The 69,414-nt window shown below is 32.8% G+C and overlaps 5 protein-coding genes, 3 non-coding genes and 1 pseudogene across 8 annotated transcripts; 1 reads left to right on the top strand and 8 right to left on the bottom strand.

The window, feature by feature from the left end:
* Positions 1–5,391: 5,391 nt before the first annotated feature.
* Positions 5,392–6,146, bottom strand: LOC148933359 (uncharacterized). Its single transcript, XM_089063334.1, has 2 exons — positions 5,956–6,146; positions 5,392–5,733 (listed from the first exon to the last, which is right to left on the bottom strand). Exons 1-2 carry the CDS (start codon positions 6,103–6,105, stop codon positions 5,626–5,628), a joined length of 258 nt encoding a protein of 85 aa, XP_088919460.1. The 5' UTR covers positions 6,106–6,146; the 3' UTR covers positions 5,392–5,625.
* Positions 6,147–24,543: 18,397 nt separating this feature from the next.
* On the bottom strand, positions 24,544–25,120 carry LOC148933360 (uncharacterized). The gene has a single exon (XM_089062857.1). The coding sequence runs from the start codon at positions 25,096–25,098 to the stop codon at positions 24,640–24,642; it is 459 nt and encodes a 152-aa protein (XP_088918983.1). The 5' UTR covers positions 25,099–25,120; the 3' UTR covers positions 24,544–24,639.
* Positions 25,121–27,666: 2,546 nt separating this feature from the next.
* LOC148933361 (UDP-xylose transporter 3) lies at positions 27,667–32,715 on the bottom strand. Its single transcript, XM_089062856.1, has 8 exons — positions 32,555–32,715; positions 32,195–32,387; positions 31,279–31,463; positions 30,674–30,741; positions 28,852–28,984; positions 28,462–28,623; positions 28,108–28,380; positions 27,667–28,028 (listed from the first exon to the last, which is right to left on the bottom strand). The coding sequence occupies exons 2-8, from the start codon at positions 32,313–32,315 to the stop codon at positions 27,912–27,914; spliced, it is 1,059 nt and encodes a 352-aa protein (XP_088918982.1). The 5' UTR covers positions 32,316–32,387; positions 32,555–32,715; the 3' UTR covers positions 27,667–27,911.
* A 1,900-nt stretch (positions 32,716–34,615) lies between these two features.
* Positions 34,616–43,847, bottom strand: LOC148933362 (B3 domain-containing transcription repressor VAL1-like). Its single transcript, XM_089062671.1, has 12 exons — positions 43,315–43,847; positions 42,593–42,674; positions 42,400–42,516; positions 41,338–41,945; positions 41,142–41,238; positions 40,869–41,043; positions 39,968–40,044; positions 39,776–39,859; positions 39,468–39,680; positions 39,265–39,314; positions 36,650–36,717; positions 34,616–35,351 (listed from the first exon to the last, which is right to left on the bottom strand). Exons 1-12 carry the CDS (start codon positions 43,425–43,427, stop codon positions 34,753–34,755), a joined length of 2,283 nt encoding a protein of 760 aa, XP_088918797.1. The 5' UTR covers positions 43,428–43,847; the 3' UTR covers positions 34,616–34,752.
* A 5,588-nt stretch (positions 43,848–49,435) lies between these two features.
* Positions 49,436–54,235, bottom strand: LOC125190250 (eukaryotic translation initiation factor 2 subunit beta). Its single transcript, XM_089063150.1, has 10 exons — positions 54,123–54,235; positions 53,833–53,906; positions 53,171–53,282; positions 53,017–53,072; positions 52,872–52,923; positions 52,698–52,786; positions 52,134–52,279; positions 51,879–52,021; positions 51,591–51,676; positions 49,436–49,720 (listed from the first exon to the last, which is right to left on the bottom strand). Exons 2-10 carry the CDS (start codon positions 53,890–53,892, stop codon positions 49,643–49,645), a joined length of 822 nt encoding a protein of 273 aa, XP_088919276.1. The 5' UTR covers positions 53,893–53,906; positions 54,123–54,235; the 3' UTR covers positions 49,436–49,642.
* LOC148933363 (small nucleolar RNA SNORD34) lies at positions 50,459–50,543 on the bottom strand. The gene has a single exon (XR_016134786.1). It is a non-coding gene; the product is annotated as a small nucleolar RNA SNORD34 (small nucleolar RNA).
* LOC148933364 (small nucleolar RNA SNORD34) lies at positions 50,818–50,901 on the bottom strand. Its single transcript, XR_016134785.1, has one exon. It is a non-coding gene; the product is annotated as a small nucleolar RNA SNORD34 (small nucleolar RNA).
* LOC148933365 (small nucleolar RNA SNORD34) lies at positions 51,123–51,207 on the bottom strand. The gene has a single exon (XR_016134784.1). It is a non-coding gene; the product is annotated as a small nucleolar RNA SNORD34 (small nucleolar RNA).
* A 4,473-nt stretch (positions 54,236–58,708) lies between the features above and the next one.
* Positions 58,709–59,625, top strand: LOC148933366 (metalloendoproteinase 5-MMP pseudogene; annotated as a pseudogene).
* The last annotated feature ends 9,789 nt before the right edge of the window (positions 59,626–69,414 follow it).

Here is a 69,414-nt window from a genome sequence, read left to right on the forward strand (position 1 = left end):
TTACTTTATTCCATTTATTTTACTCTCTCCTCTTTAACCTTAAACACCACAATTTCTTAATCCTCATCTCCCAAAAAATTGCATCAACTACCTTGGGACGGAGAGAGTACTACCTAATACTTACAAAATGAAAATTAAAACATACAAAACCAACCTAAAAATCTACAAACATAAAAACTACTCCATTCATCCAACAAAAATATTATTATGTTATCATTTTGAGTCGTCCTAAAAAAATAGTCATCTTCCATTTTAAACAAGATTTTCTATCTTATGAGGTAGATTTCATTCTCCACTAACAATACGCCAATTACTTTTTCTTTCTACCTCTCTTACTTTACCAATTTTGAATTAAAACTCGTGTCTTCCCCAAGTCCCTAATTTTATGGGACGAATGGTGTAATACCTAATTTATATAAAAACATGTAAAGGAAAACATTCAAAACCAACCTAAAATTTGCAAACATAAAAACTAGTACCTATATTAAATAAAATCATGTAAAAAACTACTCGCTCTATCCTACCCAAAGTGACACATTTTTCTTTTTGAGATGTTCTCACACTAAGTGACAAATTATTAAAATAGAAACATCATTCTCTCTACTTTTCTCCACTCTTACTTTATCCTCTATACACTTAACTTACAGAACAACATTACATAAAATTTCTTGCCAATAAGGAAATGTTCCACTTAGGGTAGGACGGACGGAATACTTAACAGATATATGCCATGATAGGGAACCGAACGCGGGTCAATCCTATGGGGAAGTGTTTCTGCAACCACTATAACACTTGATGTTTACAGTTATTTCAATATCAATATTATATTAAGAAGACATTATTTTGGAGGTACAGATTCTTAGTTGCATTCGCCAGTAGTGTGTATAATGTGTGCAGTGTGTGTAAAGTGTGTTGTGCATGTATAGAGTCTGCAGTTCGTGTATAGAGTGTGCAATGTGTGTACAATGTGGATAGTGTGTTTTCAGTGTGTAGTGTTGTATGTGTGTAGTGTGTGTGCAGTGTGCGTATAGTGTGTGTAGTGCGTGTATAGAGTCTTTATAGTGTGTATAAAGTGTGTAGTGCGTGCAGTGCGTTTACAGAGTGTGCAGTGTGTGTACAACGTGTGCAATGTGTGTTTCCAGTGTGTAGTGTTGTACGTGTGTAGTGTGTGTGCATGTGAAGTGTGCGTATAGTGTGTGCATTGCGTGTATAGAGTGTGTATAATATAATATAATATGTTGTACTCCCTCCGTTCACAAAAATAGTCTCATTTTGTCATTTTGGATGTCAAAAAATGGAAAGTTTCTCTCTCATACGTTATCCAATTTTTCTCCTCTCTCATACGTTATCCAATTTTTCCCCTCTCTCATACTTTACCCACTTTTTCTTTCTATCTCTCTTACTTCCCTCATTTTTTCTCATTCTATCTCTTACTTTACTAATTTCTCATTAAAACTCGTGTCATCCATATTCCCCCATGACCTAATAGTGTAATCTCTTCAATCTCTCTCTTCAATCCTCCATTTTCCATCATCCTTTCCTTTTCATTCATTTCTTTTTTTCCTAATAGCGAAGAGATCCACACAGCTCTAAATGTTTCTTCCGTTCCGTAGTAGTGGAGTGATTTTGTCATTTTGGTATGTTTATATTAGTGGAGTCATTTCCCCTTTTAGTAAAAGTCAACATATTTCTTCTCACTTACTTTACTCTCTTTTACTTTATTCTCTCTTCATCTTTCTACCTTTTTTATTTCCTACTTTATTATTTCTTTACTTAACTCACTTAACACATTTTTTCTTAAATCACGTGCCGAAAAGAAACGACTCGACTACCACAGAACAGAGGGAGTATAAAAGTGAGTACAGATTGAGTTGTTTGGAGCGTTATCTGCTTGAGCATTGTCCTCATGCATGAAGTTGGGGCAAAGACTAAGTCGGGTAGTGGTTGGGTGTCGGGATGGCCGTCCACTTTAATAGTGTGTCGGTGTACTACATGTCTACCAGGAAAGGTAGACAAGAGGCCGCGATCCGTACATGTTGGGCATCGCAGATCCTTCGGTACCCGATGTCGGGTAATCAATCACAGGCATGCTCCACTGGCTATAGCTCTAGCTCGGGTTGGATGTTGGTTGTTGGTCAAATATATTTGCATAATTGTTAATGAAAATGTGGAAAGAAAAATTAGAGATAGAATGAAAATGTTTAGAGTTCGGTGTGAATATTTTTTAGATTAATAGGATATTTATAGATGATTTAGGATGAATTGAAGGATAAAAAAATTTAAGATATGAAAAATGGAAGAAAAATAGTAATAAATGATTATATTTGGAGAAGTGAGAATTTTTTATTTAAATTTTGCCAATTTAAAAAATAATAAAAATCCAACGGTCGGAAAATGATACCAACTCGCGCGGGAGCGAGTGGGTGTCAACGCGCCTCCAAATCGCGCCACGTGACGGTGGCATGTGGTCTTGCAAAATACAGCGGTGGTCTCGGCGGTGGGCTGCTCGCAACCCATCCCGCCAAGAGTCAAGAAAGCCCAGTTGGCCACGGCATTCACCATTGTGGAGACTCTAATAAACAGCTTACAAGATACTAAATCATTGTAGAGACAAAAGGCACATCATCGCAAGATGTATCAATAACATTATAGCAAAATTTACCCATTAATCGAGACGATGCAAAAACATAAAAGAAACATACAGCCTAATAAATTATTACTCCCTCCGTCCCAAGTCACGTTTTGTCATTTCGGTTTGTCCCATAGTAAGAGTCACATTTCACTTCTACCATAAATGGTAAGTAATTCTCACATTCCACTAACTCACTTCACTCACATTCTACTGTAAAATCAATATAAAAAAGTGAACTTCATCTTCCACTAACTTTTCCAACGCACCATTCTTTACATTTCTTAAAATTCGTGCTTACACCAAATGTGACTCCTATTGTAGGACAGATGGAGCATTTCTTATATAATTCCAATTGTATACATCATTTGTCCCAAAAATAAAGATTGTTTTCATTTTGGTATGTCTCATAAAAATAGTACCCCTCCGTTCCATAGTAATAGAGCCATTTTGTCATTTTAGTACGTTCCATAGTAATAGAGTCATTTCCCTTTTTAGTAAAAGTCAACACATTTTTCCACACCTACTTTACTTTCTCTTACTTTATTCTCTCTTCATCTCTCTACCTTTTTCATTTTCCACTTTAGTCTTCCTTTACTTAACTCACCTACCACAATTTTTCTTAATCTTCGTGCCGAAAAGAAACGTCTCTATTACTCTGGAACGGAGGGAGTAGTACATTTCTATTTTCGGTGACTTCTTTCTCCTAATGGAGTGGACTCCATTATCTGACATACTCTAATAACTACTCTTTCTATGTCTTGCTTCCCTTTAAATTGTACTCCCTCCGTCCCGCTTAAGATGACACGTTTTCCTTTTTAGTTTGTCCCAACTAAGATGACACATTTCCTTTTTTGGTAACTTTCTCTCTCCAATTAATACACTCAACCATTTTTTCTCACTCCTATTAAAATATACATCTTTCTTTATCTCTCCACTTTAATACTTACACCCACCTTCTCTCTCTCCAATTAAACACTTCAACCAATAACTCCTAAAATCCCGTGCCGGCTAAGCAATGTGTCATCTTAGCCGGGACGGAGGGAGTATATTAAAACTTAGTATCGTCCCAAATGTCTTTTGTTTTTATGAGAGGAAAGGAGTACTATTATTTTGTACTATGGAGACTCTCTCCATATGAGTAGTGTTGATGCAAATCTTTTGAACACCAAGATTAATAAATATTTAGTGAGTTAAGTAGACTAGAATAAAGTGAGATATAATAAAGTACTATCAGTAATGAGTAAACAAAGTAGGAGAAAGAATAAAGCAAAAGATATTAAATGTGTCCGATGTTGCTAAAATGGAAATAAGTCATTTGTATTGGGCAACTCAAAATAAATACTACCTCCGTCCCCCAAATTTTGACACAATTTACTATTTCGGTCCGTCCCTGAAAATTTGACACACTTCACTTTTTACCATTTTTGGTAGTGGACCCCATATTCCACTAACTCATTCATACTAACATTTTATTATAAAACTAATACTTTAAAAGTAGGACCCACATCCCACCAACTTTTTCAACTCACTTTCCATTACATTTCTTAAAACTCATGTTGTGTCAAAGTGTGTCAAAATTTGGGGGACGGAGGTAGTACTACTCAACATTAATAGAAAAATGTCGAAGGGAACAATATATAGATAGTGCTAGGTAGCACACATCTTAGGTTGTACTAGGTAGCACACAAATCATTCTCATCTACATTAATATTCAATAATCTCCATTGTGAAAGAAAAAAAGCAGAAATATGAGGCAACACTTGGTACTAGCTAAACAACAAAAAAAGGTCTCAAACAAAGTTTGAAGATAGAGCAACAGTAGACAGCAGTAGTAGTAGTAGTAGTAGTAAGGCTGTTATAAATTAACTAGGCTAATACATATTTCATCACGATTGAGTACACAGTAACAAACCAGCAAGGTTCTAACCATTCTTGTAGCCTCTAAACAAAACTAGCCTCTGAACAAAACATAGAAAATCGCCTTTCTACACAACATTTCTAAGTAGATAGAGAATTCAGAGCAACCCAAATTCAGCAACTAGATCACTTCTTAAGGTTTCAGAATTCAGATAATCTCCACCATGACACATTACTTCATAAGAGTGTTTTTTATACAGTAAATCATTTCAAAAGTTATATGGTATCGCCTAACAATTAGGCTACATTTTAAAAACCTATTAATATCAAGCATCCTTGTAAATAATTTGCAATGCATCCTTAGATAAGCCCTGCCCCACAGTTTGTTGTGGTGGAGGACCGAAAAATTGTTGCTCACATAGCAATCCACTAATTATAAGGACTTTGCTCAACCGACTTTCTCCGTCAACGAAGAAGAACATACTACTGCAAGATTATAACTGGATTGTCCTCAAGAGACTTCATATAGTGCAAACAAGGGAAACATTGCATGCCTTTACAATTTATTGACAGACTAGAAGCGAGCACACATTCACAACGTTATTCTCACCTTCAAACTCATAATGGATGAAAGATACTTCAAAATGCACATACCCTTAAAACATATAAGAATTAGAGCTCAGAAATACTTGTAGATATGATTCAGTGGATTCACAGGGATAACAAGTCCGCGTGTATGTGTTTGAGACAGAGCTAGCCACTAAACAAACAAAGGTTTTGCTCAAGAAGATAGTAAGTTTAAACAAGGAGCAAAACCGCTGCAAACATAAAAAGAACTTCACTTGCAAATACCACAAAATGTATTCAACATTTCAAATGTAGTTTCGTGTATCATGAATAAATGAAATCAATAAGAAAGGGATATACATTATATACTCTGAAACTATACAAAGAATCATCGTTTCATACCAGCAGCACAGTAGTACATACAATTCATGGTGCTCTATAAATAATAAGTATATAGTAGTATAAATTTTGAAGGGTTCATCATCGAGATTCGAGAATGGATCACACAATTACAAGAAATTAGCATAAGAAGATCGAATCTTTGGCCAATTACAACATTACCAATTGAATTAATCAGCAGAAATCTTAGGCGTTGACGAAACCAGATTCCTCCACAGATATCTACCGCTTGCCATGTCCACGCAAGTCCAAAATCCTTTCCCAAACGCCGTGCAAACCTAATTACACCGTATGAAATCAGGTATTTGCATTACGGAGCTCAATTCAATGGAGTTTTTCAATTTTCTATCCCTAAAGTTAATCTAAACACAAATTCAGCTAAAAAGTTTTAAATTGCGACTGTGCATTACTTAAAATCATCATTCCGAATACAATATTACTCATCCTAGCAATTTGTTGAGAAAAAAATGTAAAATTTGGACATTAAAATGTGAAATTACCTTAGAAGAGAGGGGAACGGAATCAGAGGAGTCGGATTCTTCTTTGACGGCGTCGTTTGGGAGGTCAGGCGAGGAATTGAGGTTTCTGAGAAGGAAGAATCCGGCGAGGGTTGCAGAGAGGAAAATCAAAATTATTCTGAGCGGACACATTTCTGAATCCTCTCTCTCTCTCCCTCTCTTCTTGATTTAGTGATTGAAGAAAAAATAAGAAATTATTTATATTAATGGTTGTAGTAGTAGCTCATCTAATTTGCACTAATCATTTATGCCATTATTGTTTTTAATTAATGTGTTGATTTTAAGTCTAGTGGAAGTTTTAAGTCTAATATAATTTGATCATTTTACTAAGTTTCTCTCTAATCTTTGTAAGAGATAGATCAAAGATGGGTAAAAACCTTGTGCATAATCGGATACCTTTATTTGTAATAAGGCAAAATGTAAAGAAAATCATTAAGTTAAGTTTTAGTCAAATTAAGGTTCATTTTTAATATTTAAAAATGTTAATTGTATCATTATTTTAATATTTTGTAATTATCTCATAGATTATGATATAAAAAAGAATTATTATGTTTACAAAAAATTCGACTAGCTAAACGAGAGCTGTTTAAACCATATAATCACTCGTGTCTTTAATTTTGGGGCAAATTTTCAGTAAAATTATCAACTTTTAAAATAGTTTGATTTTTTATGTGAACTTAAATGTTGCATGAAAAGTTATAAATTTTATCGGACTATGTAAATTTTCTATTCGACTTGTTAGATAGATTTTCGACACAAACTTATCCTACGTGGCGCGTCGGAAGTGTGACTTGGCAAATGACAAATTTACGGTTCAATACGAATTTTGGAATTAATGCTACTTTTATCCTAAATTTGATTTGTATATTTATGTCGACTTGTATGCTGAATTCGATTTTGTTGAATTAGATTTGTATATTTTCATTTGTGCTACTTGTATGTTTGTAATAAGTGTTGCAAAGATAGAAGAGAAACAATAAGAATTAGTGGAGTTTTGCCTAGTCACGCCTCCAATGCGCCACGTAGAATAAGTTTGTGTCGGAAATCTATGGGGTCGGGCCGGATGGGAAATTTATACAGTCTAGTAAAGTTCATAACTTTTCATGCAATATTTAAAGTACACGGGAAAAACCAAACTATTTTGAAATTCGTGACATTACAGGCAATTTGCCCTTAATTTTTACATATGTAAATGCTAAAAGTAGATTTTTTTTTTCATTTTTGGTCCGTCTCTTTAAATAGAAATTTTTTTATTTAAGAAAAAATTTTCTCTATAATAATGTGGGATCCATTTTTCACTAACAGTTTTTCTTTTTATATCTCTCTTACATTATAAATTTTACTCCCTCCGTTCCACAGTAATAGATGCGTTTCGTTTTGAGCTCTCGTTTTGAAAAAATGATAATAAATAGTTAAAGTGGAGGGAGAGTAAGTAAGAGAGAGAATAATGTAGTGAAGAGTCTTATCTACAATATTCTCTCTCTTACTTTACTCTTTCTCTACTTTAACTATTTATTACTCGCTCCGTCCCCGATTAAGAGTCACACTTTGACCGGGCACGGGTTTTAAGAAATGTAAATAAAAGTTGGTTGAAAAAGTTGGTGGCATGTGGGACCCACTTTTTTATATTGGTTTTATAATAAAATGTGAGTGAAGTGAGTTAGTGGAATGTGAGACCTACTTACCATTTATGATAAAAATGAAGTGTGACTCTTAATTGGGGACGGACCGAAATAGAAAAGTGTGACTCTTAATCGGGACGGAGGGAGTATTATTTTTTTCAAAATGAGTGCTCAAAACGAAACGCATCCATTACTGTGGAACGGAGAGTGTATATTAAAACCTGTGATATTTTAAATGTTTCCATTTTACGTTAATAAAATTAGAAATGTGGCATACTGGAATTCTTTTTCATGGGACAGTTGAAAAAAGTAGTACTCCTAAATACGATCAAACTTCATGAATTATGGGATAATTGCCCATTTTTTAAAATTATGGGATTAACTAAAATATGATTAAACTTCATAAATTTTTTGACAATTTTTCCTAAATACATTTGTGATAAAGAAAAAGTTTGCTAAAATTTTTGGTGAAGAAATAAACCTTGTTGTTAATAGATAAAATTAATTTTTTAATTTGATCTAAAATAGAAAATCAGGTTTCATGTACATATAGCATTATTTGATTTATAACAGAAAGCCAGAAAATTAATTTTTAAGCACAAAATGCAGAGAAATAATTAAGCAGAGATATTCGATTAATCAATCACCGCATGAAAGAATCTGATTTTCCTATTTAAGAATAATTAAAAGCAAATCACACGTTTTAAATTCTATCTCATATACTCCCTCCGTTCTAATGTAGTTGTTCTAATGTAGTTGGGTCGTATTCCTTTTAGAGTTGTCCAAAGCAGGGGCGGATACAGGAATATAAATGAACGGGGGCAAAATTATATGTAAAGAAAATTTAACACAATCAATTTTTTAAATTCCATGAGTAAAGTAACGAACTGGGTCGTATTCATCTTTCTTACTTTATCCACTCCGGAGAGTGATCAATTGTCATCTCATCATTTAAATGTTAACTACAACTAATTTAAGACCATAAGATTTTGAAAAACTTGTGGTCTACAATTTGCCACGTGTAATTTCATTTTTATTAATTAAATCAAAAAAGATAAAAAAAAACTATCAAATTAGGGTTTTGGATGAATATGTCAATATAGTGTTTCGAAAATATCAACACAATATTTTGAGAATGTTAACACAATACTTTGAGAATGTTAACATAGCGTATATTGTCATTCTATATGTATTATATTGACATATTTTATATATCATGTTGACATTTATTGTTGTACGAAAAAGTTAAAAAATTTTGAATTTTTTGTCAAATTTTGACATCGGAACATATGCAAGTGAGATCTCGTTAAAATCCTTATGAAATTATCTTTAATTTGATATATGTTGTGCGAAAAAATAATTTAAATCAAAAAAGTTATATGCGTTTTAAAGTTATGGAATATTTTTCAAAAGTTAGTTACAATTAATTTTTTGTAAATTGACCTTACTCTTATTGGCATGTTTTTTTCCATCCAGGGCTAATGATCTAGATTATACTTAATTTGAATATCTAATGGCTATTATTTAGTTGTAGTTAGCAATATAACAATCCCTTATCCATTATATTACTTTACTCTCTCTATTTTTATTTTTAACACTATCAATTTTTTAAATTTCATGCCAAAAAACAATATCACAAATATCTTGGACGAAGAGAATATATTTTATCTCTAACTCATATGGGAAAATTGCGAAAATATATGATACATGTGATAAGTATAGCACATAAATAGCTTGAGACTAAAATTTTGAGATATTAGTATATATTGATTTTCTTAAATAGGACATATCGTACCTAAATGGTTAAATAGAACGAAAAATATAGGATTGATTTTGTTTTTCTTTGAAAAGACATACGGTTGATTTGTAGATATTATCTGTATCGGTCGTTATCAATTGCTAACTTTATTAAGCTGTTATTAATCCTACTATCTCATCAACGCAGTGTATTAAAAATGTCAATACATAATTTTGTTGACATTTCAATATACTGTGTTGACTTTATGTGTTGATATTTTAATGTCATTATGTTGGCATTGTTAATACACTACGGTGGCGTTCGGTTGTCATGACTAATATCATGAGACTATCCATCTAGAATTAAGTTGTGGGATTATTTTAACTAGCTGACCACCCGTGCGATGCACGGAGTATATATACTCCATCTGTCTTCAAAGAATATACACTTTGGATTTAGCATGAGTTTTTGCAAAATTGGTAAAATAAGAGATTGGTAGATTGAAAAAATAATTAAATATTGTTATTGCCAAATGAGTCCCACTTCATTAGAAAGAAAAAAAAAATTAAAATTGGAAAGTGCATATTCTTGTGGGACGGACTAAAAAGGAAAGAGTGTATATTCTTGTTATGGAGGGAACATATACTATTTCTTCCGTGCGCCATTTGAAGTTCTATTTTGATTCGGCACAAATTCCAATAAATTCTTTGACTTTGTGAATTAGAGATGAAATTGAGAAAGGTGAGATGAACTTATCTATGAATGGAAAAAAAAAACAAATGAAACTTTAAAACGTGGACATGTCAAAATTGCATGAAACATTTTTTCAAGGACGGAAAGAGTAAATCATATTTTATTGAATTAAATTAAAAAAAATACTTAAAAAGTAATGCACAAGTGTTATAATAAAACAATGGATATATAAATGAGAGGAACTATAAACACTTAAAAAAAGAGACAATTTATTTATCAAATGTATTTTAAGACAGACGTGAATCTATACCAACAAAATAATAGGTATTCATAGAAAAATCAAATGATATTTAAACCTCTTACAATATCTCTTAGTTCCATAAATGAACTAATAAGCAAAAAAACAGAAAATATCAGTAAATACAACATAAAAGGGAGGAAATATATCATTTTACTATTCACATTTACAACATGTATAAAGTTAAAACATCATTTAATGCTAAATTTTTCATATAACAAACTATTGAGAAGTCCAATTATTAAAATATTAAATTGAAACTTAAATAGCAATATTCAATATGAAATATTGAGAAGTCCAGTTACAAAAATATTAAAATGGGCATTAAATAGTAGATTCAATAGTAAAATATCATTTTACTATTCACATATACAACATGTATAAAACTGACTACACATGCATAATTAATACTGAAATCTACAATCAAATTGTTTAGAAATAAAATAGAGAAGCAGAGTATATTGCTACAGTAAACACCCATGATAGAATTATACACACAAAACACTAATAGATTTAAAAAAAAAATCAATAACAACATATCAAAATATAAGAACCAATTTATTAGTCTATTGATATCAATATCTAAAGCTTGAGACAACGAAATACTACGAAGTACTTATTCAAAGGTGATTTGTAAAGAAAATCTACTGGTATCCAAATATAATTTGCAATAGATATATAGTACTAATTCTATGACACTTAATATATCTTCAGCTAAACTGGATGTATTAAATATGTGCAATAATAAATAGTTTATGCATTGGAAATAAATTGGCAACATAACTTAACCTTGATGCAAATATTTAATATGGGTAGTGATAAAATGCAAACTCATATATTGCACAAACTCATATAGTAAGAAATTAATGATGAGAAAGAGTTATAAAAATACCTGGATTATTGACCAGGCGTCGTCGTTCATATAAAACATCTTCAGATAAAAATTTCCAACAAACAATCCAAACGAAATTTGGACTGAAAATTGAATAAGAAGATAATAAAGTAACAAACAAATGTCTCAAAGAATGAGGAGATGCCCAAATACTTGCCTCAGTAATACCATCAACATATTCCTTATCATCATCCAGCAAACCTAAAGCAAAAGAATATTAATTCAGCAACATTAGCATGATAGAAAAGATCAATTTCAACTGCAGGAATTTCAGCTGAAATAAACTTATCAATCTGCTCAACAACAATCATTCTGTCTGCCTTACTAAGAAAAAACAATTAGCTGAAATCACATGTTCTTAACTCACCTATTTAATATTTTAAATTTATATAGTTAATATTTTATATTTTTTATAGAATATTACATAGCAAAAAGTATATTATACAGTGTTGTTAAATTGTATTATGTTGCTAAGGTTGGTACTACAATCTAGCCCAACAGATTACTAAACCCTATGGGGATAGATTTAACTTCGATCACTTAGTGAACACTATGCTATTGAGTCGGTACTACACCCTAGCCTCGCGGACTATTAAAATAATGCGCATATGATGATATTGATAGTAACCAAATAAGTACGTAATCATGTACTCCCTCCGTCCCATTAAACATGACCCACTTTCCTTTTTGGTTTGTCCCAACCAAGATGACCCATTACTTAAAATAGAAACACCTTTATCTCTACTTTATTCCCTCTCTCTTATTTTACTCTCTCCTCTTAACACAAAAAATATAATTGCATAAAATCCTGTGCCGCCCAAGGAAGGGGTCATCTTCCTTGGAACGGAGGGAGTATTATTTATACATGTGAACTTTAGTACTGCTATATAGTATCAAATTGTTATACCTGTGAACTTTTTTCATGTACATTGGAACTTTTATAAATTCACATTCATAGTAAAAAGTCTTTAATTACTAATACACTTAACTTTATTATTGCGCATGATTACAAAAGGCATAAAACCTTATCCACATATGTTATTTTACTTACAATATTTAAGAATAAATTTTTATTGAGTTAACTGGAGAAAATCAAGAGGAAAAAGTAGGATAAATAAAGTAAAAGTTGAATAAAAAATAATTGGCATTTAAATAACATAGTTGTTATGTGAAATCATTTTAGATGAATAAAAATAAATTGTAAGAATAGGTGATTGTGCAAAATAATTCCTAAATAATAGCCTATAAATTAATTGCAATTTAACTTTTACATGTTTGCACTGTATTTGTTCTTGTGCTGTTCAGAATCAATGAAATATGTGAGGTCCAATTATCAGTCAATAATAAAGTTTTTGTAAATTTTCAAAAAATCTGCTCGTGAAGAAAGGTTTACTTCGTTATATTTTTATTTTAACTTTGTAGGCACCATGTTAAATTTTTTTTATATAAAATATTAATTTATTTGTATAAGCAGGAAAAACATTCGACCATCATGTCAAATTTTTGAATCACCTATTTTGTTTTGACCTAGCCTCATCGATATCTTAATATTCATAAATATATGTTAATAATTTTTATAAATGTTTGATTATTTAAATATTAAAAATAAATATATCTAATGGAAACTTGAATATAAATGAATTTATTTTATGAACTGCCACTGATCTAGATCCTAATTATTTTTCGTATAGCACATTTTCACTTAATTTTTTAATTAAAAAATATATTCACTATCCTTAATTCTGCTTCTCAAGTAAGATCTTATATAAGTCATCTACTTGTTCTATTCTTAGTTTGTCAAATTCATCCAATTTGAGATCTTGTGCTTTTTGTTGTAAACACAATTTGAGAGCAAAATATTTGGAGTCAAGACAAACAATTAAGGTACTTTTCATTTTCAGTCAAAGATAATGAACTATATAAATCTAGAGAAATTAAGGTATTCTTCATTTTCAGTCAAAGATAATGAACAAAATCTCTGGAGTCAAGACAAACCATTTATATATTCCGTACATTTTTTAAAATTTCCAACAAAAGGAAGATTATGTCCTTAATATTTAAATTTAGGTAATTAATTGTAGGCATATATAGTTCTTGATATTTTAAATAGTCTATTGACTAATAATCTAATATATTAATAATTACTAAAAATTAGTATTTTCTTATGATAGATGGTAAGAAGAAATTATATTTTATGAAAATGCAAGAAGGTGACAGTTTGATTGAGTATATTTAACTTAGAGAGGGCTAAAATATTCGTCTACTTTGTTAACATTTATGATACTATGTAAATAAGTTAGCATTAATAAGAATATTTTATTTAAAAAATTAATGAGTATAACTTTTTTTTTTCTATTTAAAATTTTTAATTTTTATTTTTCATAAAAAACAATATTATATGTTACTGCTATATATTGTTTTATCTCTTTCGTAAAATCAATAAATTTAAATTATGGTTGTATGTATATTCCATGTAGCTATATTTACCATGATATAACAATTTATTAGAATAAGATGTTTGGTTTAATTTTGTTTCAATCTTACCTACATAATTATTAAATAACACATTAACCCCACAATACTATTAATAAATTACAACTATAAATTACACAATAAAATAGAATTTTCTAAGTAATTTATTTATAAATATTTATAAAAAAATTACATTAACTTTAGAACTAAAATATATTTAAAATACTGCAATAATATATAACATAAATTAAAACTAAAATACTGTCAGTATTTAATTTGAAATTTCCTTTATTTTATTAAAAATAAAAAATTTACAAACAATAATATGGAATAATTATGTAGATTACAAAAAATAAAAGAATCTACTTATTTTTAAAATTTTATATATTTATTTTTTATAAAATATTAAATTTTTATCTCATTCACGATATCATACAATAAATTAACTGGAGCATAACTTTTCCCCAATTTTCCCCTCATGTTGCAGTTTGAAAGTTGTCAGAAAATCTTTTAGAATTCTCCCAAAAAATTGTCAGAAAAGCTTGTAAGTACTATGTATGGATTAAAGTATGGAAATAAATATACATATTTTTAAGTATGTCTTGCACATCTTTGCCAAAAAATTGACAATGACCAATTTAATTTCATTTGATTTAGTTTCTAATTCAATTAATTTATTACGATAATATTTTTTCTTCTTTTTATAACTTTAATTTGATTGGAATTAAAATTTGGAAAAAGTATACATATTTTCAGTTGTTTGTTGCATGTGTATGCTAACAAATGATTAAATGAAAAAAATTGTCCCAATTTTAAAGTTTAGGCTAAAAAAATGTTGTCGACATTTTCGGTCTTTTTTCTAACATATCGTACGAAATTGATTGGTAGTAGTTGAGACAACTTGATAGTAAAAAAAAATGAAATAAATAGGATGATTTACTTTAAGGAATGAAATATGCATTAATCATAGATAATATTTTCGGATTAAAAAATTATGCTACTCTTTCTTACTTTTTCCTTCCATCTCTCCTACTTTATCTTTCCTCTCTTACTTTTTTCTTTTTTCTCTTTCTTATTTTATTATTAATGAATTAATTCACTAAACACCACTATCTAAATTCTTGTGCCAAAATAGAAACGTCTCGCTTAGATAGAGAAGAAGAGTGCATAAAATTATATTGAAATAACAACCCATTTAAATTTCAAATCACAATATGGGCGAATATATGAGAGAATATTGGTAGCAAACATTAGTCCACTTACAACTTTTTGCAACTAAATAGATACTCACGGGTTCTAAAACTCAAATTTCTAACCTAGATCAAAGTATAAATATCTAACATAAAATCAAAATTAATAAATACAAAAAAATTAAATAGTGTCATTTTAATTTTGTAATAGTTGCTCATCTCTAACTATTAAGAAGTGGAGCATACACATCAGATAATCTACACTATATATAACTCCTTAACAATCTTTATTGAGCAGTTAATCTACACTATATAACTCTTTAACAATCTTTATTTTGCAATTAATCTAGAACATATATACGCAATCTTTAAATTTGTTTGGGTCCAAATTTATTTCTAGGGTTTGGTTCACACTATATATAACTCCTTAGAGCATCTCCACTCTTTTTTGGGGGAAAACACATTCTTTTTTAAGAGAGAAGACCCCCTCTTTTTTTTTCGGGAAAAACCTGCTCTTTTTTTAGGAGGGAAATTTTTGTTACATAGAAGTCGCTTATTTTTTGGGGGAAAATCTTATTATGTATAATTGGGTTTGTCTCTATATTCAAAAGTTGATTTGATGTCTATTTGATTGTAAGTTTTATCAGCTTTAAAGTAGTGTTACTCACTATTAACCAATAGTTTTAATGCATGAAAGTACTTTTGTCATATCATAATTATTTTATCTCCTAATCAATAACAATCCTGCTGTGTTTTAAAATATTTTAAAAAAATAAAATAGAATGAAAAGGTTGTAATGATAGTTGCCAGATAGCTTCCTCTCATTTCCTTCCTAAACCAAAATTTCAATTCAGAAGGGAAGTCTCTTAGAATTCTCCCAAAAAACTCAAGATTACTTTATTACACAAATGTTTATTTATTACAGCATAGAAAGAATATGTTTACTATTTGGTTAATAATTGAAGCAATAAAATCAGCATTTTAACTACTGGGCCAATATAATTTATACTTGTGTCAGAAAGCTAATTATTAGGCTGATAGCTCACCTTTTTTTAATATTCATGTTAGAAGTAGAGAATACTAATCACACGCAATGAATAATCTAGATATATGTTCCATAAAGTATACATTATGTTTGATGATCGTTTTTAATATTTTAACATATGATAGGAAGAAATTTTATTAAAGTGGGTGCCAAAATGGGACAGCAAAAAATTGCGGCTTTATATAATAATAATAATAATAATAATAATAATAATAATAATAATAATAATAATAATAATAATAATAATGTATAATATTTTAAAAATTATTAAAACTTGTTAAAAATAATAATTAGTTCTATTTTTTAAGAGTTTTCATATCTAAAAATATTACTCCGCATAAAATTGTTGAAGTAAAGTCATGGGTTCCAATAATCTAAATATATTTTTATTCATATTTAAATATTTTTAAATAATAATTTCTTGGTTATTATCAATAATCAATAATTTAAATAAAGTAGAATTAGAATGAAATGGCTATTAAAAAATGAAAATTATAAATAGAATTAGAATGGAGTCGCCGTGAAACAATAATAACAATCAAACCAATTTATTTATTCAATTAAATCAGTCATTAACTCTTTAAGTGAGATAGATCGATTAGAAAAAAAATGAAGAAGAACGGTTGTCTTCCTCCTCTAAAAAAAAAAAACAGATCTGAACTTTTCTGCAGCTTCTACCTCTGGACTTCCCCCATATTCCTCCTCTATTCTTCACAACGATTCTTCTTATTCCTCTCTTGTTTACTTTCAAAGACTGAAGGATTTGGCGGGGGTTGACCGGTCAAATGTCAATTATTCAGTTTTACCTACAATGCTTGTTATTATCTGCAATAGCCTAGTAGATGTTGTTAGAGAATATATTTATGCTGAATTTCTTACTTACAGATTCATTATTATCATCAGATTCAATATGAGAAAGAATGGTAAGCCTTGATAGAAGGTAATACAGTTCCAGATAGAACGACTGAACGACCACATCAAATGAACTTGTATTGCTGCTTCTTATTCTGAAATTTCCTCTCTTTTTCTTTGTACAGTGTGTTGAAGATGTTGGAACTTGGAAGAGAATTGTATCTATTTATACAGTGTTCATGTAATGGGTGGAAAAATAAATGAATACATTAATGAAAAAAAAAACAATAATAGTGAAGCATTATAATAAGAAAAATTAAATAGAGATCACAAACCTTAATTTTCTGCAAAACATAAATGGTGAACATAATCAGTGAGATATTAGAAAGAAAACAAATTAGAAAGCTATAGAGAGATAAAAAAGTAATCGTAAAATTGTAGAGAGAGAAAGAAGTACCTAGTTTATGGCTGTCTATCATGGAATTGATATTTATAGAGCAATTTCTAAATAAATTTTGGCTTTTTAAAATTCAAATTTCAAACTTTTGGCTCTGAAAAAGAATAACTTCCCTCCTATGTATTATTTTATCTCCAAGACTCCAATCCGTCATTTTTTGGTGGGAGAAACTTTGTTTTATGCTATTTGATTTTGGCTCTATATTAAAAAATGATGATGTGACTTATTTGATTGATTGGATCTTTTATCAGCTTTAAAACAATGATTTACATTATTGATTGTTGGTTTCAATGCAATATTGACAGATAATTATTTTATCTATTAGTCAATAAGCTCTCTAAAATACAATTTAAAAAAATAAAAAAAATACGTTATCACTTTTGATTTAGAATTGGCAGAGAACTTTTTAATTATTTCCCCCTAAGACTGAAAATTGAAAAAGGAGATAAATCCCTTAAAATTCCCCCCAAAACAATTGAGCTTTTAAGATATTTTTTTCTGAATGGATATATAGCGAATGTGATCTCAAATTGTAGAGGATGAAAAAATATGAATTTTGGTAAAAAAAAATTCATTTATTTCATTTAATATATAAAGATATTTGAATAATAAATAAAATATTTATTGACCTATGAAATTGTAACAAATGGCATAATCTCATTGGTCAATAAAATGAATGGAGAGAGAGTAATTGATATCTTATTTTTATTAGATGGTTTAAAAAGTATGATTTGACTAATTGACATCTTTCTTGGGAGTGATTCTTTTGACCATTAGTTAACATATTGGTTGGATTTGGAGTATTATAAATGAGGGAAATTCCATCTGATTTCCCCCCTAAATTTCCCTTCGAAAAAACTGTGGCTTTATATATTTATATAGATTGGAGAGGGGAGGCTATGACTAATTATCATGAGACTATCCATCTAGGATTAAGTTGTAGGGGTCAATCTTATGAACCAAATATAATACATATTTAATCATGAGATTGAGTCTTGCCAACCGAACACCCCCTACGTTGATGAGTTAGCAGAGTTAGCAACTTAAAAGTTAGCAATATAACGCATCCTGCATAAATTCAGTGCGTGTAAATTTACTACTCATAAAGAAAAGTATTATCCAATCCTATTTTAAGTGCACATTTTATTTTAATTTTTGATATCCCATTTTAATTGACATGTTTTCTAAATAAAAACATCATTATCTCTAATTGATTGTCTATTTTACTCTATTTTCTATCAACTTAACTTATAAAATAAAATTGCATAAAATTTTGTGGTAAAATATTATACATATTTTTTTTTATTCCATCATTTTCTCATTTCTGTTCATGTTATATTGAAATATTATCATTTTTAATATTATAAAAAGATATCGATTTGTGCATTGATAAGACATTTGTAAAAATTGAAACTTCATGATTTATTAATATTATTTCAGGCACGGGCTGCCAATAAAATTTACGTTGCTCAAGTGCCAAAAAGTAATTTGAAATTCTGATTTAATTAATTATCTTTAATTTTGATAATGTTCAATAAAATGAAGTGTGTTCCATGTCAATTGTCATTGTCTAAGTACTTGTATACGGAAAAAAAAGTTAATATCTAACCACATTTAATAAAAGTCAAAGCTAAGCAACATTTATTGCGTTGGTCGGCTTCTTATTCAATACGTTTGTCAAAATTGCACGCGGAAGATCGAAAACTCATGCACACCGCACCTAGGGAGGTCGAAGCTAAGAATTAACGTTTTAAAAATCGAATCGGTGAGGGAATCGATAAAATGATGAGTGATGCTAAATGGTTATAATGTGATCGGCCATAAATTGGTTTATTTTTAAAAAATCGGACCGGTTCAATGTTAGTGGGTTTACCTAAAAGTCATCAATTTCTTTTGACAATTGTACCCCTTAATTTTAAATATTGTCAAACTTATTTTATGGTTTTTTTCTGAAATGTTCAAACAAGAGTTCCGGTTTGATTCTCTCGACTTCGCCGGAAAATAACTTTTTTATAGAACCACCTCTGTTCTTATCTCTCTCCTTCCTTCGACGGAAAATTTATCAGATCTAGCTCTAACCTCCTTTTCACTTTTCTTTTTTATTTCCGCTGACTCTCCTCCTCCATCTACTGATCTTCTCCGGTCACTCTCAAGTCTCAAGACTCTCAACTCTCCAACTCAAAATTGAAGACAAGAAAATCTAAAATTTAATTTTAAGAAAAAAAGGAGATTTGATTAATAATGGTGGTGGCAGCTGTGGAGAGACGACGGCGGTAAGTTGCGTAGTGGCAGGGAAGGGAAGATTGGAGAGAAGGACGTGGGGTTGAGGGCGGGTGACGCATCACGCAAGGCATATCGTTCCTTCTTGTTTAATTTTCTTATTCATCCTTTTACATTTTTTAATGTTTTCTTATTTAATTGATGTGTATAACTAATTATGTTAACATATTTAATGATAAATATATTGCTTATTAATAAATAAAAAAAACATTGTACTTGTGCTAGCACCCTAATGTGAAAATTTATGGTATGATTTACAATTTAATAATAATAATTATTATTATTATTATTATTATTTTGAAATATGATCGTATGATGAATGAAAAATGAATGGTGTTTGTTAATAGTGGGTGCGAAACAATAGTGTAGGATATAAATTAAGTGAATATCCATAAATTCATTAGATTGTATATGTTCCATTGGAAATTTTATTTGATCACAAATTAAATTGAATAATATATGATCTCAATTATGAAAATTTCATAATATTAAAAGTTATAACAATATATTGTGTTGTACATACTATAAATTATACGAGCACTTGAGCAGTATATCACATTGATTGAATCTCAATTGCTCTATCCGTCTCATTTAAGATATTCACCTTTTTTTTAGTTTGTCTTACTCAAGTCAAGATGTTTAGTTTCTACATTTGAAAATAATTGAATAATTGGATTTGAAAATAATTGAATAATTGGATATGAGAATTGATTTTAGTATATTTCGATTCATTCAAGTATCTCTATAATACTTATTTGATTGAAGACTTAATTTAATTTTTTATTTAATGACATTTTTTGTTAATCTTAGATTTATTTGAATAATTGAGAATGTAAATATATAAAAATATCAAATAACACTACATATAGTATCATAGCATACAGATAAGGTGTGATATGTAATAACAGTTGTATATCATAGTAATACAGTCCATATAGTAGTAGTAGTAGTAATTTCATACTTCCTCGTTCCTGAAAAGTTGTCATTTATTTTTATTTTCATCCGTCCCTAAAATTTTGACACCTTTCATTTTTATCATATTTGGTAGTAGACCTCACATTCCACTAACTTGTTCTCACTCATATTATGTTATAAAATTACTACTCCTAGTATATAAAAGTAGGATCATACGCGCCACTAACCTTTTTCAACCATCTTTCTATTACATTTTTTAAAACTCATGCTGAGTCAAATAATGAAGTAACAAATTACTCCCCCCGTCCCCTATTAGGAGTCACTCTTTGACCGGGCACGGGTTTTAAGAATGTAAAGAAAAGTTGGTTGAAAAAGTTAGTGGAATGTGGGATCCATTTTTTTATATTGGTTTTATAATAAAATGTGAGTGAATTGAGTTAGTGGAATGTGGGACCTACTTACTATTTATGGTAAAAATGAAGTGTGACTCTTAATTGGGGACGGACCGAAATGGAAAAGTGTGACTCTTAATGGAGGACGGAGGGAGTATTATGGATGAAGGGAGTAATATGCAGAGTATAATTATTATTGTTGCTACTATATGATTATCAATTATTATTGATCTCAATTTTGAGATACATACTAAAGAAAATAGAAAAAAAAATAATAGTATGAAATTAATAAATTAAATTTTAAACTTAAAACAGAATACCTATACAACAATAAGGGCTTGATTGGTAGCTCGTATTAGCCCAAAAAAACCAATAAAAGCCCAAAAAGACACCCTTTTTACAGCCTTTTATTCCGTTTGGTAGATCTGGAAATTGTCGGTGAACCCGGAAGAAAAGAGTCGGATCTTCGACAAATTCATACTACAATCAGCGATATTTGCAATTCCTTATCTTCTCAAATTTGTGGTATTAGTTTTTCACCATATATTCGACAAAGTGAATTGCAGCTGTGTACCTATTTTGCCCTCCAACGACTCCACTTTGTAGAAGCAGCTACCCATAATCAAGAAGCCCGGAAGGCCCTCACTCGTTGCACCATACTCACCATTCCAACCACCCAGGTATGTCGGTGCAATCGTTGGTTAAATGAGGGCTCGCCATGATTTGCAGACGCGTTTAAATTTCTAGAGGGGTTTTACTGGTAGCCTCGAGAGAATTTCGATGATCACGTTGTTTGGGAGCTTGGGAATCACAATGGAGAGATCTTCCATGGCAAGATTTTAGTGTTTGATGAGATTGATTTTGCTCTGGGTTTGATTTTCTGGTGATTAAGGGAAATTGGGGTTTTCCAGATGAGGGTTTTTGTAGTTGGGAGGACCCCAAAGGCAATAGAGAAAGGGGGCAAAGAGAGAGAGGGAGAGGCAGAGAGGGGGGGCAAAGAGAGGGAGGGAGAGGCAGAGGGGTCACGAGGAAGAAGAGAGTCATTTGCCTTCAAAAAGGAAGGACATAAATGGTAGCACAATGTTTAGTATGGCTTTCCAGTAAATTGACTTTGGCCTACCAAACAATGGTTTCAGCTAAAAAAGGTTGGTACCAAACATCATTAAAGCCAACATTAATAATCTAAATTTGTTGTAATTCACGTTAACTGGGATTCCAGTAAAAGCCCAAGATTGCTACCAATCATGCCCTAAATTAAAATAGAGAAATTAAAATCATGTAGTTGTCGCCCCAACCCGATCCACCTTATTCCCCAAACCCCAAATAGCAGGCCAACACCACTCCATCACCAGATTCACCAGCAATCCGGCATCCTCCTACCAAACTCCATCGATTTAGGTCCCATCACAACCAAAACAAAGAAGTAAAAAGTTATGAAACGCAAATCTACTTCATTGCCTCGACCCCGACGGCGAATCCACGTATTTTCTGCTCGGCCGCCTTCGTGAGTGTAGCAGGATACGAGATTCGCCAAATTACTTGTCTATTTCTTGTTTTATTCTCAAATTAAAATATTGGGATTTGATCTCCATTGTTGTAATTCTGATATAAATATAATGTGAGATAGAATGAATGAGGGAGGTGAAGGGCGAAGGAGAGGCGGGGCACATTCGATGGGGTCGTGGGGATATCTGAGTGTTGAGGTGTGCGCCATCGGCTTGTTTGGAATCATGTCATCCATGGCGGACAAATGAACAGAAAAATGATTGAATTTGTTGTTTGGTTTGTCCGGTCGACGGCGTTAAACGACGGTAATTTCGCCAGAGGGAAGAGAGGAAAAAAATGAGTTCCTGTAGCAGAAACGGGAAGGGGAGCCGATAGATAATTTTCTATAAAAAAAAGTAAATTATACAAAAGGATTTTAGGATATTAATTTTATTGATAAGGGTTAATATGTAAATGTAGATGAGAGTACATGAGCATTTATGAAAATGTCCTTGTTTGTACATTGCCATTTACCAAAAATATCCTTGTGTGGCCACCCATTATGTGGCCACATAGCTTTTCCCTAAAACTATTATAGTTGTAGTTTAATTGGTCTGACGCATGTAGAAATGCTCACGGTTTCGGAACCGGCGGTTACGGTTCAGAACCGGCGGTTACGGTTCGGAACCGGCGGTTACGGTTCGGAACCGCCGGTTCCGGTTTTAGAAATTGTTGAACCGGAACCGAATCGCGAGGGTGTTTCGCAGTTATGGTTCTGGTTCAACAATTTCCAAAACGGGCGGTTACAGATACGGTTTAGAACCGCCGGTTTTCTGGCGGGTTTTTACAGTTTTTCACGGTTCTGAACCGCCGGTTTTCAGCAGTTTTTGGCGGTTTCAGCTTGGTTTCACGGTTTTTCGCGGTTCCGGTCTGGAACCGGCTGTCCCGGCACGGTTTCGGTCCGGGAATTTTGGAACCTGAACCGAACCACGGTTTTAAAAGTGACGATTCCGGTTCGATTTAAATCTCACGGTTCCGGTTTAGAACTAGAACCGCTGGTTATGGTTCTGCGGTTAACCGCCCGAACCGAAAACCTTGGGCATCCCTAGACGCATGTAAATAATGTTTTAAACATTGAAACAGTGAGTAATTCACAGAGGCTTTCGCGAAACCTTCGGTGAAGAATATTTTCAAGCACACATCACCAACGATGCTAACAGTTGCTTCATCTTCATAAAGCACGCTACGAATTCATCGATATGCTTGGTAGCAATGATTGCATGCATTGCTAACAGAAAAATTTTCCCACAACATGAAGGAGGGCATTCACGAGCAACTAATAAATACGGATATACATAATTTTAAGGCCTATATTTGTCTTGTTTTGAATGTCAGTCATGCAAAATATGTTTTTAAATTGCATATTTTATACACCCTCAGTTCCATTAGTGTTGGAACATATTCCTTTTTGGGATGTTCCATTAGAGCTGGCACATTTCCCCTTTTGGTAAAAGTCAATGAAGACTGGAAGAAACGAACCCGGTCAACGGTCCACTGAGACAGAGTCAGCGGCCGTCGAGCAGTGGTCGACGAGGCCAGCTGTCCACCTCGGAATTTGTGCTTGCATCGAAGTTACGATCGACGACCACCGAGATTGAGTCAGCGGTCCGCGGAGAAGAGGCAACCCTTTTTACGAAAATCATATATTTTCGGCATGTGCCCACTAAATATGCCAAGTACTTAGTCATGCATGGCGGATGAGAGGAGGTGGTGTTGAGCAAAGACGACGAATAAGGTAGCTAAAAGATGCCCAATGTATTGTGTCTTCATGCATGATACATTGTCTTGAACTCTTCTGCTGCCGTTCTTTTTGTACTAGGATTTCGTACCTTGACTGCCGATACACTGATTTGTTTAACCATGAACACCCCTTTTACTTATTCGTATTGAAAACCATGTTCATTTCTTCTTATTATAATCATGTTTTCCCTCCTATGTCTACCAACATATAGTCATGATAAGCCAAGCTTAATTTTACAGTAAGTGCGGTAAGTTCTTTTGTGCTCACCCATTAGGGCAATACACCCACACAAGAATAAGATCTGGCTAAACATTTGATAGTCGAATCTGGACATTATGACCATATAATTTGAATTTTGAGATAAATAACGTGTTTATGAATGCGCATGTAGAGCTAGGAAACATATATTCATCTATTACAAGCATTTCAATTGCAATAGAACAAAACCTAACTAATAGGACTACTCTACATATCACCAAAAATAATATGGATGTGGTTACAAATTAGAGAATGAAAATAAAAGGAATTCTATTTCTAGGTTTCCAAATGATAATTGGAAAACAAATCCGTGCAAAGCTCCCTATAAAATCGGCACACCAAATCAAGGTAAACTGGCGACCTAAGCTCCTTCCACCAATGGAGCAACTCCTCCACATCACCTAAATCTCTAATTTTCCTCTCATCAACGATCATCTCCACAACATACTTCTCGAAGCTTCTACACGCTTCTTCCACGCGATCATCCACTTCCACTTTCGCGGCGGCCGTGCTCATTGGTGATGGATGCGGCACTTTGTGCTGCGGAGCAGCATCCGAGAAGCTCGTGAGATCCATAAACCGGTCCATCTCCCTCTCCTCGCGGCGGCGTAGGCGGAGGGATTTTATTTTGAGAGGCTTTCTAGGGCGAAGTTTCACAAGGAATTTTACTATTCTTTTGCATGGTTTGAGAAGCTTGTGTTTGAGTGAGGCTAGGCTGAGATATTTTGATTTCATTGTGACTAGTTTTGTTAGAGAAATTGTAGTTGATAGAATATTTGTAATTTGATGGAGTTAGTAGTGGCGTGTGGGCGTATGTATATTTAAAGGGAAAGGGGGTTAAGTAGTGATATTGTGTGGATTTCACGTCTTCTATTCTAAGAGAAGTGGTATACCATTAACTGAACTTTTTCAACAAATGTTTATTTGGTTGTTGTCCTGTTCCTCTCTCTCATGCCCCCACATAATTTTCTTTTGGCAAATGAAATAATATTCGTATTTTTGCATTTCATGGACACTACTTATCATTATATGTAGGCCTGCTATGGTAACCAAATCCGAAAATTCGGGGATCCGAACACGAAATCTCAAAAATATCACATCCAGTACCTGACCCGTATATGAATTCGGGTACCCTAATACCCGATGCGGGCACCCGAATCCAGCTAATCGGATACCCATATTCCCGAAATTATTATATTTCAAATTTATTCTATTTATATAAATTATATTGTGATGAGAATAAATTTTTGTAAAAATAACACGATACTACTATTTATTGACTATTATTAAAAGTTTAGTTACCTTAAAGTGGACGACTCTCACAACCGATCTACTAAAACAAAGACTTTGCCTAGTTACGTTTATTATAACATTTAAACATGTAAAAACAACCATTAAATGTAAAACATAACATCATTATGACAAAAATAATTTGTTCCATTCCTTGAAAAATAAAATAACAGGTTTTACATTATTCAATCACTCAAAGGTGATTTCTAGTATACAAAACTCTAACATGATACTCCCTCCTTCCCAACTAAGTTGTGTCAAAACTTTTGGGCACGGAGATTAATAAATTGTGTTGAAAAGTAAGATAGAGGAATAAAGTACTACATCCGTTCCATAGTAGTTGAGTCACTTGTTTTCGGCATGAAGATTAAGAAAGAAATATTAAATATATTAAGTGAATAGATAATAAAGTAAGAAAGAGAGAAAAGTAAAGAGAATAAAGTAAGAGGGGGAATAAAGTAAGTGAGGAAAAAAGTGTTACTTTTTACTAAATAGGGAATTACTCTATTATGATGGAACGCCCTGAAATAGAAAAATGGCTCCACTACTATGAAACAGGGGGACTAGTAAAGATAAAGAGATAGAAAAGTATAGGATGGAATAAAGTAAGAGTGTTTGAATGTTTGTTTTTTGTCATAAAAAAAATGACTCAACTTAGTTAGGACATCTATAAAGAAATACGATTCAACTTAGTTGGGATTGAAGGAGTATTAGTTTTTCATTTTAACTATGGATGTCACTAATTTCATACTTCAACCGTCCATAAAAATAAGAGAAAGTAATGCATAACTGGTAAAGTAATAGAGAGAAAGAGAATGATAGTTAAATAAGTGTTAGTGGATAGAGGGACCCACTATTATTAGTGTTTAATGAGTTTGTAATGGTGGATCAATGATATAAGTTGTAAATATATTAATGTATATGAGTAATGAGTTGGAGACAACTTTCGATAAATGAAAATGCCTATATTTTTATGGGACGAATGAATGTGAAAAGTGCACATATTTTAATTGGACGGGGCAGTAAATAATATAAAAAAATCAATTTTCTTTATAATTTTAAAAATATCTCTATAAAAGTACTCCCTCCGTCCCATAATAGATGTCGCACTTTCCTTTCTTGTTAGTCCCACAAAATGTCACATTTCCTTTTTTGGAAAAAGTTTCCTCTCACATTAATATAAATATAATATTTTCTCTCTCTACTCAACACACAAAACAATATCTTCCAAAAATCTCGTGCCACTTCCCAAGTGTGTCATCTACTATGAGACGGAGGGAGTAACATATTGAGCTTTATTTTTTTGTATTATTTGTAAATCAAATCGATAAAACAAATAATTTGTATTTGGGAAACAAATACACTTTGAAAATCAAGTGTAATCGGATTGAAAAAAACCCTGAGAGGAGTTGGTGGTGTTAGAAAAAAACTTATGAGATTGAGCCAAATTCGTCCTAACTCAATCTGGTTAAGTTTTTACTAAGAAAAACTTTTATCGTTATACAATAGTTTTTATTAAATATAATGATATTTTGCAACATTCATTTTTTATATCACTTTTATATAGAGAGAGCGCCTTATTGTGAGCGACAACTGAGTGGCCATATATTTTTATCTCCTCGCTTTCACTTTCTATGTCTTGCCTCAGATCAACTCTCTTTAGGCTTTAACATACTAGTACTTTTATTTACTATCACAATAAGATGCTCAGCGGATCAATTCTCATTAGTCCTGAACATAATACTTTTGTTTACAATAACGTTTACTTGAAGTTGGAGTGGAGAGCTGGCAAGAGCTTTGTCAAGAAACAGTTCTATCGGCAACAACAGATATTTTGCGGTTCAGCCATCCATGTAAAGAATGTCCTAAGCTAAGTATCGAATGGTAAAACTTGAAGGATTGCAGATATGTATGCCAGAAACTATCTATCAGAACCAATAATGAAGCATATCTGATACTACTAATGATGGAATTGGGAGTCTAATTCAAGCCCAAATCCAAATAAACCGAATCTAGCATAAAATATTTAAATATTAGAGGAACTTCCTTTTGTACCAATTAAATCTATTCTGTATTAGCACACCTTGTGTATACAAAACTGTTCGACTGGAAAGACAACTCATTCAGCTCTCAATCTATTCAAATACACAATCCATGAATCCATAGTCCACAAGTATGGTGTCCCTTGCGCAATCGTCTTCATCGCTGCTACAGTTGCTTCCACGCAAACCAGTTAAGTGAGTTGATGCCACCCTGTTTTACGCGTGCAGGTCCTTGTTTGAGTTCCATTCCGGAGCCCTTGCACCACCCCCACCCTCAGCAAGAACTCCACCGTTTTCAGCACTCAAAAGAGGATCAGATTCGGCTTCCTTGGCCTTCACACACACAAATAGATAGTCATTATCTCATCATCTTCTGGCACAAACACAAACATAAGAGAGAAAAAGTGAGCACCTGGGATATTTGTGCTGCTTCAGCACTGGCCTTTTGTTGACTCTCGATAGAGCAACAGTACGAGTACAGTACCATCCCCACGATAGCAATCAAGATTCCTAAAATGTTCCGCCAACTAAAGGGGTCTCGTAGAAGAACATAACCAAATGCTAAAACAAGGCATGTTTTCAAATGCCCTAGGACCTGATAAGTTACTGGTGACGTCTTTCCAATTACAAGAAAAGTGCTGAAGTTCACGGAAACTGATATTAAGCAGGATAGGACAATAAATGCCTGTCATCAAAGAAAGAGAAAACAGAGTTATGTGCTTAATATTATCAACCAACTGCAGTAAAGAGTAGTTCCAGTTCTCACCAGCACTTGAGGAGTATAGTTGAAAGCAAATACATTCTGATTCGTCAGAAGCCCATCCACAAACGGTCCAGTTACGAAAAGAGTGATGGCCTGATAGGGACAAGATTGATACAGAAGTTGAGTTGAAGAAACCTTGAACTTCTTCTGGATGGTATTTGTCATCTAATGGTGTATCAAGTTAAGATCCCAAAATTGAAACCAATACTCGAAAATAAAACATAAAGCTGACAAATCAGTAAGCCAAAAAAAATAAAAATGATTAAGATTGCTAATAGAACCAACGAAAATCAAACCACTGAAAATTTAATAACCAAATTATGGTAGCCTTTCCATCTCAAAATTGCCAACAGAACTCATGAGAATAAATTGCAATAAAATAGAAGAGGATACAATTTGTGCAACACAAGTTGTTACAATTGCAAGCAGAGACAAGACCGAACCCAGGACATTAAGCTGCAAATCAGTGACAGTTGCAATCCCAACACCCATGAGAAGAACAACTAGTGAAATTTGTACATTCCTACTGCAAACAGAGGTCAAGAAAATGTTAGCAGCCAAACTCCAAGGCATGTAATCACCATAACATACTTAATGAAAAAACGAGTATCTTGTACATACTACATAGTCAATGGGAGTATGTCTCACCAAAAAAAAGGCATACAAAGAACATAGTAATAATAAAGAAAAAGGCCAGAAAAGTTCTATATGATTCCTTAGACCATTGGGAAATGGTAGTGTGTATTTCTCATGGCTAAGAGTATTTTGCTTGTGAAGGAGTATGCAAACACAGTATAGTCACTCTTTCCTCAATCTAGTTTAACCACATATTTTTTGCTTAGCTATAGTCATTTTACAACTTGTACATCAGACAAGACTATTCTTTGCAAAAAGAAAATTCCAAGATTATATTCCAATAATGTGATAGACAGCAAGAAATTCCAATAGGCGTACATGCAAGCTTCTGAGAAACTAGCATGGTGCACATATATATAGTAGATAAAATTGCCAAGTTGAGAAACAGGTTCAAACTAAAAAAATGCCAGGCAATAATTATGCTTTTCTAATAAGTTCTCATTTGTGTTGGACAGAAAATAGTAATTTTTGTTTTACCTGGAAACTAACCACCAATACATCCAAGATCAAACATATGCTCAGGGAATTCTGGGATTTATGATAATGTTTTATATATAATTTTATATGAAGTGAACATTATTTTAATGAAAATAGTTCGTGACTTAGTGTATACTGTAACGGATAAGCATGCCTCTCATATGTGATATGACATATATGAGGATGAACCCCCACCACTCGAAGAGAGACTTGTGATCTTGATCGCACATGGAAGCTCTACACAAGGGGTGTCGGAAGAGTGGTGGATTTTGACGTGCAGGAGGAGCCGTCTTCGGAGGCAGAGACTGCAACGTAGAGACCAAGTAGAAGATGTTCGAGAGAAAAAGAGTTGGTCAATGAAGGATCTCAATTAGTTTCAGTATTATCTTTAGATTCTTTACGATAAAATTAGGAGTCTTTTATTTAAGATATAATTAAGTTATTAAGGTTTGAGTTCTGTTGCATTTAGGATTTACTTGTTTCCAAATTTACTTAGAAGAGGACTCTCTTGTAATTATCTCCCTATATAAACACCTGAATGTTTAAAGAGTGGGGGCAGTGGCAGATCCAGGACTCGGAATAAAATAATAATATAATAATATTAAAAAAAAATGTTAAATATAATACTTCAATATTTTATTGGACTTGAGTTTATAATTTTCATTCATTTGGACTTGATTTGGGGCGGATATGGCAATTTTTTCCGATTTTCGGGGCGACGTGGAGGCAAACAGAGGGGGCAGGCAGATATAGAAATTTTACGTCCGAAAGTGGGTAATTAGTCGCATGGAGGGGGTGACCGCCCCTCCAGCCCCCCCTAGATCCACCAGTGGGTGGGGGGGAGAATAGGAGTATCAGTAAGTACCGAGGCCTCCGGGAGGAACTCTTGTTATTTCCATTCGTTGTTCTTTTCCATTAAGTGTTCCGATTCAGTTTCTTTCTTTCATTCTATCATATTGTCGAGTACTTTGTGTGTCTTGTGTATGCTACCCTTTGCTCCACATCAACTTGGTAGCACAAGAAAGGGTTTTACATGCTAGTATGGTTCATATCACACAGAATACAAACTAAGAAACTGGAAGAGACAGTTTAAAGATCTAACCTGAACAATTTTCTGAAGAAAAGAGTCTCTAAAAGAACAGTGCATGGGATAATTGCCAATTTTGTCATCTGAAAATCATTTGCCATAAATTATGAGAACTTTAAGCTAAAACTAGTTTGACATAGGTTAGAGAAAATAGAGGGAGTAGACTATTGCTGCCAATATCAAAATCTTATGTTCTTTAGATATAGCAGACAGACTGTTCCAAAGTTAATCATCAACCACTAGTGAAGGCACTACATTCTTCAATTGCAAAAATATCAAACTGCATCGATATCTACTTTTAGTCATAAGCACCTATAAAAAGTCTTTGCCTCACGTTATACTATATTCCATGCAACTGCACCAGACCATGGTACAATGTAGCGAGTGGACAACCCTAATATGATTCACGTAAACCGAAGGTTGTTGCTGAGGGCATAGCTATTATCTACACTGAAGGAGTCCTTTTTCTTTTTTTTCCTGACATGGGGTAGGGATTACTTCCTTCAACACACCAAAAACTATTCTTATAAAATGGTGCTCTTTTATCTTGAGGAAATAAAACTCGTTAGTATCCTCAATCGCATGCCAGAAATTGAAAGAATTTTAAACGTACAACTAACCTGATAGAAACCCACAGAGTTAAAACCCAGGCTAAGATTTAAAAGCCCAATGGATGTTCCATTGAGAATACCAAATCCCATGACAGCTCTTGGATCAAATGGCTTGTGTTCAAACCATTTCATCCATAGAGCAATGTGAAGGGAGCAAAAAGTAACAAGAAGATGCCAGCTAGTAAGAGTTGTAGCTGCAAAAGTAAAATAACAGGAGTTAACAAAAGTTCAATGGCTATTCCAAACAGGTTTCAGGACAAAACCACTAGATGGACATGTGGTTCTTTATTACTAATGAAATAAATTATCAAAAATATGCCAATCAAGGAAACAACATAAGAAGTGACTTCAAAACGAAATGCACACGTGCAATAGCAGACAGCTAAGATCACTGACTGATAGATATTTCATGAATAGAGAAAATTCTAATACATGCAAATCTAAATGTCATCAAATTTCACACAATCAGCAATAAATTAGAATGAGCTCCATTTCTAAGTGTGGCAAGATGTCATTACCCACCTTTAAATGCAAATGCTATAACTTGAAGAAGCAACAAGTGTAAAATTTGATCTCTCTATTAGTAACAGATTTTCCACACTCAGAATTAGGAAACTTCCAAAACTAGGCGTCATATGCCTAATAAGATGGATAATAAACTTAGGTGCTTTCTTTTATATTTACAAAAAATTAGGTGGTAGTTATTTGCTATCATGACTTAAATATGTTAAAACAGAAAGTCTCATCACCTAAATCTATGATCTGATTCAACCTGTCCACATGATTTAATGCAATTAAATCAAACAAAATGGTAGCGGTGAATTTCAAATCTATGGGAGTTAGGATAGATAGGCATAAGTAATAGCACAGCTAAAGGTCAGTTAAACAAAGTATATGAATGAGGTCCATTAAAATCTCATCTCACCAAAAGTGAAGCCAAGAGTGCTAATGAGCGCCTTGTTGCATATGACGATGGAAACAGATGAAACCACTGAAAGACTCAATGCTCCAATAGTCCCCAGCTGAAACTTGTTGGCTTCACTCATCTTCACACTCCACTATCTCAATACCTCATTAGAATCTTCCACTCAACTCAGCAGCAGCCAAATCCAGCTCCGCTGCAAACACAACAGTATCTCAAATAGTTTCACCAAAAAAACAAAAGCAGCGATTCCGAACCCTAGATCTGCTCCACTTCACCAACAATCGGAGATATGAAGCGCGCAATGTTTATGCTACATACAGATACAAAAAATAATTCATCTGCAAACAAAAAAGAGTGTACCTGGCTGAGAAGCCGACTGAAATTGATGAAGTAAAGTAGTATCTGAAAGCCGATCAATTTGTTCCCCAACAAAAACGTGTGAGGAGCAGAATTGGAAATAAATTGAATTTCCCAGATATTTAAGTGCAATGTTGCACTAGCTTATTTATTACTCCATAATTAAGTGTGTGAATTATGATTAAGAAATGAGATTAGTGAGGGAAGCCGGGCCGGCCGGATTGCGGCGTCACCCAAATGGACCCACCCGTTTGGATGCCATTCATATTTTATTTCCCAATATTTAACTGCAATCCAAATGTTAGTCTAAAAGAAAAAATCAAATATTCTAGGTTGCACACGAACATTGCTGTGTATTATCATTCCTTGGATCCAATTTTATTTTTGTGTTAATTATATCTCACTCGGTTAGATGATGAGTTTGTGAAGTATATATCGAGAAAATGTTAAAATGGATAAAATTGTGAAAGAACGGTCGCCGAGAGAAAATCTAGAGTGTTGACCTGGACCGAGTGAAACCAATCTGCAAAGTCACCCGAACAGGTCATGTTGCAGTGCAACCTAGAGATTTTACCAAGACCCAGGTGGAGTAATGCCATAAACTCACCTGGCCGAACCATTTGATGCTCAGTCGTTCCAGAGATCTCACCTGAGCTAGGTAGATCCAATCCATAATTTCACTCATCGGGTAGAAAAGTGACATGCCAATGCAAAGAGTATACCTGGGCCCGGGTAGATATAACCAATAATTTCACTCGACCACATGCAAATTTGTTGTGTTGGCCCTATTTTTATGTGATTTAAATTCCTTTTAAAATGAGAAGACTTGTCTAAGGCACGAAAATATCATCAATTATCACAATACTCACATTCCATAGAAGGGAATATAGATCCAGAGCGCGATGAATTAAAGAGGAGAAGATTATATTGATCCCAAAGGTGAAACAAAGTCTCAATCAAGATTTCATCAATCAAAGGTCGAAGTGAATATTTGAAGTTGAAGATTTGGAGGATGAGAGTTTGGTTGGAAGATGGAAGTTGTCGTCTATATAAAGGGAGTGTATTTACTGATGGTAGTCAGGAAAATGAGACGATGAGAGTTCGGTTGGAACATGGAAGTTGTCGTCGTTAATATCCCACACGTCATTATTGTTGTACAAAGGAAAACTTTAATCTCGTATGAAGTACGATAACTTATTACGAAATCACAAATAATGTACCCATTTAAATTTGAAAGTGCAAAAGGTGGTGCCGAGGGGTAATTTAGACTAAAAAAACACATTCGTGATTATGTTAAATGCTAGGGGTGTATGACGATATTTTTTTTTTTTTGCGTCAGGGATGTGGTTTTACAACCCCCAAAATCCAAAAAAAATACCCTCATTCACCAAAGTAATTTATCGCCAATTCATCCAAATCATCTATAAATACCCTCATTCATCACCCAATTTTGTTACCTCAAACCAAACTACATCACTCACACTTCTTCATACTATTATTTTGCATCAATTCACAAAATGGATCCGAATAGAAATAAGAAGATCGATGTTCGACACCAAAACCCACCTCCAACTATAAGAAGATATAATTATTTCAGCAAAATTTGGTAACGAGTATTTCGGTTCCACTAAAATTTGAATTTATTGGCTTGTAACACTTGAGCAGCTTTGCATTGCACCCACTAAACACTTGATTTCCTTTAAGTTCAAACCATGGCCAAAGTAGAAAAATGTTGGATCAGTAAGCAAACACCAACAAGCTATATATCATCGGCGAAGCTCTGTACGAGAAAAAATTGGAGATCTTTGATTTTAGAGACGAGATTTTTGGTCAGGGCAATGGACGTCTTAAACTCCTCTTGCTTCTTTTTTTCTTTTGGATGAATAAATGAATTTAAATTTAAAGACCATGGTTGTCATATATATTTGCTTCTTGTCTGCCTAAAGGAATTTGCCGCTTTATGTATGAGAATCAGAAGATTGGGGCGATGGGGATTGAGATCAGTTTCAGAAACCATCTTGTTTATATATGTATTAATACATTATTACCTAAATAACTCCAACAAATCTCTCAAGTGCAACATCACCTAACAAACATAACTGTGGTTTTCAAATATATATACTACATGTGATCCCCAAAAACACAAAATTTGTGGATTTCAAAATTTAAAATAACAATAAATAAATAAATAACGTAACTCTTTACTGATGTCCTCTCCAATCTGTATCTGCAGGGATGGAGAGATTTTCTTGGTTCTGAGCGATGGTAGGCGGGAGATACATATCCAAAGGTAGGGCAGCCGAGTTCATCAATGTTGTCAAGCTCATTCCGGCTGTCTGTGCAAGCATCTCGTCCTCGCGGTGAGGATCACAGTTGAGGTCCAACTGCTTGCTCGATTCTTCCATGTCAGCTTCCTTCCCCATTGCGTCAGTCTTCACATCTCCGGCTATGTCCTCCCTCCCCAGTTCGATTTTAAGGGAAGCCCTATCCTTGGCTTGGGCAACTTCAGACTGTCTCTTTTTCTTGCGCATCATCAGTGTCTTGAAACGGCGTCGTACTGTCTGACAGACGTTGCACTTGCAAGTGGGCTCGTGCTTCCCCTTCCCGCTGGGAGGTTGTATGCAGACAATGCAAGTGCAGCCGGGACGATGGCGAGGATGCCTTGTGGTGGCCCCTACCGAACTCTCAGCTATGTCACTTATGTTGTCTCCTAGAACTGCAGCAGTTGCCAAGGCATCTAAGCCAGAAGGCTCCCCTCCTTTTGGCATCTTGTTTTCCGAAACTTTTCTCCTCTTGGATTCTGAAGAAGGAAATAACATACGTGACTTTTTTAACATAAAAGATGAAAAAGATAATCGAAGACAAGACGATTGCATCACAAGGGATAGAAACATTCTAATACCAAGGGGAGCAGCATGTTGTGATTTTCTCTTTGGATGAGGACTGGAGTCCAACTAAGACACGGGCACTATAAATTATTGTTGTTTAAGGAAGTTATTTTTAAGGAAATCGCTGAAGAGCTAAATCACTTCAAATTCAATAAGCTACATTATCAATACACCAATCTGGTAATAACAACTGGTAAAATGGAAACAGTTCCCAACAATTACTACTCCCTCCATCCCCAAAAAACAATCCCTTTAAGCCATTTTTGTACCGCCACCAAAATTAGTCCACTTCTATATTTGGAATTTTTTTACTATACATTACACTACTAATGACGTGTTCTACTATTCACTAATACAATTTAAACTACTCTCTCTCTCTCCCCAACTTTACCGATTCGTATCAAAACCGTGCCGTCCCCAAAGTCTCTATTTTTAGGGGACGGAGGGAGGATTATTTTTTAAATCCTCAAAAGTGGTAAGTGGTCAAATCAGAGAAAGTTTATATTTTTTTATTTATACATAAATGAACAGAAATTTAAAGACCGCATCCCGGTGGACTCGAACCCGAGACCTTTGGCATCAGGCATTAACCACACTGCCACTAGGCAGGCTGGCAGCATAATCATCAGGTTTTGATAATGTGAACAGTCAATGACAGAACTAAATGCTCAGCCTTTTCAGTTAAAAAAAGTAGAAACAAAATGCATTGCTTTTATATACTAGACCTACTGGAGAAGAATCCGGAAGAGATATAGTGCAAGTATTCAATAGCATGAAACTGTGAGACGAGAGTAAAGAATATATACAGTTAACATGGCAATTAATGTGAATGAGAAATTGAGAATGTTAAACAGCACTGAGAGGGCTTTTGCATTCCTGTTCTCGACAGACAGTATTCTTATCAATCCCATACATAATCTTGCTGAATAACTGATGTGAGAGGTTAGAAAGCATGTCTAATGATGTTAGGTATATTCTAGTAATGAAATGAGCATCATAAGTGAAAAGCTACATGAATCATATGTTCTCCTCGACAGTCCATTGAGCAGTGACCATGCAACACATGTAGAAACAAAAGAAAGTACACACACACCGACGAGGAACCAAGTATGCACATGCAAACTTGATAGCATCACTTAGCAATTAGGTAAGTATGTAAAAGCACATGGGTAAGAGAGACTTTTGTAAGGATATTAAGCGGAGTTCATACCTTTGTAACTAGGAACAAAAGGTTCCAGATCCTTGGGCTGTATGTCCTCAGGAGCAGGACATGAGCACCTGAAAGAAAGCACCATAAAAGAAAACCATAAACACACAATTCTATTTCTTCAAAAACTCAGAGAGACGGGCAGAACACAAAACTGATCTCGCCATAAAGGCATAAATATAAATTTTACTCTCCAAGTAAACCACGCCACCATGGTCTCCATGACTTTACAAGTATCCACACAGAAGTTCACAAATCCATTACTCAAAAAGAAAACAAATCATCTATATGCAATAGCTACTATAGCTATCCTAATCTGCATTGCATAGATGGTTAATATTTGAAGTTATTTAGTTTGCATTGGTGAAAAACTTATCTAAGTTGTAAGTATCCAATGTTTTCTTAAATAAAAAACTATTTTAGGCTTTATAGGGATATTGGAACTATGTTCGTGTCTTTTTTTCTTTAATGTGAATGATCAAATTTATAGTATTCTGCACTACATGTTCATTATGAATCCAATTCAATGCAACACAGCACATATATGTATAATGAATTATGTGCATAGTGCACATAGGAAACAAGCAACACATAGCTGGAAAAGACACTAAAGTAAACTCATGTACTGGCATTGTGTGTATTTTTATGCACACCAATGAGTTATTTGCTTACAGGAAGGAACAAGAAAGGATTAATAGGAGACTAAATTATATACGCAATATTATATTTACTTCATAATATTATTGTTTGATCAATTCAGTATAGTTGTGTGCACAACTATTATGTTCAGGTTACTTGATAATGGCATGACCTACACAAGGAGAATGTAATTAACTTTTTCGTTTAGTAACATATGTTAGACGCTGAAGCACTTCAATTAGTAAGAGTATTCCCCTCCAACCAATAGGTTGGGGTTTTGAGTCACCCAGTGTAACATGTGACTCAAAAGAAAAAGAAAAAGAAAAAGAAAAAGAGTAACATTGTTCAATGTCGTTCTATATTTATTGTTATAATGTGATCCAGAATTATCATTTGACAGAGTTTATACTACGACTAAAGATTTCTGCAATTCCATAATTAAGAAAGTTGTGTAGTTATTTGTTACTTTTACCCATCATTATGCATTCTTTTCCATCAAACTGCTAAGAGCGTTAACCTGTTACTTTTACAGAAAAGAGAGCAATGATAGCTAAAATTATGTCACTAATTCTTCACTTAGTGTAAACTTCCAGCCTGGGGGGGGGGGTATGGTTCATGTTGGGAGACATAAAAACTGTGGTTTAAGTTTTAAAAACAAATCTGATCCAAAAAATGGGATTCTAAGATGTATTTCTAAAGTTTCCAAAAATAACAAGCACTGACTATTGACGTAGCTAAGCTTTTTAAATCCCATATATTCTCCGAACATGACCACTTTGCAGAAAGAAGAGCATGCACAGGCAATCTTCGCCATTTCAAGCAACTGTCACACTGAGCCAGCTGGTCCTGCTCCCTAAGAAGATTACTTAAAATTAAGCGCGATGTGGTCCACATTCAAAACTAACATGCAAACCCCCATACAACATCCGAACCACTTATAGTAGTCATGCATAATTTTATGGCTGCTTGCTAAGTCGTTGGTGATCTTCCCGAAACATGTGTGGGGAAATGTCTGTGTTTTGATTTGACTGGGGGATGTCATTCCAACTGATATTTGTAACATTTTGTGGGACGAGAAAATTTTTTAAAAGAAAAAGAGTGAAGCATGTGTAAGCAATGTTTATTTTGAGGATGACAGAGAAACACTATATAAATGAGCATCTTACAACCTATAACCATCAAATTTAAATCTATTGTAAAATCTACCAGTCAACCATATAATTAACTTATTTGTAATATGCCACATGCTATGTAACAAGTTATCCACCAACTTAGATTTCGCTAATAAAACAACAATAAAGAATAGGACTCATTAAATATTACCTTAGCTTAAATATCTGTAATATTTCTACACAATAGTAAACATACTATTATCGTCTTCCCTAAAAAAACCTTGAAAAATACTCCCTCTGTCCTATTAAAAATGAAACATTTTCCTTTTTGGGTTGTCGTATTAAAAATGAAACGTTTCCTAAAATGGAAATAACTCTATCTCTACTTTTTCATCTCTCTTACTTTACTCTCTCTTCATTAACTAACAAAACAACACTACATAAAATCTCATTCCGCAAACCAAATGTTTCATATTTATTGGGATGGAGGGAGTATTAAATAAACTTGAAAACACATGAAGTGGGGAAAAATAAATAAAAACCAAAACGGAGTTAATATGCCCCAGGGGGGACACTAAGTCGATAAAGCTACACTTATCTGTTAGAAGATTCTTCAACATTTCATGATTCGGTTTCTAACCTGGTCCTACTAATTTATGACGATTTAATCTTCAAACATTAAGAGTCTAGACCAGATGATCAAGCCACTAGCATTAGTACATCACAATTCTTTGTCACATTCCAGAGGCAGGTAATGAAAACACAAGGTGATGGATCCTTAAGAAACACAAGTACTAAAATCTGGATAAGTTCAGTTATGTCAGGTTCATTGAGAACTTTTTTGAGAGAAAGTCCAGTGATACTTACCCTGATGGTCCAGAAGTGAAAACTGTCCTCTTTCCAAATATCGGAGGTTCCTAACCAAAAAATTAATAATTGCACTAGAGTATCAGAATAATGATGTAATAATTAGAAAATGATCCTAACAGTGCCATTTACCAAAGACTTATAATAATATACATATATGAGATTACAAGAACAATATTTCCAAGATGGTGAGTGAAACTTACTTCAAATTCTTCAAATTCATGGTCCTCAACTACAACAACAGTTGGTTCAGCAGTGGGAGATGGACGAAGCAACTCTTGTGCTTCTTCCCAAGTTATTCTCAGCTCCATGGCTTCATCAGTATGCATGTGAAGCCTCTTATTTTTTATGTTCTTCACCTTCTTCCTCTCCGACATGGACCGCTGAAGTGAATCATCAGAAGTTTTACCTCCATTCTTGACATTATTTGGCATGGCAAGGTATCTCAATTAGAATATACATCCAAATATATTGAGTGATGCATTTTGGTAAAATAGCAAATAACACATACTAAAAGCAGATTGCCAGCAGTAGCGCCAGAAAATGATGCTTCCCCAGGAGAATCACCACTTGTTGAGGCGAGACATTGAGAGTCCTACTTATTTGCCAAAAATAACATCTATGAGCTACGTATTATGATTGAGAAATACAGTGGAAAAGAATCCATGAAAGAGGTGTCAAGGCAAGGCATAAAAATTCTGACCTGGGCATCACCATTGTTCATTGCTTTTCGGCAGCCTATGACAAGTTGACCACCAGGTTCTATGCGACTAAATGTCACTAGTCAAAGAAAAAAACAAGAGAAGGGAAGTTAGCTTGTATAGAAAACATAATATTGACCGAGTCAGTATCCACACTCAGCCCAGATGCATATTTCAAATAGATATAACAAGGTTTATTCGAATATATAGAACAGTATCTAACTATTTATTTATTTATTGCACAAGAAAATCCCTTTATATTCTAAAGGAATTTCCTACACATAACACAAATGGTAATAATGGTAATTCCACTGGAAAAAGAAAAGGCAGAAGTATTGCAAAGAGTGAAAGAAGAAAGAATCAAAGAATGCAGAGAAATTTTAAACAGTTAAATGTGAAGTAGGAAAACGTATTTTTGTACGACTAATCTTATGCAGGATAGCCAATAAATGAATAAGGGTATAGATGATTCAAAAATAGGTCTCATGGAAAGTTGCACATCTAAATAGAAAGAAGGATTTGAAAATTGAAGAGTTATTCTAGCATTTTATAGTTCGTATGCTATAAGTATTACATTCAAATTCAATTCACTATTTGTTTCAAGCAACAAGAGAAATAAGGAATATCCTAGCGTAAAGTTTATTTGTGAATAAACTTGTAAAAGCTGCTTTCTGTCTACCTGGTAATGGTAACTACTAAGGCACTCACTCATACATGGGCTATAACAGAATTCCTATGTGTTTGATGACCTTATATACATTATTGTCCCAAGTTGAAGGGGATTCCTCCACTTCAACTTTCCAGTTCTAGCAAATGTAAGGATTCAAGATAGGGAGCACAAAACAAATAGTAAAAGATTAACTGTCACAAACATATGAGATTTTACATTAACTGAGTATATACCTGTGTCACCCGCTTGTACTTGCATATTTTGGATGCAAGGGGTTACGCCTTCCAATACGTACATCCTGCTGTTATTATTAGGCCAGAACCTGAATTGGAAAGTCCACTCTTTCCCTGTTATGTCTTGAATCCTTATTGGTATACCTTCTGATTGATTAATCAGGGGAAAAAATGCCTGAAAAAAAAAAATAGAACTTTGATATAAGTGAGGTCCCCAGCTTTAGTTAACCTGTTTCTACGAGGCATTTTTGCAAAAACAAATGAAGGGCATACTTCAGCACAAGCTTTAGGAAGGACCAGGCGACCAATTCGCCCAGCATCACTGGCACTCAGAACTTTCTCAAACAGAGGTACTATAATGGATTTTAAACTAGAGACTGGTCAAGAAAAAATTGAAGATATATATCAAGACACATCTAAAATTGGGTGGACAATCATAAAAATTGAAAAGAAGAACACGTGTGGATACTCTCCAGATAATTGCTGCAGTTCTTGGTCAGTGATCCTTGGCCAATACCGAGGAAGCAACTGATTACGACCTCGCCCTTCAGCAGGAGGCCTAGCAACACGTGCTTGTGAAACAGTTCCTTTATTTACCTCAGACCCAACAGTAGGGCTAGGTCTGGGAGGTTTTGGTAGAACATTGAAAGCTTGTTCTAAAGAACCTTTGCTCTGTTCGCTTCCTTCAGCAATCCCACCAGGAAAAGGCAAAATAGTGATCGGACTACTTGAAGGTGTCATCAATGAGAAATTTACAGAAGGTTGAGCTAAAGATTGATAGATATTCTTAACCCCATCTCTTGGTCTGCTATAATCTGTTTTGAAGAAAGTAGATGACAAACTTTGTTGAGTGAGATTTGGAATGCGCGTGCTGCTTTGCCTACTTTTAAGCAAGGGATCTTCATGTGTAAGTTGCTCAAGACCCGAACAACCATCAATTGCACCTATAGCCTTGGTCAATTGCAGTAACCTCTGAGTGCTAAACTTGTCATCATCAATGCGATTCTCTATAACTCCAGGATGAACATCCTTAATCCCATTTGTAGAAACTGTGTCCTCAGAAATATTACTAGGGATCTGCAAAATATTCAGGTATGAGCATCTGAAGTGAGAACTAAATAAACTAGATGTAAGATCAGTTAGATATTGCTATTAATATAAAAAATATTACATAATTGGGAGAGGATACAAATCTTTGTATTTACAGAAATCTCTAACAAAAAAACAGGAAACTTAAAGGAAATGTCTAAAATATTTGACAGACAGAAATGCATCATGCACAGCAGAACAAGCTTCGAGTGGTCTATCTCACCAGCCAAGGAAAGTGAGATATAAAATGGATAGAAGGTAATAAAGAACAAACATTCACATACAGAATTCCATCCATGATCCTATTTTAGGACAAAAAATTTATGGAAACTCATGACTATAGAAGATTAAATTCCATTACAAGACTGGAAACAACAATTATCAACAATCATCACGAATATGATGCAGTTCTTGTAAATTGCAAGTTTTAGAGTCCGATAACCTGAAGTGATTGTTTAGAATGAACTTCCAATCGCTTTAGGCAGGTTATGCACCCAACACCTCCAAAATCCATGTATTCATGTACATATCTTGAAGCAATGCACCCACAATGAATTCGCTGCCAATAACATATAATAATGGTCGGACAAATTAGAAAAATATGACAAATAAAACGACAACACAAAGTATTTTACCTTTGCACATATCCGACATTCCCTCCAACCAGATTCCTCCAAGTGGAACGTTTCACAGAAAACCGCATTCTCATAGGCAGATCTGAAATTCACATTCACACCCCGTCAAACCACAAAAGTTACACAAAAAAGCAGATAGAAAGAACATGTATGTGCATTTCAAAAATATCAGTCGAAGAAACTTCCAATTAAGTTTTAATAACATGAAGAAGGCAGATATGCCAATATTCTCTCATGCAACCAAGAAAGTAATTTATGGGGCAGTTGGAAAAAATTCAACTAAACGAAACATTTCAATGCATTGTCCAAACAGAGTAGATATTGTTCAAGATGGACAGTATGGTTCTTAATGTCAAAATTTGTGTAAGAAAAAGATTTAAGCTTTTCAGTGGTTGGATATAGTCGTACGCATCATAAGAATCATATCACAATTACTACGCTTTTTAACAGAAGAAACCACAACCAGATGCTGATCATGTCAAGGATTGAAACCTAATCTAGCAAAAATACAGTAGTTGACTTGACGAACATAGTGCATTGTAACACCTTTTGACTAGAGTCATCAAGGTTGAATTTTCCTACATTCGAACTAAGTAGTCATTAGAGAATTTAGAAGCAAAAATCCTATATATAGTAAAAAGTCAATATGCTTTAAATCAATCGAAGAAATCCACAAATAGGAAGCAATCTTAATTGAACAAAAAAAAAAAGAGGATAATTACCCGCATATGTAACACAGGTTAGCAAATCCACCTGATTTCAAGCTCCAACCTTTCTTCCACTCAGACGACGTCGTTCCACGGCAAACATGATTCATGCAATTCTTTGACCCCATTTTTCGGAAATTCAAATCTAAAACCCCAAACAAAGGGGAAACGCAAAATCAAAACCCTAAATCCGCAATTCAGTCAAGAGAAAGGCAAAATTTGATACATCACTAATTTCAACTCCAAATCTCGGATTTAGACTCAGAGTAGACCACAAAAAAAGGAGTAAAAGCAGGAGGCGGCGATCGGAGAAGTAATCTGGCAGAGGCGAGAAATAAGAAAGTAAAATCTAGTAATTAAATAGACGGAGAGAGACAGAGGCGCGCTTGTATATATTGAGAGAGAGAGAGAGAGGGAGAGAGAGAAGGGGGAAAACGCGTGTGCATGCGAAGGGGGAAAAGGTGCACAAAATGCATGCACGACACAGGGCTTCGATGTTCGATCTCTCTCTTTCGCTTCGAACACAGATACGGTAAACTCTCCACCAATCCACACAGAGGGTTAAAAGTTAAAACTGTTTACTCAATATTAACTCTTATGCAAGTCAATGCGTGGTAAACAAACCTTGGTAAAACTTGGAGGACTGTTAATTTCGGTGGGTAAACAAAACTCTAGGATTCCACAATTTGTCCAATCGTCTGGACTCTGGATATTATTCATTGTTTTATTTTTGGAATAATATATCATGTAATAAAATTATTGACCAGAATAACAAGGTTTCCTTCACTATTTTTATAAACATAATTTATTTAAAAAAACGCTTCAAATGATGAGACAAAATGAACCTTTTTTTTTTTATCATTCTAGTATTATTTATATTAGCCAAATGTGGATTAAAAGTAAATCCCATTCTTTTATTTGTAGATTATAACAATAACTTAACATTTGTAAATTACTTTCAAATTAAACGCACGTTTTACAATCTCCTGTCAAATTAATTTTGGTTAGTGAAACAATCTAATTGTGTGATTTTAAAATAATAATCACCACACGCAAATCCTATGTATATATGTCTGTTTAGAATATGAAAATTTTTATTATTACGACCTATGAAGAAGCACTTATAATATTATTTTGTATATATATAAATGTAAATGTTAGTACATTGATATTGTCTATAAGTCTATTTGTCTTACACCAACATGGGCATGTGATGTCATAATCGTATACAGTATAATCTTTCGACTTAATTGGGTACAGAGTATTGTGCCTACGCAATTTAAAGTAACAAAGTGAATTTTATATTTTTTTCTTCAATATGTACCGACAGTTACTTTATATGTACGATAATATATGTGATTTTATTAAATCAACCACAACCACTTTTCAACTTTATAACATAGTGCGTAGTTTGTGGCGATATTACTAACTTTTGCATCATGCATGTATTGATTATTTGATTAATAATTGAGATTTGGTGTTTTTGTTCATTATACTACTACTATATGATCGTTTGTCATATATGCTTGCATATGCATGCATTATTTGAAAATCAGTATTAACATATACTCCCTCCGTCTCAGAAAAGTTGGCATACTTTGAAAATGGCACGGGATTTTAGGAGGTTTGTTTTATTTGTTAAATGGAGAGAGAAAATATAATTTTTATATTCATGTGAGAGAGAACTTTTTCCAAAAAGGGAAATGTGACATCTTTTGTGGGACAAACTAAAAAAGAAAGTGTGCCATCTTTTATGGGACGGAGGGAGTACTATAAACTCCAAATTCCATATTTTGAGTTGGTTTGTGTGGAAGCAACAACTACTGTCTAACCACCTATCAGAAGCAATTGCCACCCAATCCCAGTTAAATACTACTGATAAATAATACAGAGCTAAATAATTTGGTCAAATTGATGAGCTTAATTCATTTTTAATCCCACATTCAAATTATAACTAGGACTGCTTTTCCCTAATTATATACTCCCTGCGTCGCATGAAAGATATCTCACTTTCCTTTCTAGTTTGTTCCTACTAAAAATGCCACATTTTTTTTTGGCAAAAATTCCTCTCACATTATTATGCTCATAAAACTATATATTCTCTCTTCACCTAACATACAAAATAAAACCTCCTCCTATGTCATCCCGTAAGTATGACATTTTTTATGGGAATGATGGAGTAAATTTTAAAATCTCATAATTATTGTAGGTTTATTTCTCTTTAAAATCTATTGGAGTAGTATTTATTATAAATGCTTTCATTTAATTATTATATCAGATTTACTAACATAACCAGTTACTTCATGAGTTCATGTTACACATCATAATCACATTGAATCTGCAGATAATATATATGACAATGTTAGTATTCAAAATACAGGTACAGGTACAAAAAAAATGTTGATAAGAGCTCAACTATTTTTGTATTTTTATATGCTCCAGTCTAATAAATGCAAATTTAAATAATCTTCACATTTTAAAATATAATAAAAAGGGAAAAAGAAATCAGGGTTTAAGCCCCACCATGCCCATTACTTGCAAGCAGTGTTTGTATGTTTATTGCATCACTAACATCGTCATGAGTAAAAATCAGATTTATAGACATCAATCTTAATATAAAAAATACTAGCTACTATAACACTACTGAATATATTTAAACGGTAGATATTTTATGGGACATTCTAATGGTAAAGTGATATCAATTGGTCCAAATATCTTAAGCTTGAATTTCATTACTGTCTCTCTTGGCCTGGTCGTCCTCATACCTAATTTGTAATAGTGTAACTCATACAATTGTAAAATTAAAATTTAATTTTCCTTTAAAACTGCTAAGTATTTATTGGCTAATTAGTTATGCAAATATTTATTTTGATGATGAATTAGCACTAGAGAGGTAATAATAAAAATTAAATAAGAGTATATTAAATAATCCTATATAATTGGAATTTGGATGGGATGAGATGAGATATTATTTATAAATGAAATTTCCATCAATAGATTATGAAAAAATTACATAATATCAAAAAGAGCGGGGCGTCTCATGTTGTGTGGAAAGGTCGCATGGTCCCAACAAGAATGTTAACAACGTATACCTATTTGACAACGTATACCTATTTGACATTTGGAACAATAGTATGTGGCAGATACATAATTGATTAAAGAACGTGAAAATATTAATCCCTCCGTCCCTAATAATTCGTCACTACTTGACTCGGCACGGGTTTTAAGAATGTAATAGAAAGTGGGTTGAAAAAGTTGGTGGCATGTGGGTTCTCCTTTTATATATTAGTTTTATAATAAAATGTGAGTGTGAATGAGTTAGTGGAATGTAAGATCACTACCAAAAATAGTAGAAATGAAAGGTGATAAATTTTTAGGGACAAATAAAAATGGAAGTAGGTGACAAAGTTTCAGGGGAAGGGGGGAATATCAAGATTCCATTTCTTAATTTAAAATTATGTATAAAGTCAGCGGCTTAAAGAATTAATATAGAAAAATATAGTATTTGCATGTATGTCATTGTATTCAGTTGGACACAACTAAAACTTTGATGTACCTACAATTTCAATTTAAAAGTAGTATTAATAAAGAAAACTTGTCCAACCAAGTGAATAAAAACTCTTCTTAACATGTTAAGAGAGGCCAACCCATTAATCCATGTATACATATAGATGGGCAAATTCCTTTTAAATCAAAATCCCTTTTAAACTAAAAACAGACCAATTTATACAAGATTAATGTCTCTTCAAATAATAGAAAATTTTCAGGTTCGGTTTCAGAAGGGAAGCAAACACTATCACAATGTTTCTTTTTTCTCACAAGAATGCATACAGCAAGTGACTGGGAAGTTGTTTGAGCTCGACTTGTGGTGCTTATTATTTTTGTTCATTCTTTTTACCTCATCTTCTTCTTCGAGTGCCCTTAAAGAAAGGGACTGATGTCCTCTGTATGGTGGAACTTTGGCAAGGCATTGGGTACGCCATCAAAATCGAGCATGTCAGCATTAAACTCATATGAATGAACTTAAGGAACGAAAACATGAGAGTTCACTAACATACTTCTAGAGGATCTCTAGAAGTGAGATAATTGACGCAACCTCTCCCGCACAATTGGCTCTCACTTATATGACGTTGCACTCATCGTACTCTATGCTCCTTCTTTTCTATGGAATTTCAATATATCGTAGATGGATAATATGATGCTTTCATCATTGACTGCAGTGTTAGCTCTTCTTATCTAACATCTATCAGTGCATCTCCAGTTCTCAAAAATGGTCTTCCCAAGATGAGAGGAACGCTCTTTATCTTCCTCCATATCTAAAACAACGAAGTCTACAAGAGATAAAAACACACACATCTTCTACTATTCTCCTTGGATGGGTCACACTTGTGTCTGCAATTTGGAGGGTGATGGAAGTTGGCTTCAAGCTTCCATGCCCAACTTCCTATGAAAAGATAAAACATGAGATTTATGATGAAGATGTTTAGATCCTTGAACTTGACAAGAAGCCTTTGTTGGATTACAGAACTACAGTTTTCTATACGTGTCCTACTTCTGTTTCTTGGCCACTAAGTCTTTCATGATTGAGCATTTTTGTAGTGTCTCAACCAAAGGAATTTTGATATGGACCTGTTCGGGGTAATCTTCGACTCTCTCTTCAGGGATGTAACTTCCAAAAAGCTGCTATGAATTTGGTAGCATGCTTGACCATACATTAGAGCAAGTCGACGATAGGGTGCAATAAGCCCCAGCATGGCCGCACCTGATTTAGACCCTAACCCAGTCCTGATGCCTGTCCCGCTACCCAAGTCGGGGTATCCCGCACCCGACTTTGCAGCTACCCACACCAGACCTGCTTTAATATCCTATGAGAGCCTACAAGGATTCTCAAGAAAAGCCATGAGCAAATGCCAATGATATGTTTTCAAAGGCATTCGAAGAAATCATTCCCTAGTTAACAATACACATTTCCAATAGTGTTAGCGTTAGCGTTAGCAGTTGATTCAATAAAACTAAAGCATCAGTAAAGGTCATACATATAAAGATGACCATTTATAGTCATCAAATCAACGAGCAATGCAAACACATTTATAAAATTATATTCAGCAACTTCCCTGCAATCAATTACAACAACAATAGAAGAAATTTCAACTATCATCTTGGTCTTTGAATTAAAGAGATTCCAACAGCCAACTTACAACAGCTGCATATCCCATCTAGTAGTGGGGCTGAAAATACTGATGGCTTGTAGGTAGGTATTTAGAGAAGATTAGAGAATAAACCCTACATTCCTAAAATGCTAGTAACACATAATTAAATAAAAAAAATCCTTAACCTGAAAAATATCGGGTTTAACGGGTCTATCGGGTAAACCCGATACATGCAACACCTATTTTTACAATACCCGACCCCATCCTGTTTCCCGCCTTTGTCGGGTAACTGGTACCCGATACCCGCCGGGTATCGTGTCGGGATGGGAATTACTCATTACCCGCTACCCATTTCGACACCCCTACCCTATATCAAGGTTGCTTTTATAGCTGAGAGAGTGGAGTCATATGCCTTGTGCATTTGTACCTCAGACCAATCGAGCCAAATCGAGGTAGAGAGGGTTGCCGCACGATTCAAAACTCCCTTCTTATAGACTATTGTAAAGTCATAGTCGAGAAGCTTGGCAGCCCAATTTTCGTTGCTCTGTTCGCACGAGGACAAAACAACGACCCGGGAGATACGAGCTCCAAAGTTGGATGGCAAGCATGAGGGCCATCAATTCTTTTTCATAGGCAGATTGGAGACAAGGTGTGGAGAGATTGTCTTGCAAATTAAAGTAACGGGTTGGTTCTCCTTATCACTATAGCACCAAAACCACACCCCGAGACTTCACATTCCACGACAAATCTTTCAAAAAATCTAAGGACGATTGCTATGAATCTCCATACACATTGACATTTAGGTTGCAAAGATCTAAATGAGTAACTTTTGCACTTGTTTAAAACTAGAGAATATTAAAAGTTCAGCGGTCTCATCACAAACGATTGTGATTAGTAATTATTCAGTCTTATTGAATGTGAGGTTAGGTTGTTATGACTAATATTTTTCAAAAAAGATGCACAGGGACAGGGCAGGATGCTTCTGATTAGCCAGAATTAAGAGCTCGTCAGTAATTGTCAAGTAAAACATGTCTACATAACTAGATTTTCATCCAAAAACTTACTATCAACCAATTTCATACAACACATACTGTTCTTATTGGCAAGGATGCAGAATTAACAAAATTACCAACACAAAAAATCCAAATAAAAGCACTTCACAAGTATAGAACAAACTGTCTGAGTCAAATACTTCATGTTCCAGCTTTCCGACGACCAACCCGAGCCACAAATCCAGCCTTGATCTGAGCCACGGACCTCCCAGAACCACACTACAAGAAATAAACAATCATACAACACTAACAATTATCCAACTGCTAAAAACATTGCCCTATATAAGAGTACAAATGGTAAATTATTCAAGTTAAAAAATCCGCAAAAGGACAACAAAAATTTAAAAGAAGTCAGCAATGTTTTTATTAATTAGAAACTTCCCCAAAGGCCTCAGGCTTGTAAGAAAAAAGACTCTTCAACTAGAGCAATCAGACAATGTAGGCAAATATGTGATCATCACAGGACTTTGGAGGATACTAGAAAAAGAATCAATTTATTTACTACCAATAAATTCCTAAGTAGGTTATAAAATTAATCAGTTGGTCAAAATTATCTCCGTATGGCTCCTACTGATATTAAGCAATGAAAGATGTGCAAGGGTAAATCTTGAAATCACTCTCTGGTGTATCAAAAGGTTCACAATGTTTTGAAAATGATCTAAATTTCCCAAGGCCTCAGTCTTAGTACAAAAGATTCTTCAACTAGAGCAATCAGACAATGTAGGCAAATATTTAAATCATCATAGCACTGTATGGGGCCCCTACTACCAAACCAAAAACAAGCCAAGGCATAATAGCACTGCAGATAAGTTTGTCCAAAAAGTATCTGAGAGAGACTAGGGCAAATACGATAATATGTGAAGAATAAAGAGTTCCACTGATATTATTTGAGAGAAATTGCAATGGTGTTTGAACTTCCAAGTAGTTGACTGTTTTTGAAAATTATCTAACTTCCACCGAGGCCTCAGACTTATTAGAAAAAGAGTCTTCAGTTAAAGGAATCAGACAATGTCGGCAAATAATTAGATCATCACAGGCCTCGGGAAATAGCCTAAAAACAATCAGTTTACTAACACCAAATTACATATGGTTTATACAAATAATCAGATGAGTGCCAATGAATATCCATATGGCTTAGCTCCTACATTATACTAATAAAATGCCACCTGGGAACTGAGTCAGAATATATTGTCACAACAAAGTCCTTTGGAATGGCAAGGGGTAAATAAAATATAATGGGTCAAAGTTCCCCTATTAGAAAGCACTAAAAAAGGTGCTTAAAGAATTGACATTGTTCTGATAACTATCCAACTAGCCAAAGCCTCAGACTTGGTTTAAAAGACTCTTCAACTAGAGCAATCAGACAATGTAGGCAAATATTTAGATCATCACAGGCCTTGGACAGTATCATAAAAAAATCGGCTCACTGCTATTTGCCAATAAATTTCCACAAAACATAAAGAAGACGAATACATAACATATTGACTCAACAAGCCATGGGACAAGGTCTAGGGTACATAAAGTATTTGAGTTTCAAGTCACCCTGTCGTAAGAAAACAAGCACTTAAAAGGTTCTCCCAAAATAGTTGACAATGTTTTCTGAAAATTAGCTAACTTCCCTGGTGGCCTCAGACTTTGTAGAAAAGGTCTCTTCAACTAGATCGATCAGACAATGTAGGCAAATATATCAATCATCACAGGCCTCCACAGAATACCATACAATAACCAGTCTACTATCAATATTTTTCTATAGAGTTTGAAATTTTATTTAGTTATAAATTTAAACATGTATCCTACTATCATACCAAAACAAAAGGGCATCTAGGCATAGAGTTACAGAAATAATTGTCTCAATACCTGATGGGATATCAGACCATGTGAAATCTCATACAGGAAAAGCACAAAGGATAAATACAAAATATATTTTACTCAACGCCCCTAGACCAGTGAGAAATCTCGTTCAAAAAATATCACAGAGAAAATCACAGCCCCGGATACAAGAAACCAGAACTATTTTTCACAAGAAAGGACTCTGTTGCAATCTAAAACCTTAGATACATAAAAAAATAATGAGAAGATAAGAAACTACCTTCTCACATCTGAGGAAGAAGAGTCTGTTCTCCTTTGAAAGAATAGTATCAGGACTTTTGCAACCATTGCATATGACATACTCATCTGCAGATATGATCACAAGGACAAGTCACTTAGAGCTGAACTATTAGTCAGTTTATTATTCATATTTCATACAAGGTCATAAAATACTTAGATACCTACTACTTTGGTGAACAAATGGGAACAGAGATGAAAATTTTAGATTAAAAAAAATGTGTCACAGAGATGGATTCCATTTCAGGAAGGGAGCAATGAAAAAACTTACTAATATAGCGTCGCAAGATTCCCTCAAAATTCTTGGGAGCAAACCTCCCTTTAACAACCAATCTTTGTTGCCCATCAAGAGATCCACTTGTTCCCATTTCAGCCAGAAGGAAAGTCATCACATGCTCTGGTTGCCTATGCATCCTGTAGGGAATTAAACCACCAAACAAAAAAAATCATCTTAATCACTTGTTCTCAAACAAAAAGGTGTAAATCCATTTTATGCAATGGGAAATAGAAAAAATAAATAGCATACGTTTTGCAGAGATCCATAAAATTCACAAAAACAGTTTTCTTTGTTCCTTCACGGAGTACTTGGGGAGGTCTCATAACTGTCCTGCGCCGATCCCCAGCGAGCTCAGGGTTATTCTCACGAAGAATGTTGAAAACCCTCCCAAGTAGCTGCACATGTTAAAGATAGAATCAATACTTCAAGTGGTGAAAGGTCAGAGGTAAACACAAGAAGAGTAAGAATCTCCATGAATGTAGAACCAATAGTACAAACAATATAAATTTGATTTCCTGATAGCAATTCCCTTGGGAACATGCAGCAGTAGGAAAGAAATGTCATGTTTATACATCTTCAGATGCAGTAACCCAAGCCAAGGCATTAAGACGTTAGTGTTATCTAATGATAGGCATGAAATTGAAGTATGAAGTATTTGCATCTGAGAGGACTCAATACTAAAAAAGTATGCATAGTCTTCATCAATTAATAAGGTCACAGAATATTCCCGACACTTGAGAGAAAACAGAAAAAAACTGAAAACACAGAAAAAAAAGATGGTTAATTTCAAGGTAGTCAGAGAGCCTCAATCACCTCATCATACACATAATCCCGATCACTTCCTTCCCATGGGTATTGTTGCAAAACAATTCCTTCTCCTTCCTCATCCTCTCCAATTGTATCTATAATTTCACAAACAGCTCAGTCTAGCATAAACCCAGAGATGAAGGAGCAAATCCAATGCAGTCTAAAACAAGCAGAACTTACCATCCACATCTTCACCAACAGCTTCTTTCTCTTCATTCAGATCAGCATGTGCCTGCAACAGTTACACATCACAGTACATACCATAAGCAATTAGAGCAACCAATAATTCCCCAAATACAACAAAATTATCTACATTACCACCCACCGGTTTCTTCTTCTTCTTTTTTAGACCAGCAAATGAAGTTTCAAGACCATCTGAAACTGCAGAGAAATGTGAAACATTTATAAGTGACAAAGCCTAATATCAAGTTGCAAGATAATAAGATTGGAATCGCAAAAACATTGGCAAAGAAACATACCAGACAAGCTCTCAGTCTTCTCAGCTAGAGTATCAACAGGATCATCTTCAGCTAGTTCTTGAGCCACTGGCTTCTTCTTTTTCTTCTTCTTTGAAGGGTCAAATGGAGCTATCTGCATTGCAGTGATGGAAAGCTTGAGGAATCATTTGCATTTCACAAAGCATAATCGGTAACAGATCTCTTCAGAAGGATATATTCAAATATTTAAAGTAGAGTTTATATATGGATCTAACTTATAAGATGGACAAACTCTCAAGCCATGCATAAACAGGCTGAATGTGATATTTATTACAGTTTACATTTCTAAATTTTCAGCACATTGAACCAGCAATCTATACGAATAAAAAATACAATAGGATGAATGTGATATTTTTTAATTGAAAAAAATCGACGAGTATTTCTTTGCATCAAGATCAACACATACACTCTTGAACCTTTAACGCACATTATCTGGTTGCGCAATACTACCTTTGGTTCAATCCGAGGGTGCTAATTTATTCAACTAGCTTCAGGCCAAATTGAATTTATCACCAATTAAACGGCGCCTAATAAAAACTTACGATGAATCCACAATAGAAAATGATAATCACGCACTAGCAAGTCCACAATGTTAATAAATCTCAAATAACGCGCAAATATAGAAGTTACAGACGAAGACTTACATCACCACCATCGTCCTTGACCTCTTCTTTCACCACGTTCTGATTTTCATCCTCTGCCATGATTGTAATTAGATCTGCAACAATAATAAAAATAATGTTAAACAACTTCTCCAGTGAAATAGTTGATTCTTCAACTTTATCGAAGTTTATAAAAGTTGAAATCAAGAGTGTAGAAAAATGCGACTCCAGCCACGCCGATTAAGGCCTTTCATACGAAAATTATGAGCTCTTTCAGCCTCTAAAACATAGGAATCAGAGCTCTTTCAGCTTGCAAACCCTAGAAAATTTACCTTTAGGTATTTTCGCCGGAGAAGAGAAAATTTTCTGAGCTATGATACAATTCTGCAGCCCTAGGCTGGGTTTTATTAGAAATAATATTTGGGCTGGACTTTTAGTCAAAACCTATTTGGGCCCAGCTCTAAAACATAATCTATCAGATTGCTTTTCTCTTTCATTCATCATACTTATATAGAATTAGTAGGCTAGGATTTACAGTAACACATTAACACTGTTTGTGACAATAAACTTGAAATTGGATTAAATTATAAAAAATTTAGTTTCATATTTTTAAAATCTTTTAAATTTAATTATTACCACTATGACATTATACATACAAATTAATAATAAAATATAAATAATAGTAGTAAATTAATAATGCATATATACATTAAAAACATGCAACTTAACAATTTACCATGATGCGAATTTTTTCAATAAAAAATATTTGCTTAATATTTATTAAAAATTCGTGCAATAAAGAATGTTGCATGCTATTAGAAGATGAATGGAGTAAGGTAGACAACGTTATTGGCCAGATAAGGATAAAGGAGCATGAAATCCATTTGGCGATCTACAACCATGGCTAAAGAGCCTTACATGGCTGGATTAGTGCAGATTTATTTCTTGCTATTTTTTATATTTTTACACCATCTATTCCCAATAATATCAAATTTCAATTTTGTTACTATTAGAAAGTATTCATCTAGAAAATTAGGAGGTGAAAATCATGATATATGCCATAAAAAATAAGTAATGTATAAATATATACTCCCTCCGATTCATCGAAGATGACACACTTTCAATTTTAGTTTGTCACATAGAAGATGACTCATTACTAAAAATAGAAACTCATTTATCTCTATTTTATTCTTTCTCTATTTTATTCTTTCCACTTAATACACAAAATAAAACTGCATAAAATCATGTATCGTCCAAGAAATGAGTTATCTTCATTGAGATGGAGAGGGTACTAGATACAAAAATATCAAAACCATAGTCAACAACAGATACAATAGCCTAATAATACAAATACAAATACTAATAAATAGTAGTGCATAAAGTATGGACAATTTGAGAGGTGATGGGTACATATTAATTTATTAAGAAACATAACAATCCGCAATCACAAAACAGTTCCGAGAGGGAACTAGAGGTGCAAAACCAATATTTTTAATACACAAACCACGAAAACAATCTAAAATATAAAACTGATTTCATGTTACAACAATATTGAAGACAAGTCAGAAGAATACCTAAAGGTGAATAAAATTTTTATTGAAAGTTCAGCAACGAATGTATTGGAAAAAATGTGAGAATATGTGGATTATAACTACCAAGTTTCATATATTTATTAGTCCAAAAAATGAATTATGAGACTCTTCCAAAATCTCACTTTCAATCCTAAAAGAAAAACCTTAAAAAAATTCCAAGACATAAATGGCATTTAATCCAGTTAATTGTTTATTATGTGATACTTATAATTTACAATATTTATTAGAAAATGATACGAATGAAGATATAATTCATATAATCCAATAATATACCAGCTTTACGAAAATATTTATTATAATGACGATATAATATTGCTATGATAGGTATATATCATACAATTTGATACAATATTTTATTGATTAAGACAATATCATTTTCTTTTTTTGTTTAGACCAAAGCAAAATTCAATATATTTTTTTTATTTGAAACAAAATCATCATTAATTTTCTTTTTAAGATTATATATATACCATTAAGTTATTTATTCTTTGTTCCGTCCCAACTAAATCAGGTCACTTTTTTGGACACGGAGAGTAAGAAATTGTGTTGAATGATTTAAATGATAATAAAATAAGATAGGAGAGAGGAAAAAAGTACGAGAGATAAGAGATAGTATAGTAGGTGATGGAATAAAGTAACAATGATTAAATATTTTGTTTTTTTGTCAAATAAAGGTAATGACTCAACTTTATTTGGATGCCCCAAAAAGGAATACGACTTAAAACTTAGTTGGGACGGAGGGAGTATCATTTTAGGATGAGTTATTAAGATAGTGTGATTTAATATAGAGAGGGGTAGTTTAAAATGTCAACTACAAACTATGATCTAACCGTTATATTTCAAGATTTGATGTCAACAGATAACAAATAACGTCAATAAAAAATGTCAACACAACATTAATCGGCTGACAATGTTGACATTGTATTGACATATTCTGTTGACGTTATTTGTCATTTGTTGACATCAAATCCTGAAATCTACCGATCCAAATCATAGTTTGAAGTTTGTACAATATATAGAATTTGCATTTTAAATCCTATATATATTTGGTACAGTATTTCAGTTCAACCAGTTGAACATGACCTAGTAAATTCACCGATTCACTTACCGGTCTGATTTTTAAAACATTGCCGCCGGCTGCAATCTTGTAAGTTAAAGGCAAGAAAAATCAATGTATGGTTATCACTTTAATTTATATAAAATAATCTATACGCTTTTTAAATTTAACAGATGAATTTTGTTAAAAAAATTTAGAGCTAATTTATAAAACTGTAATAGTTGGAGGTTCGAAACTTGTAGGTCATGTTTGGTTATCGGGAAAGTAAAGTTGGCACGGAAAATAATTTCTAGGAAAATAAATCCTTGGAATATGATTCCTAACAACTTAACTTTCTTTTATTTGGAAAATATCAAGATTTTAAATTTCATATTTGATTAAATAATAATAATAATTTAAATAACAATTTCATATTAAGATTCCTTTAATAAATTATTAATTAAAAAATTATAATAATATATTATTTTATTTATTATTATAATGATAATTTAAATAATTTAATTAAGATAATTCTTAATTTATTAGTTTATATTATTATAATTATATATAAAAAGGGCCGTATTCTAATGCTTATAGCACCCTAATCCAAAATCAATACCAAATCTTCACCCTTAGATTTTAAAATGAGTGGATGAGATTAAATCTTACGAAGCTCAATAAATAGAGGACAAAATATCAACAAAGAGGTAATATCGTCATTATGTTATCATATGATAATTTTCGTGAATGTTTTTTTATATCAACATAGTGTATTACAAATATCAACAATATGACATAAGAATATCAACACTAGTACAAGAAAATATCAACACATATGTATTGAGGTTTTTACATGGTTTTATTGAGATTTTTACATGGATTTATTGAGATTTTTTTATGCATTTGTTGATAAAAATCTAGTTATCAACATTTACGAAAACTAAAATAAAAAATATCAAATTTTATCATCCGAACGGTGTCGGGACATATGCAATTGAGATCTCGTTGGAATCCTTATAAAAATCTTTAATTTGATATATTTTTTGCGAAAAAATAATTTAAATCGAGAGAGTTACGTAAATTTAAAGTTTTAAGATGATTTTAATGAGAGAGAATTGACATTAATACCCTCTAATTTTATTTATTAATTTTCTTAATTAAAAATATAATCCATGTGACATTATTTCAACCACTAGATCTTCTAATCTAATAGCTAAGATTTAGTCTTAGTTTGGGATTGCTAATTAGTTATCAATTGACTATTTCCCTATATAAACATATTCTTATAATTTTAAATATTTATTGACATTATAATTGAATAAAATTTATGATTTCAAAATCTCATTAAGCTTTGTTAATTAATTAGTTTATAAAATGGTAATAACATTTTATTAATAATAGTATTATGATACATAATTTAAATAATTATATTAGTAATTATTAATAATTATAAATATTATAATAATAATAATTATTATTATATTATTATTATTAATTATTATAATTACATTGTATTATAGTTATTTATTGTAATTAACTTAAGTATAGTAAGATTCGTAATTTTAAATTATTATTTTAAAATCTTTATTTATTTATTTAATAATAATAATAATAATAGTTGTATAAAATTCAACTTATTAAATAACTAAATATGTAAGAATCCAAAAATTAGAAAAAAGAATATCTAAGGAAAAGCTAGGATTTAGAATCCTGGAAAGTTGTACTAACTTTCCTTGTTCCAGGATTCTGATTATTTTACCAGTTTGATTAAAAATCGAAACAAACACTGGAATTTAAAAAATTTAAAGAATTAGATTATTGATTAAAGGCCAAAACTGGTCCTAAACATATACTAATTTTATGATTTTGGTCCTAAACATTATCTTTTGGATTTTTTGGTCCTGAACATATGGAAATTTGATCATTTTGGTCCTCCGTCAACATTTTTGTTAAAAACTAACGGTCAACGGATTTAATCCCTATTTTGACCAAATTAAACTTTTAATTCTAATTTTTTACTTCCTAATTAATTCCCTAATTATTTTTATAAATATTCTTTTAAAATTAGAATTAGATAATATGTTTAGGGATTGTTTCACTTCAATTAAATAATAGTCAACGGATTTAACCCAATTTTAATCAAATTAGACTTTTAATTCTAATTTTTAAGTTACTAATTAATTCCCTAATAATTATTTTAGCAAATATTCATTTAAAATCAAATATAAGTTTGAGCAAATATTACTAATAAGTTTTCGTCAATTCCAGGTTCCAGCTTTCATTATTCTAAAAGTTTCGAAGGGATGCATTCGGCGCTCTCCACAGCTGCCGGAGAGCAAGCCTCAAAAAGCATTTCCATCTATTCGGCTACATCAATACCTCCTCCGACGATTTCTTCGAATTCCTTGAATCCACAGTCAAAAACTACCAATTAAACTTCAACCTCAACCAAACCGGCGAGCTCGACGCGCCGACGCCAGCAAATCATCCTCCCAACTGCGGCAACGTCGACATCATCCACGATGCGTTCAGGAAAATCGTCGAACACCTACAGCGCAAACTCAACAATCCACACGTCGCGCACTACTCCTACTTCCCCAACCGCCCGCGCCGGCCGCCGGGGAAGAGCTAGCTCACCTATGCATTCGCGCCAGAGAAACAACTCTTCGATTTGGTAGAGGCATCTTTGTGAAGGCTTTCGAGCGGTGGTCGGAGGTGACGCCGCTGACGTTTGTAGCGACGATGTCGTTCAACCGCGCGGATCTGAGGATCGGATTCTTCAGCGGCGACGGGGAGCCTTTCGACGGCGTGCTGGGGACGCTGGCGCACGCGTTCGCGCCGCCGGTGGGGCAGCTGCACTTCGACGGGGAGGAGTATTGAATTTTCCAATTTGGGGGTGTTCCTCTTTAAAAGTACAGTAGAGAGAAAATCAACTGGGGAAGAAATGGGAGAGGGAGAGAAAGAGATAATGTGATTTAAATATTAAGTTGCTTATAATAATTAAGAATGTAATTTGAGGGTTAATAATCACGTTTAAAGATTGTAATTGGGTCAAAATCGTGTTCAAAGATGTTGACCGTTACAATTTAACGGAACCGTCAGTTTAGGACCAATTGTGATCCGATTTGAAATGTGTAGGACCAATTGTGATCCGATTTGAAATGTGCAGGACCAAAAAATCCAAAAGATAAAGTTTATGACCAAAATCATAAAATGGCCATATGCTCAGGACTAATTTTGGCCTTTACTATAGATTATTTTCTCAGACAGAATCCGTGCAACCAAACATGGCCGTAAGGTATCTAATACACTATTTTTTACGCATGTAACAAGATTAAAATTTATAAACACATTAAATATAAGAAAAATATTATATTTATTTTTTTAAAAAAAATATGCTCACATTCCTGAGTTGTTCAATATTTTGGTAAACATTGGCACATCAGAGACAATACATTTTTATTCTTGCCACTTTTAGCATTGACCTAAACATTAGCACCGCCATTTACATTTTCCAGTTTTTCTACCAAGTTACCAAATTCTAATGAATCAGCTGATACTAAAGGAATTCCTAAGTTGTTCAAATATGATGAGAGTGATGCTACTTCTACAATCACTTCGAGCTATAAGTTGTGATTAGGAAGAAAATTATGAGATCTTTCTTCATCTAATTTATAATGGTGTAGTAGAAAAGATAGAATTTTTAGTCTTTTTTATGTTTACAAATACTGTCCACATGGCTGCTTTTTTTATTTGTGTATTAAGTGATGTATTAAGAGAAATTTTAGGTGATTCCTGCCGCTATTTTAACATTGAGCTCTTAAAAATACTACTACTATTTTGAGAGTATTTGTATCTAGGTAGCAGTATAATATTTGTTGCCTTCATCCCACTCTAAGTGATACCTTCGCTTTCAAAGCTTTCAAAGAGTACGAATATTTAGTTCGACATGAGTTTTAATGCATAATTGAAAAAGTAAGAGAGAGATAGAAAGAAAAAGTTTTTAGGCCATGTTTGGTTGCCAGGATTTTGTCTGGGGAAGTAATCTGATTCCTTACATTTTAAATTCCTGTGTTTGTTTCGGTTTTTAATCAAACTGGGAAAGTAATCAGAATCCCGGAACAAGGAAAATTAGTACAACTTTCCAGGATTTAGAATCCTAGCTTTTCTTAGGTATTCTCTTTCCCAGTTTTAGGATTCTTACATATTTAATGCAATATAATAATAATAATAATAATAATAATAATATTACTATTACTATTACTATTACTATTATTATTATTATTAAATATAATATTTTAAAAATAATTTAAAATTATAAAGCATACTTAATTTTAGTATAATAAATAAATATAATTAATTTTTTCATAATTATATATTTATATATAATATTTATTAACATAATAGTAATTAATAATTTATTAAATAATTAAAATATAATATAATATAAGTGATATAGTAATAACAAATAATTGTTACTATTATTTTATAAATTTAATAATTAATCAATAACATCGTAGTGAACTTTAAATTATAAATTTTATTTAATTATAATATCCCTAAATATTATAATAATTATTTAATAATAATAATAATAATAATATTTATTATTATAATCATTTATGATTATAATACTCCATGTAACTATTATGACAATTATATTATTATATATTATGATGGATGATCCATATTTAAACTATCCATAGTAATAATAAATATAATAATATAATTATTATCATTTATAATTAATAATTTATTAAATATTTTATATTATTATTTTTTTATAAATAAAAAATAATAAGTACTACTATGTTTTTAGTTTGGTGAAATATAGAATATAAAATCATGATATTTTTCAAACACTGGAAAGTAAAGTTATAAGGAATCATATTCCCTGTAATCATTTTCCTTTCCAACTTTACTTTCCCGTCAACCAAACATGGCCTTAAAGGATTGTTAGTGGAGAATTAGTTACACATCATTAGAGAGAAAGAAGTTTCCAAAATTATAAAGTTCAAACTTTTCAGGGACGGACTAAAAAGAAAATAGTTCATACTTTTCTGAGATGGAAGGAGTACATTTTTTTAGATGCCCCATTCTAATGCTACATTTGGCTATGTGGACACATCTATTGTTCAAATTTATTAAAATTTCCATGAAGACTCATCGATTCGACCTCTTTCCAACCATGCATGTGCAAAGTATTTTTATCATAATAACATAAAGTTATTAGCATGGACTACTATTTTTAGCTTTAGATTTAGTATTACAAATTTATTTTTGCAATAGGAGTCTAATATTAATCGAGTGCAAATCTGCATCGACAATAAAATTGACCCCTTTATAATAAACTAAGACACCGTTATAACTAATAAAAGCTAAACATGCTAAACATGCAAATCAAAAATACCCCATTGTCACATGGCACTGCCCCTTCCTAAGTCAAACGGCCATTTGCCATGCATTTAATCTCAAAATAGTTAATTCTCTAAAGTAATCATAACATAGGACAATATATGTCTATTAAAGGAGCCTACACCAAAACGAAATTTATTACAAACTCCAAAATTAACAACAATGTTTGTATGCTAAAACGTGAAACACAAAGTATTTATAGGACATACAATAAATCTCACATAAAGCAAAAATTACTATGAAATAAAAGAATGAAATATTGAAATTTAGGTTTGGAAACCCATAAATCACATAAAAAAAAAGCGTGTATCAGTTTGATGAAATTTGTGTACCAATAAAATATTTATAATGAATGTGCAGTTGAGTGAATATTGAATTTGTGTACCAATAAAATGCGTGTATCAGTTGAGTGAATATACTGTATATTTATAAGTGAATTTCCTCACGACGACCATAGAAGTCTTTGTGCAGTTGAGTGAAAAAAAATTCTTAGATAAATAATGATTTAATTGTTTTTATTGTGTTGGTGCAATGAGATTTTTTTTGTGTGATTAGTGGGAGGCGGCTATGTATCCTTCATATCCATTTGGTCACAATCCATTGCCACATCCAATCAATTCTTATGCTTATCCTTTTTGTTTTTTTTTTTTCATTCTTTTATTAATAATATTTTTTTATTGTTAAATAATATTTGCCACCCGATAATTGTATTGCTTTGAGCTTGTTAATAATTAATAATACCACATAAAAGAAGAGATTTGTTTTTGTGGGTAATTATTGGCTTAAATTCTAAATTATTTGACTTGCACCAAAAATATCATTTACTTTTAATGATATCACTAAAATATAAAATTATTATCAAAATGTCATTACTCATGTTTTTGGTAAATAAATGTTTATAGTTGATTAAGCTAGCAAACCTTAATCAAAACTTGTCTAACCTTAATCAAAACTTGTCTAGAAGCAAGGTAAAATTTTACTCAGAGCTTTTGTTGGATTGAAATTTAAGTTCTACTATATATCCGTAATTATGTCTTGTTGCTAATGGCTGTTTATAAGAATTTTTTTAGATATATTGGATTTAAAATACTTAAACTCAGCCCCCTTCCGATCAATAGTTCCTAAAGAAGAAAGGAAGACGGCAATCATAAAACTAATCCTATATAATAAAATTTGTTATTGGGTCATATAAATACAACATTGACTTAAAACCAAGATTTATTATTGGAATTTATCAGCTAAATCAACGCTAGTGGAGTATTTTCAAACATGAGTCAGCTAATTTCAATTTACAATTCAACTAAATCATAGACCAAGTATATTAGGGACCAAGATTCAATATTCAACCACGAAACTAAGCAGAAGCCACTAAAATTGGCTTTTTTATATTGTCTCCCATCACATGAACTATTGCATTTCCACATAATTTCAACTATAATAGCCACAGGCCTAATTGACAACAACAACACAATAGTCACATTTTCCACATAATTTTATATATTGATATTGGCCAATATCACAGCAAATGAGTTGCTCGGGATTGCAGCGATGACTTTTGACTCCCCACAGCAGTACGCACTCTTGGTTGGACACAAGTTTTAATACTATAAGTACGAGAGAGGTGGAAAGAAAAAATAATTGAAGTATTATTAGTAAAGAATGAGGTGGGTGAGAGAAAACTTTCCAAAACTAAAAAATACGTACTCTTATACAATGACTAAAGAAGAAAAAATGTATACACTCTTGAGACGGAAGGAGTGCTTTATTGATTAGGACTATCATAGCATCAATAACAGAATTCAAGGTTTCTATCACATGCCAAGGATTGTCAGATACTACACATCTACATTGTTAGTAATATTTGAAGAAATTGAAGCCCTATTACCATCCCATTTCCCCTTAATTAGTAAACACTAGGATGTCAACAAAGAGTTACGGAGTATATAAATATTTTAGTACTATATTAATACCTTTGCCGTTTAATCTTTTCAAAAAAAAAATTTTGCCAAATTTATTTACTTTTTATTCAATATCTCTTCACTTTCTTTATTTCTAAGAGTAATAGTATATAATATGTTCATTGAAATTAATAATAATACGAAATACTTATAATTATTTCTTTTAGATTATTTAATGTGAAAAATAAGAGAAAATTACACCGTACATACAAAATGTCTTATCAAGTACAAAATCAAGTTTATAACATACTGTTTCATTTTGTTTAACATCGTTATCCCCCCCCCCCCCCGGCGGCAGGAGAGTGTTCAAAAACAATTGAAAATACATTTTTCTTCGTTTCAGTGTAAAGCTGTGATACAACTAGTACCAACTATTTAGTGCCATGGCTTATGCAATAATAACTGAAAAATTCATCTCATTTATTGAGGGAATGAAAATTCTTAGTACCAAGTTATCAAGGTTGTCCAAGCATTACAAGGCCTCTTGAAGAGTGATTAGCTTGTTATATCTGGAGGGAGGGATGATCTTCTAGTATGGCTCAGTGGTGTTGGTCTCTTCTTCTTCAGAGTTATAAGCATTCTTAATTTCTTCTTCAAAGTAATCAAGTATTGTAAATCACTAAAAAAATTTTAATTCAATTTACCAATGAGTTGGAGCATAGATGATAAAACTAAGGGCATGTTTGATAGGTTAGTAATACTAAGATAGAGAATTATATATGGACATTTTTAATTGTTTGATATCATGGTTAAGTTTAATTCAAAGCCCAATATAAGACAAGGGCCCTCCCCAATGTTACCAAAATTATAACTTTAACTATGTTTATGTAACCCACCTATTTGTCAAGTTAAGCCATGTTATTTAATATACTATACAAATTTAGATAATTTCTGTTCTATTAAACAACAACGAAAAAAAATCATATCTTTGCATATCTTGACATGAAGCCCGCATTTCTTATCTTATTTTACATATCTTCTCATATCCCATCTTTTTTATCAAACGAGTCCTAACTGTGTTAAATAAAATGAAACGGAATTAATAAACTTGAAATTCTAATAAAATATTTTGTATGATTTATGTCAACTTAAAATATTTTGTACTAAATTAAAACATTAATGAAATATTTTGTATGCATAGTATAATTTCCCCGAGAAATAAAGAGGAGAGATGCAAAAGGGTATAAAAATAAAAATAAAAATAAAATTAACAGAAAATAGCCCATAATATTTTAAGGGTATTTTGGTCTAAAAAGGTATAAAAAGTGCAAAAGTCTTTCCATTAATATTAAAATTGAAGTTCAAATATATATGACAATATTTTTAAAAGATAGCAGCTGTTTATTATAATATAATTTATAACAAAGTTTTAAAACTAAAAATATACTCCCTTCGTTTCCTTAAAATAAGAACGTTAGAAACACACAAGTTTTAATGCAACAATAGTAAAGTAAAAGAGATTAAGAGAAAAATGGGTAAAGTAAAAGCGAAAGAGAAAAAGTAGTGGAATTAGTATTAGTGAATTATGAGGTTTATTTACTAAAATGGAAAGTTCTATTTTCAGGAAACTGACTAAAAAAGAAAGAGTTTTTATTATTAGGAAACTAAAGGGAAATAGTACTCCCTCCATCCCCGATTAAGAGTCACACTTTTCCATTTCGGTCCGTCCCCAATTAAGAGTCACACTTTATTTTTACCATAAATGGTAAGTAGGTCCCACATTCCACTAACTCTCTTCAGTCACATTTTAGTAAAAAGGGTATAAAAATAAAAATAAAATTAACAAAAAAATAGCACATAATATTTTAAAGGTATTTTGGTCTAAAAAGGTATAAAAGGTGCAAAAGTCTTTCCATTAATATTAAAACTGAAGTTCAAATATATATGACAATATTTTTAAAAGATAGGAGCTGTAAATGATAATATAATTTATAACAAAGTTTTAAAACTAAAAATATACTCCCTTCGTTTCCTTAAAATAAGAACGTTAGAAACACACAAGTTTTAATGCAACAATAGTAAAGTAAAAGAGATTAAGAGAAAAATGGGTAAAGTAAAAGCAAAAGAGAAAAGGTAGTGGAATTAGTATTAGTGAATTATGAGGTTTATTTACTAAAATGGAAAGTTCTATTTTCAGGAAACTTACTAAAAAAGAAAGAGTTTTTATTATTAGGAAACTAAGGGGAAATAGTACTCCCTCCGTCCCCGATTAAGAGTCACACATTTCCATTTCGGTCCGTCCCCAATTAAGAGTCACGCTTCATTTTTACCATAAATGGTAAGTAGGTCTCACATTCCACTAACTCTCTTCAGTCATATTTTATTATAAAACCAATATAAAAAAGTGGATCCCGCATTCCACTAGCTTTTTCAACCAACTTTTCTTTACATTTCTTAAAACCCGTGTCCCGTCAAAGTGTGACTCTTAATCGGGGACGGAGGGGGTGACATTTTTATTCAAAAATATAACAGATATCGATTGCGGAGATACTTCTTCCATTCCCTCATAGTTGAGGCAAAATTTTTGGCACGAAGTTTAAGAAAGAGATATTTAATGTGTTAAGTAAACAGATAAAAAAAATAAAAGAGATAAAAAAGTAGAGAGAAAAAAGTAGAAAGTGAATAAAGTAGATAGAATAAAGTAGAATGATAGGACAAAGTGTTACCACATTTAGAAATGACTCAATAATAAGAGAACTTTTTAAAAATGACTCAATTATGAGATAAAAGAGGGAGTAGAATTTAAAAGAAATTAGTTATGTATATTGGTTTAAATCTATGCGAATAACTGGAAAGTCGAGCTGGAGTAATATTTTTGTTAAAAGTTAAAATCAAAATGAATACCACACCCATAATCTGTTTAGACATTTCAACCTTAAACAGAGTTATGATTGAACACTAATCAGTTTTTGGCTATGCTATCCAATATTAATTTTTGACAGGTCTTTCAAATATCGCAATAATCAATCTGTAATACTACTAGCAAATGGATATTTCAATATCGATAGATATGGAGTAGTCAAATTCAAATAGTAATAAAACCAATTCATTCCACAAACTTAAATTCTGGCTTGGTTATCTGCTACTAATAATTAAACATCCAATAGAAATCCTGCACAATGCATCTACCAAAAAGACCAAGAAAAAAAAAAACCTAAAGTCCCCTAAAATCGTACTCCATCAACTGAATTCCAAAAGCATTCCCGCCAAATGCCACTAATAATTAAATTCTGGCTTGGTTAGCTGATTAATGAAGTCATCAAAGTCAAAGTCGGCGAATGCATCGTCCCCCGACAACCCGATCACCGGCAGACTCATTAACGGGCAGTCGAGGTCAAATCCCAAGTCTGCCTCAAATGGCGGGAAACGGAGCAGCGGCTTCTTCGCTACGCGGAACTTGCGCTTCGTGATGAAGGTGATCTCCTCCACATGGCGTCGGCGATTGACGAGCTTGGTGGTGGTGACGACGTGTTCCGTGAATTTAACAAAATCAAAATCAGGAAAGATAGTTGGTTTGAATTGAATTTTGAAGAGAAAGAGGGAGGAGAGAGAGTGATGAGAAGAAGATCTGGTCCTGGTGATTAGTGAGCAATAGAGTGTAGAGTGTACACGTTAACCGTATATAAACTGTGAATCTCGACTCCCATTGACCCTTGAGTCTCTTCCACGAAAATATGAAAAAAATTTCCTACAAATATTAGGTAGAAGAAAAGCACAAGTTGATCACCTACTCCCTTCGGTCACTACGAAATTATTTAACTTTGTACTTTAAATATAATTAGTAAAATAACATTGAGATAAATAAGAGTCTAAATAGAATTAGTAGATAGTGGACTTAATCACATCATTAATTGTCTAGTGTAATGACGTGTTGTTTAACTAATCCAAATTATAAAGTTCATAACTTTGTATGAACGGATGAATCCTCCGTTCCATAGTAATGGATGCGTTTCTTTTCGGCACGGAGATTAAGAAAAATTGTGTTAGGTGAATTAAGTAAAGGGAGAATAAAGTGGAAAATGAAAAAAGTAGAGAGATGAACGAGAGAAAAAAGTAAGAGAGAGTAAAGTAGATGTGGAAAAATGTATTGACTTTTAATAAAAAGGGAAATGACTCTATTACTATGGAACGTACCAAAATAGCAAAATGACTCTATTACTATGGAACGGAGGGAGTATTATCTATATGTAGCTCTCATGTGCAAGTTTAAGTTGGGTCGCATTCTTTTGCATCTACTTCTAAGTAATTAGAGACAGATGGAAATAAAAAATTGACACATTCTCAGTCCCTATTTTTTGTCAACTTTTACCATTTTTGTCCGTCTCTCTTTTATTGTCCACTTTCATTTTTTTACCATAAATGGTAAGTATGTCTCGCATTCCATTAACTCATTCCACTCACATTTTATTATACAGTTAACATATAAAAAATGAGACTCACATTCTACTAGCTTTTCAACTCAGTGTTCTTTATTTTCTTAAAACTCGTGCCCAACACAAAGTGGACTAAAATATAAGACGGAGGGAGTGGTAACTAATGATCTTTTTGGTCCTACACATTAAGTGTGTGACATTTTTGTCTCAAACAATATGTTTTGATCCAAACTTAACTTTTTCTGTAAAAGCTAACAGACTAACGTGTTTGACCAATTAATGACTTAACGTCTTAGGCACAGTTTAATAGACATTGGTAACGTAATAGAGAAGTATAAAAAAAAGTAATTAAAGTATGTCGTGAATAATGAGTCTCTCCTCATTAGAGAGAAAAATAGTTTCCAAATTTTGAAAATACATATTTTTGTAAAACAGACTAAAAAAGAAAAAATTATGTATTATTATGGGATGGAGAGAGTATTTTGTAAAGTTAAATGTTTGTCATTTTTACTCTTCATATTTCTTGTTGTGTTAAAATTCAATTTCATTACTCTTTTCGTCCATAAAAAATAGTTTCATTTGTGGACGGCCCGAATTTTAATGAGATATTAGTAAAGTAAGAAAGATAGAAAAAAAAGGAGATAAAGTAAAAGAGGGAAAGTGTAAAAGTAAGAGAGATGGGAGAAAAAGTAAGAAAAATGAGAAAAAGTGGGTAAAGTATTAGAAAAAGTTATGAAACTATTTTTTGTGGACATCTCAAAATGGCAAATGTGACTACATTTCGTGGACGGAGGAAGTATCATTTTTAATTTAAACAAAACCGTATCACCACGAGAAGCAAGACGTTTCACATAAGTACACAAAAATTTAAGGTAAACTCAACTCATTTCAGTGTAACTGTAACAATGAATTTTTTCCAATAATTTACAATAAACTCAAATTTGAAATAATATTCTCTATTCACTTCTCTATGATTTGTACCCTATTTCGGCCTTGTTTATTCACTGTTGAGGTCCACTATGTTGTCCACTATGTTATGTTCGATTGCCTTGTTAGTATACAAGAAGACCTGGTAGAACTCCTCTGGGTTTCACGAGTTCTATGTTTGTAAGCTTGATTTCTTTTCTAACTATATTTCAGCAGGAAGCAGGTATTGTGAAGAGGCACTATCACAATTAAGCTATTAAATTTATATACTCCTATTAATTTACCTTTTATTTGGATTAATGACTTCCATAACACTTTCAATA

The sequence above is a fragment of the Salvia hispanica genome, chromosome 1 (genome assembly GCF_029641045.1).
Source record: "Salvia hispanica isolate PSC_SH4W2 chromosome 1, Shi_PSC_v1, whole genome shotgun sequence".
Taxonomy (NCBI): domain Eukaryota; kingdom Viridiplantae; phylum Streptophyta; class Magnoliopsida; order Lamiales; family Lamiaceae; genus Salvia; species Salvia hispanica.

Excerpts from the sequence above, each read along its gene's own strand:
- LOC148933359 (XM_089063334.1), bottom strand. The coding sequence starts at position 6,105 with ATGTGTCCGCTCAGAATAATTTTGATTTTCCTCTCTGCAACCCTCGCC. Across the intron at positions 5,734-5,955 it reads CCGTTCCCCTCTCTTCTAAG|GTTTGCACGGCGTTTGGGAA; the intron begins GTAATTTCACAT and ends CGGTGTAATTAG.
- LOC125190250 (XM_089063150.1), bottom strand. The coding sequence starts at position 53,892 with ATGGCAGAGGATGAAAATCAGAACGTGGTGAAAGAAGAGGTCAAGGAC. Across the intron at positions 53,283-53,832 it reads TCAAGGACGATGGTGGTGAT|ATAGCTCCATTTGACCCTTC; the intron begins GTAAGTCTTCGT and ends ACTGCAATGCAG. Across the intron at positions 51,677-51,878 it reads AATCTTGCGACGCTATATTA|ATGAGTATGTCATATGCAAT; the intron begins GTAAGTTTTTTC and ends TCATATCTGCAG.
- LOC148933360 (XM_089062857.1), bottom strand. The coding sequence starts at position 25,098 with ATGAAATCAAAATATCTCAGCCTAGCCTCACTCAAACACAAGCTTCTC.
- LOC148933361 (XM_089062856.1), bottom strand. The coding sequence starts at position 32,315 with ATGAGTGAAGCCAACAAGTTTCAGCTGGGGACTATTGGAGCATTGAGT. Across the intron at positions 28,624-28,851 it reads CAACTTGTGTTGCACAAATT|ATGACAAATACCATCCAGAA; the intron begins GTATCCTCTTCT and ends ATACACCATTAG. Across the intron at positions 28,029-28,107 it reads AAGCAGCACAAATATCCCAG|GCCAAGGAAGCCGAATCTGA; the intron begins GTGCTCACTTTT and ends GTGTGTGTGAAG.
- LOC148933362 (XM_089062671.1), bottom strand. The coding sequence starts at position 43,427 with ATGGGGTCAAAGAATTGCATGAATCATGTTTGCCGTGGAACGACGTCG. Across the intron at positions 41,044-41,141 it reads TTCCTAAAGCTTGTGCTGAA|GCATTTTTTCCCCTGATTAA; the intron begins GTATGCCCTTCA and ends TTTTTTTTTCAG. Across the intron at positions 40,045-40,868 it reads AGTACAAGCGGGTGACACAG|TGACATTTAGTCGCATAGAA; the intron begins GTATATACTCAG and ends TTCTTTGACTAG.